General features: G+C 38.9%; 4 protein-coding genes across 8 annotated transcripts in view; 3 read left to right on the top strand and 1 right to left on the bottom strand.

Annotated features, from left to right (window-relative positions):
* Positions 1-3,704, top strand: part of LOC103710684 (subtilisin-like protease SBT5.3) — an 8,460-nt gene extending 4,756 nt beyond the window's left edge. Inside the window, exons 6-11 of one of the 2 annotated variants that reach the window (XM_088716417.2) lie at positions 265-796; positions 1,049-1,146; positions 1,542-1,787; positions 2,202-2,316; positions 2,420-2,633; positions 2,995-3,704. In XM_088716417.2, the coding sequence (XP_088572543.2) occupies positions 265-796; positions 1,049-1,146; positions 1,542-1,787; positions 2,202-2,316; positions 2,420-2,633; positions 2,995-3,545 (1,756 nt within the window). In that variant the 3' untranslated portion in view covers positions 3,546-3,704. The remainder of the gene's footprint in view (positions 1-264; positions 797-1,048; positions 1,147-1,541; positions 1,788-2,201; positions 2,317-2,419; positions 2,634-2,994) is intronic. The other variant, XM_088716418.2, reaches the window with a different exon arrangement.
* Positions 3,705-16,089: 12,385 nt separating this feature from the next.
* On the top strand, positions 16,090-28,983 carry LOC120103875 (subtilisin-like protease SBT5.4). Of its 3 annotated transcripts, none has more exons than XM_089929008.1 (11): positions 16,090-16,510; positions 16,692-16,804; positions 16,900-16,997; positions 17,090-17,254; positions 20,867-20,975; positions 23,368-23,899; positions 24,137-24,234; positions 24,638-24,883; positions 25,335-25,449; positions 25,530-25,743; positions 28,514-28,983. In XM_089929008.1, the coding sequence occupies exons 1-11, from the start codon at positions 16,424-16,426 to the stop codon at positions 28,639-28,641; spliced, it is 1,905 nt and encodes a 634-aa protein (XP_089785134.1). In that variant the 5' UTR covers positions 16,090-16,423; the 3' UTR covers positions 28,642-28,983. The 3 variants fall into 3 exon arrangements, with proteins under 3 accessions (XP_089785134.1, XP_089785135.1, XP_089785133.1); XM_089929009.1 differs by having other exon boundaries at positions 28,523-28,982; XM_089929007.1 differs by lacking the exon at positions 28,514-28,983 and adding an exon at positions 26,084-26,789 and having other exon boundaries at positions 16,096-16,510.
* Positions 28,984-31,481: 2,498 nt separating this feature from the next.
* Positions 31,482-37,779, top strand: LOC103710683 (subtilisin-like protease SBT5.3). 2 transcript variants are annotated; one of them, XM_089929010.1, is made up of 11 exons: positions 31,482-31,541; positions 32,934-33,043; positions 33,121-33,218; positions 33,310-33,474; positions 33,674-33,782; positions 34,251-34,767; positions 34,869-34,966; positions 35,205-35,450; positions 35,996-36,110; positions 36,294-36,507; positions 36,795-37,779. In XM_089929010.1, exons 1-11 carry the CDS (start codon positions 31,482-31,484, stop codon positions 37,334-37,336), a joined length of 2,274 nt encoding a protein of 757 aa, XP_089785136.1. In that variant the 3' UTR covers positions 37,337-37,779. The 2 variants fall into 2 exon arrangements, with proteins under 2 accessions (XP_089785136.1, XP_088572539.2); XM_088716413.2 differs by lacking the exon at positions 31,482-31,541 and adding an exon at positions 32,074-32,395.
* A 10,020-nt stretch (positions 37,780-47,799) lies between these two features.
* On the bottom strand, positions 47,800-70,849 carry DDI1 (ubiquitin family protein). The gene is made up of 17 exons (XM_008796526.5): positions 70,749-70,849; positions 70,501-70,600; positions 70,287-70,319; positions 70,059-70,183; positions 63,205-63,313; positions 59,662-59,778; positions 59,240-59,305; positions 57,736-57,798; positions 57,608-57,652; positions 55,843-55,904; positions 53,991-54,084; positions 52,144-52,236; positions 51,994-52,063; positions 51,717-51,793; positions 49,336-49,393; positions 49,102-49,127; positions 47,800-48,186 (listed from the first exon to the last, which is right to left on the bottom strand). Exons 2-17 carry the CDS (start codon positions 70,564-70,566, stop codon positions 48,058-48,060), a joined length of 1,233 nt encoding a protein of 410 aa, XP_008794748.1. The 5' UTR covers positions 70,567-70,600; positions 70,749-70,849; the 3' UTR covers positions 47,800-48,057.
* Positions 70,850-72,089: the final 1,240 nt, after the last annotated feature.

Raw genomic sequence — 72,089 nt, 5'->3', positions numbered from 1 at the left:
TCAGATCGGATAAGATAAGAGCCGGATCGAATATACGATGGACTAAATATTTGTCAATCGTTATTAAACGGATCAAAAATCTAAATTCAGACTTGACTCTATTATTAAGTCGATAATTTAGCTTAATTTACGACGGATCGAAACAAGTTAAACGGATTATAAAGTTAAGCATTGCCATTCTTATCTTTACCTGTGGGAGTGATTAAGCTTTATTAATATATCAATCCTCTGATTTGATGATGGATCTTATTTTGTGGCACGCAGAAAGCTGATCGGTGCACGGTACTACAGCAAGGGCTACGCATCCGCGGCCGGCCCGCTCAACGCCACCTTCGACGCGCCGCGCGACACAGACGGTCATGGGACCCACACCCTCTCGACCGCCGGCGGTGGGTTCGTGCCCGGCGCCAACATCTTTGGCTACGGCAACGGCACGGCCAAAGGCGGCTCCCCGCGGGCCCGCGTCGCGGCCTACAAGGTCTGCTGGCCGCCCATCAATGGGAGTGAGTGCTTCGACGCCGACATCATCGCCGCCTTCGATGCAGCGATACACGACGGGGTGGACGTGCTCTCGGTGTCCCTCGGCGGTGATCCCACCAACTACTTTCTCGACGGCCTAGCGATCGGGTCGTTCCATGCCGTCAAGAATGGGATCACCGTGGTCTGCTCGGCCGGCAACTCCGGCCCGCGCCCAGGTTCCGTCACCAACAACGCACCATGGATAATTACAGCAGGGGCAAGCACCATGGACAGGGAGTTTCCAGCCTACGTCAACTTCAACAACAAAAGCATTAAGGTTGTCGGGCCGGCGCTTATAAAGTTTTAATTCCCCCTCACTCTCAAAAGAAAAATATTTATAATTAATTTTCTTATTCTCTCGGAATTCTTTTGGTATTTTTTCTACCTTATTTCGGTTATATGCTCGTAGATTACTTTTATATACTACGAGGATTTCTGTTTATTTCATTAATAAATAATATGATACGCTATATGATCTACAAACGTGTCGACTATAATTCTCTGACCAATTCTTCTTTTATCTTTACAGGGAGAGAGCCTTTCTCCGAAAGGCCTGCCAGGAAACGAGCTCTATCCAATGATAAGCTCCAAAGAAGCCAGAGCTTCAAATGCCTCCGCGCATGATGCGTAAGAACCAACTCATTTCCATCCCACCATTAACTTACTCGTAAATTTCTCTGGTGCAATATCAACTGGTATGTTGAAGCAGTCTATTCTCAAGTAAGCATCGCTATAAAAGAATCCCATTAGGGAAGACTTGTTAGATATCGTAATCATAATTAATTATCATGTAAGTTCTGCAATTTGATAATCTGCATACTGTATCGTATTACATCGTGTTATCGATCTTGCTCTTATTACAAGACTAGGTGAAATCCTTAATGAAGACCAGAACAGGTTGTGGCAAACCTACAACATGAAGCAGTTATGTTAAGGACTATTGAGTTCTTGTCAACCAAGCAGCAGATAAACCTTGATGATTTTAACAGAAGAACAAATTTGCTTTCTCTTTAATTCTGCAGTGAGTTGTGTTACCTGGGTTCGCTGGACCCTGAAAAGGTTAGAGGGAAGATAGTCGTCTGTCTGCGTGGAATTATCGCAAGAGTGGAGAAGGGTGAAGCCGTTCTGCAGGCTGGCGGCAGCGGGATGGTCCTCGTCAATAATCAGAGCCTCGGAAATGAAATCATCGCCGATGCCCACGTCCTCCCAGCAACCCATATCTCTTATAATGATGGCTTTTCTCTCTTCTCATACCTCAAGTCCGCCAAGTAAGCTGTCTCCAATTTATTTCCTGCTTATAGTCACAGAAATGTTCTGTGCTCTGCTGTGCAAGGATGTAGATCACAGAATTATACAGACCATTAATGAATTAGCTTTCTGCCGGTGAAGTCATTCCCTGAGAATTCACATATGATTCAATATTTCGCCAATCAACCTATAGAGAAATGAAAAACTAGCAGTTTATCAAGTAACGACTTGGTTTTTGGTTGTTGTTGTCTCCCTGATAAGTGGATATATTGCTGGCCATCTTGCGCATTGCATGCATACGTTCATTCACATTAACTTGGACCAAACTGTAAATATATGATATTATTATTTCCTTTATAAACACTCACAGATTGTCACTCAAATGTCAAACAAATACGCACTATAATTCTCTAACCATGACAATTTTCTGTCAGGTCACCACTTGGTTACATTACAACCCCAATTACACAGTTCGACACGAAACCAGCACCATTCATGGCAGCTTTCTCATCTCAGGGGCCAAACACTGTCAATGCTGAGATCCTAAAGGTCTACAAAAAATTCTATTATTTCTTTTTTTAGCTCATCTGAGTTCTTCTAATGTTCCGATTTAACTTCTTTGCTTGCTGCCTGATATCACTGCACCTTTCAGCCTGATATCACTGCACCAGGGATTAGTGTTCTTGCTGCCTACACAGGAGCTGCTGGACCAACTGGTCTAGCTTTCGATACACGACGCGTCGCCTTCAACTCAGTTTCTGGCACTTCCATGTCGTGTCCTCATATATCTGGTGTCGTGGGCCTCCTCAAGAGTCTCCATCCTGATTGGAGTCCTCCAGCGATAAAATCAGCAATCATGACCACTGGTATGAGGTTCATGAGCTTTATCAATTCAACTTTTTTTTTCTATTTTCAGGGAATTTATTTCTTTCGTAAAATATGTGCTAGGATTGAAATGTATGATCATGATTGTGAATTTGGAAAGTTCTAACCAGAGCAGATAATTTCAAATTTCATGATTTTTGTTCCTCACTCGTACTCTCATCCTACTCAGAAAAGAGTTCACAACTTTGATATTTTTTTGCTTTCATTTGTGGTAACACAATTTATGATTTGGAAAATATTCTGGGAATGACTTATAATTCTTACCTGTTCTTCTCTCTCTCTCTCTCTCTCTCTCTCTCTCTCTCTCTCTCTCTCTCTCTCTTTCCTTCTATTAATTTGCAGCAAAAACTCAGGACAACATCGACGAGCCTGTGCTAAATTCATCCTATGTTAAGGCTACACCATTTAGCTATGGATCTGGTCATGTGCGACCAAACCGTGCCATGGATCCTGGCTTGGTCTATGATTTAACAACAAATGATTATTTGAACTTCTTATGTGCTCTAGGCTACAACTCCACCCAGATAGCAATATTCAGCAATGACTCTTTCTCATGCCCCTCTAAACCCCCAAAGCTTGAAGATTTGAACTACCCTTCAATCACCATCCCTGATCTCTCTGGATCCATCACTGTGACCCGCGCAATGAAGAATGTCGGATCGCCAGGCACATACATCGTCCGTGTCAGAGAACCAAGAGGTATTTCAGTGTCCGTGAATCCAACAAGCTTAACATATGACAAGATAGGGGAAGAGAAAAAGTTTGAGGTTACTTTGAAGGTTAAGAAAGGTCATGCACCTACCGATTATGTTTTTGGAGGGCTAATATGGTCTGATGGGAAGCACTACGTGAGAACTCCTTTAGTAGTGAGTGCTGCAGGATTGGAGCCTTAGCCAAGGAGCTGAAAAGTTTTTTATATTTTTTAAAAAAAATTGTGAGCAGTTGTAGAAGCAAACTGGTGGTTTGATTCATTGGAAGATGAAGTTAATGGATGGAGATTGCTATTTGTATCATTTGGATCAATAAAAGCAATTAGAAAATTGCTTCAGAACTAGGTCTCTGTATTTCTTCCTCCTTCTCTTTCCTCTTATTTTGTAGCTGAAAGGATCAGACGGTCAGTATCACTGAAATTTTCTGAAATTTGCTTCTCTACTTACAGCGAAGTTCTGGAAACATTAATAAGATCATAAACATTTGGATTTAAGAATTAACTTTTTAGTAAGTATTTTACAAAAGCTTGTCTTTTACCAAGGTGAAATCAATACTGAAATTTATTACTTTGCCAACAAATAATAAAAAAAAACCAAACATGTAACATTGACTATTCATTACCATAGCCATAACAGTCTTCAATTTATTGTTGATTTCACTGGATAATCATGAAAATTTTATCGACCAAATGAGTCATTAAATTGTTGATATGATGACATTGCTTAGAATTTAGATGCTTCCCAGATTTCCACAACTATTCTAACAATTGTTGATAAACTATTTCTGATTTTCCTCAAAAAATAAAAAATAAATTGTTCCTGATATCTTCGTATCATCTTTCTAATGTTTATTGCTTCTTAATACTGAAGCTACTTCACATCATTCTTATTGTTGAACATGTGATCTTTTATTTTCTTGAAATTGTTCTGAACTACTACCCCTTTTTATGTTTTGTTTTCTGGAAACTTGAAAAAATTATCCTGCCTGAATTATTTGCCATAAAGAAGTATGTCATAATGGTCAGAGCAAATTCACTGCGAAATTCTTATACAAATCCTTGAAGGAAACTTCTGCAAATTCATTGGACTAAAATCTATAAAAGCTTCTTACCAACACCTACCTTGCCTCTCCAAGTGAGAGGGCTTAGGTTCAAACCCAGTTCTGAAAAGAAAAATGAGAGCAAAAGTTAAGAAATGCTTTATGACCATATGGATCAATTGACACATGGTGAGACTGTCTGAAATTAATCTTCATTATCTTTAGTAACCTGGCCTTATCATCAGAATTTAACTGCCAGTGTAGGCCAACTCTTAGTTGACTGAGGTATGGGTTGGTTTCAGGTCTATTTAACAAAAGTTTACTCCATTTACCCATCACTTACCATGGCTACCCATACAAGAGTAACAAGACTACTAGGATAAAAATCGTAAAGGGGCTTCCCTCTGAAAAAAGATACAGGTGTCTAAATTATTGGCAAGCATGCTATTAAATAATAGCTGCTCATCAGTTATTCAGGTAGCCTTTTGCATGTTGAGAGGCTGATATTTGTATAAAGAATTCTATAGATAGTTTCTTGAAACACTTCCATGTAAATTATTTTTACATAAATAGCTTTCCTCACCACTGTCTTTAGTGCTGCATAAAGTCCCATGTCCAATTTTTCATATGACATGATTGCAGCATGCTATGATCCATGAAACTTATGTAATTTTGAATTGCTTGTGCCGGATACGACCTTCAAAACATCAACAACTATTGGACCTACTTCTTTTCCTTGAAGCTTTCAATAAGTGGGAATTCTCTGAGTGCTTAGAGTTACACAACATGTAACTAACCATCCATTGGCATCTCTTCCTAAAAGTTTGTTGATGCGACTCAAAGCCTTAGAAACCAAACGCCACGACAACTTTTTTTTTCAATTAGAGTAATCTCTTCTCAAAAATTACACACACACACACACAAAAGCCTTGGACTTTAGTTGCAGCCTACCGCGCACTCTAGCTTCACTCTATGGTAACCAATGTTTTCGCTAGTGGAAACAAGTTTGAGAATGCCAAAGATCACTTTTTTATCCCCAAGCTGACGCAGGGGAAGGGAAACAAAGGAGAAAGGAGTACCAAGGAGGAAGCCAACTCTCAGTACCAAGATCTACTTCAAAAATTTCAGATCAATGCGGAATCCATTATCATAAATACTTCAATTTATAAAGAAAAGAATGAAATTTTTGGAATGAAGGAATCAGCCGTCATGAATAATCCGACTTATGAAGAATAGAAGGGAAATGGACCGGTTACAGACCTGCAGGGTGGAAAGATGGCAAATTTGAGAATCTCCACCGCAATTTCAAATCAAATCAGCAACCAACGAGATGATGGAGATCGAGTTCGTGACCTGATTGAGAATAGGGAGGCGCCGCTCGCGCCGAGGTCGGAGTACTCGGCGGTGTGAGACTGAAACGAGAGAAAGAGGCCATCGGAGACAGCCGTGGATTTGGGAGGGCCGCGATCGCCATGGATTCGAGAAGGAGAAGGCCGAGGAGGAGCGGAGGACGGTAGGCGAATATAAACGGAACCCTCAATAGATTTATGTTAGGCGAGGTTGCTGGCAGATTAATTACAACTCCCTGCTTAGACTTCAAAGTATTTATTCATTTCCTATCTTCCAGCGACTTGGTAACACTAAAATCTCCCCCATTAGTCAAGATCCTGGGTGCATGCTACTAATATCAATGAGATTCTAAAAAAATTAGTCCCCAAGCATCCGTCATTCGGCCCATAGACAGCGATGATAAGCAAGTCTTGCTTCAGGTGAAGAACCAACAGAAGCAAGATAGGCCCATTCATCAATCATGTTGCAACCCAATGCTCTGTGAAATGCTTGTGACGGTGAAGAAATTTTTGTCTTCTAAAGCATAATGATATCACAATTTGAGGACAAAATGAGGTCTCTGATCACACTACATTTGCCAGCAACCCCAGCTCCTCTGATATTCCAAGATACGACGATCATTGAGATTAAGCAATCCTCAACTCACTAAGGAAGTGAGAGTTCCTACCCCCAGCACAATTTACGAACAATATAGAGAGATGAAACAGAGACCACCAATTCCACCAGCAAATAAAAAAACAGTCTACTCGAAGCAAGAGACAATCATGGTCATTCGAGCGATCAATAGATTCAAGAAGCTCCCAAAGATGAGGCTAGCAATCAGCAGGGATAACATTAGCACAAGTACGATATCTAAGAAAGAGATGACCTGAGTAACTATAACTGTAAGGCGGCAGTCCAACATCAAATCGCCAACAACAACAGAAAGGATAAACAAAGAACAAAAAGAAGAGGAATCTATGGATTTTGAGTATCATCATTAAACCTTCTAGTCAACAGCTTCAGCAACTCCATTTAAGTAGTAGCAATTGCAGCATTCTCTTTCTCTAGATCAATCAATGTGTTCACCACCTCCTTAGCCATTTCTTCAGAGGAAGTGAATCCACATGCCTTGCCCCATTCTAAAAGAAGATAGTGAGGAACAGAGCTCAATAGGCATGTAGCATGGAGAAGGTTGGGTTTAGTGTCAGGAATGGAGATTTTCTTTTTCTGCCTTGTTGAGATAAGTTTGGAGGTGGCTAACTTCACAGTCCTCGCAACCTTCAGCCGGAAGGATTTATAGACTCTGGATGCTTCAGGGGTTTGAGCTTCAAACCGAGATTCCACCTAAGAGTCGAGAGCACCATCCATGATCTCGACTTTTTTCTGCAATTTTGGAACTGAGGGAAAGGACTCCACCACTCCAAAAGCCAATTATGATGCTACACGAGGTAGGGTCAATATTCTAGCATCAACAACAGGTAGGTTAGAGAGCTCTTTGACTTGGTCAACTCTACATGCTTGGGTTTCATCCCCTTCGGAATCATGTAACTCTTGGTGGGATCTTATGGAACCTTCCAAAATGTCTATTGAGTCATCTTGACACGAGAGAATCATGGAGATTTTGTAGGTCTCCACATCACCGTTACCATGTCCTATATGGGGGGAGCCATCCACATCCACTTGCAGAAAGGAACCAATGTTTGGGCAGCCTTCTTCCAACAACTCATTAATGCTACTGAATGCATCTTCTTTCTCCTCCACCAATAGATTTGAAATATTGCCAAGAAAAGAAAAAGAGCAAGAAGCTTTAGTACTCTTAGGTATGGTAGGGTTGTCCAACAAAATTAAATCGGCCATCAATGGTTGCTTCTCGAGCCTCTCATCAACAGGAAGGCAATTTGAAATTTGTTCCAACCCAAATCACATAGTAAGGCCCAATTCACTATGCGATCAGTTTAGAAGTAGACCGCTCCTAGTTGCCAACAAGGGGGCGGAACTTGACAGTCTGACAAGTAGCTTCTGAGTTAGTGGTGTGCGGGGCGGTGGAGACAGCAACACAGGGCAATGGGTAACAGAGACAAGGCCAGCCGCCTTTTTTTGATGAGGGTTCTCAGGACTAGAGTCATCCTGATTAGTTATCTCTATGGCCGTATCATCCCCTTCCACATGTGTAGCTTCCTCCCCTCCATTCCCACCATGCGAGGAGGGTCCTTAACGAGCATCCTTATTACACCGACGAGGAGCATCATCTTGATTTTGGAAGAAGGGGTTTCTTGGCGTCCAGTTTTTCTCCCAATCCATTCTTGGACATATGTCGGAGGATAGTAGACTTCTGGCCATGGAATCTTTGATTACTACCCGAACCTTATACATAGCTTCGCCTAGAGTCACCCATATGATTTGCGGGATATCTTCTAGCTTGTTGCAATAGGCAAGCACTTCAAAGAATGAGAGGCCCTTACCAATAAGCATCTTCCACACAACACACATCCATCATTAACCTGCCATCCTTTTTTAGTAAGAATCTCTCCTGTATGCAGTCGATTTATGAGCGCAAACTATATAAACATTCTTACTTTTTCTAATAAAGCCGCCTTCCATAAGCTCTTATAAAAAGGACAGCGAAGGCCACCATTATTAAGAAATTTATAGAAAGAGTTTACTATAAAACAACCTCTTTGTGAGAGTTTACACAAGATGACATCGCCAATTCGAGACGGTCTTACATGAGAGAGAGTTTCTTTGATGGTATATAGTTGATCCATCTGTTGTCTTTTAAGGGTCCTCTTACTTTAACTTTCTAAGAGAGTATTCTCCATGACCACTGTGAGGCAACCGTGCACTTCATTAGCATAGAGCTCAGTAAATAAAGAGGAGAGCTTCAAGGCCCCAGCCAGTTATCCTCCCAAAAGCAAATGTTCTTGCCATTTTCTAATTTAAATGACAGATAGCTCCAAAAAGCTTCAAGCTATTTGCTGATGTCTTTCCAAATAGGAGATAGGCTTCTAAGACTTTTTCTAATTCTCATCCCAAATTTCTTTCCCTAATAGTAAAATCTTTGAATAAGCTTCCATCAAAAAGAATCACTGCCTTGCAAGAACTTTCAAGCCCATTTTGCATGAAATACTAGGTTCATTTGCTCAATATTTTTTATCTCCATCCCTCCTTGTTCCTTGGACCTACACACCAAAACCCAATTCATCAAGCAATGGAAGCCACTAACTTTGTGCACTCCTTTCCAAAGGAATGCACGATGCATCTGATCAATCTTGTTAAGGACCCATTTTGGTAATCTAAACACTGATATATAGTAAGAAGGGAGAGTTGACATCACGCCATTAATAAGAGTAACTAGCCTACCCCCAAATGAGAGAAATCTCTCTTTCCAAGTAGCCAATCTCCTATTGATCTTCTCTAACAATGGAAGCCAACGTTGCCTTGTAAGTCTCTTATCAAATAGTGGTAGGCCCAAGTAAGTAAATGATAGGGTACCTTTCTTGCAATTCATCAAAGCAGCCATCACATCGGATTCTTCTTTATGCATATTAAGGCCAATATTGGAGCTTTTATGGAATTTTATTCTCAACCCTGAAGCCCCTTCACAGGCCAGGAGAATGGCTTTCACTGTAACAATACTTTTCTTTTTTATGGCACAGAAGAGCAGAGTATCATCAGCAAATTGAAGGTTTTTAATATTGTAAAAGACATCAATTTTTTCAATTTCTTCAACTAGCCCTATAGATCCTCCTTGTTTAATAAGCCTCGCCAAAACATCAATAGCCAAGATACACAGGGAAGGAGATAAGGGGTCACCTTGTCAAAGACTTTTGCGACATTTGATCGTCCTTGTTCACAAGAAGAGCCACTCCAACTGAAGATAGTAAGCAATGAATCCAATGGGTGAAGGTCTTCAAAAAACCTCTTGCTTGAAGAGCTTCTACCAAAAAATCCCTGTACAAACTATCAAAAGCCTTTTCAAAATCGAGCATGCAAAAAATTCCTTTGAGGCTCGATCTTTTGCAATATGCAATCATTTCATGTGCACTAAGGAAGCTTTCGATAATAGACCCCCCTTTGATGAAAGTAGATTGAGAATCATCAATTAGTGAAGAAAGCTACTTTGCAAGCCGCATAGAGAACACTTTGGAGATGATTTTGTATAGGCTATTAAGAAGGCTGATAGGTCTCAAATCTCACAGTGAGAGAGCACCCTCTTTTTTAGGAATAAGGGATATGTAAGGAAAATTTGACCAAGAGAAGTCAAGCGCACCTTTGTGGAAGTCCTCCATGAGAGCCATAATATCATCCCTAATAACATCCCAAAATTTCTTGAAAAATGTAAAAGAAAATCTATAAGGGTCCGAGGTTTTTAAGCTTCCAAATGAGAAAATGGCTTTCTTAACTTCATCAATGGTAAAGACCTCCTTCAAATTGCTCAGATCAACCATAGATTCTCCATATAAACAGGGCCAATTAATTTTAATTTTGGGCAAAGAGTGTACACCAAACATATTCTTAAAGAAATCATGAAGTTTACTAGAAATGCGATTCGAGTTTGGTATTCAATGCCATCCTCAGTGATCAAAGCAATAATATTCCTCCTCTTTCTCCCTGAAGCAACCTTCTTTGAGCCATGTTATCTTGGCCCTTTGTCTCCAATATACTTCTTTTTTTTGGTAGATCTTGTCTAATGATTGTTTTAAAAGTCTTCTTTTATTAAACTCCTCCAATGAGAGATCCACACCTTCTTCCTTCTTATCAAGGAGATTCACCTCATGAAGTAAGGGTTCTTTCAGTTCTCTATTAAAATTTCTTTTACTTGACGCCCATTTCTTGAGGGCATTTCGAACTCGTTTTAGGTTTTGAACCTACTGAGCTGTCATGTTAAAGGAACCTCTAATCTTTCTCCAATTATTGACTACAATATCATAAAGATCTGGCTCATTGTTCCACCAAGCTTCAAATCTAAAAATTTTGGGCCTTTGAAATCTGACAGGGCAGTCTAGCACAATTGGTACATGTTCAAAGGAAAGAGCTTAATAGAGCTTTTTGGGAAGATGTTGGGAATAAATCCTCCCATTCAGTGGAGAGAAGGAATCTATCTAATGTTGCTAGAGAAGTATGATCCCGTCCATTGCTCCAAGTAAAATCATGGCCCTTTAGGTCCAAGTCCATAACGATAAGGAAAGAAATGAAATCCATAAAGGCAAAATTGTCTTTGAGACACTACAACTTTTCTTTCCTATCTTCCAGTGACTTAGTCATATCAAACTCTCCACCAATTAGCCAAGGTCCTGAGTGCATGCTTCTGATATCAGTGAGACTTTGAAAAAATTGGTCCCTGAAGCATTTGTCATTCGGCCCTAGACAACAGTGATAAGCAGGTCTTGCTTCACGGCATGAGCAATTAAGGTCACAGTTAGAGAAAAACAATATTGAAAGGAGGTTTTGAGGTAGAAAAATCAGAATTCCATCAAGATGCCACCTGAAGAACCAATAAAAACAAGATGGGCCCACTCATCAATCTTGTTGCCACCCATGCTCTAAGGAATGCTTGTGACGACAAAGAAATTTTCGTCTCCTGAAGCATAATGATATCATAATTTGAGGACAAAATGAGGTCCCTAATCGCACTACATTTGCCAGCAGCCCCAGCTCCTCTTATATTCCAAGATACGACAATCATTGAGATTAAGCAATCCCCAACTCACTAAGGAAGTGAGAGTTCCTACCCCCAACACAATTTACAAACAATATAGAGAGACGAAATAGAAACTGCTGATTCCACCAGCAAATAAAAAAGCAGTCCACTCGAAGGCAACAACCAAGGGTGATCATCAATCCACCTAAGAGTACATTGGCAGAGGTGCAATATCTAAGAAAAAGATGGCTTGAGTAACTACAAAAAAAGGAAGAAGGCAAGAAGCTTTAGTACTCTTAGGTGTGGCAAGGTTTTCCAGCGAAATTAAATCGGCCATCAATAGTTGCCTCTCGAGCCCCTCATCAGCAAGAGGACAATTTGAAATTTGTTCCAACCCAAATCGCATAGTAAGGCTCGGTTCACTATGCAACCAATTCAGAAGTGGACCGGTCCTAGCTGCTGGTAGGAGGCGGAATTCGACAGTTCGGTAAGTAGTTTCTGAGTTGGTGGCGTGCGGGCCGGCGGAGACAGCAACATAGGACATTGGTTATCAGAGACAAGGTCAGCTGCCTTCTTTTGACGAGGGTTCTCAGGACTAGAGTCATCCTAATTAGTTATCTTTATGGATGTATCATCCCCTTCCATAGGTGTAGCTTCCTCCCCTCCATTCCCACCATGCGAGGAAGGTCCTTCATGAGCATCCTCATTACACTGATGAGGAGCATCATCTTGATTTTGGAAGAAGGGGTTTCTTGGCATTCAGTTTTTCTCCCAATCCATTCTTAGACATATGTCAGAGGACAGTGGACTTCCGGCTGTGGCATCCTTGATTACTACCCGGACCTTGTAAGTAGCTTCGCCTAGAGTCACCCGTATGATCTGCGGGATATGTTCTAGCTCGTTGCAATAGGCAAGCACTTCGAGGATTGAAAGATTCTTACCAATAAGCATCTTTGGTGTGACCCTCTATAGGAGTGCGAAGCCATCAATCATTCTTCTCACCGGCTTCACATCCTAAGCATGCAAAGGAACACCAAAAAATTCAAGGAAAACTTTGTTTTGTAAGGAGTGAGGTACAACTTCGTCTCTATACGACAATGGCTTGACAATGAATCCAAAGTGTCAGTCCCTCAAGAATCCTTAGCGAAGAGCACGAAGAAGAGCCACACGAGAGGGGAAGAAAGCCAAGTGCCTATTATAACCAACTTCAATCGGATCCCAATCAAGGTTAGGCTTAAATCTTCTTAGGGCTTTAGCAATTCTTTGAGGGCCCAGAGGTCAAATGCCCTCTCCTAATGGAAAAATTTGGATAATAGTGTTGGGATCCCGTCAAGTTGTGGCCCACATTGACAAATGGCGTCAATATGGTCCAAGTGGGAGAATGTTGGATCCTATTTAATTAAACCCTGATCCCGTTTTTTTTTTTTTTTTAATAACCGGATTCGGGTTTCGGGTTAAAACCCGAAACCCAACACTATTCATCTTCCCCAAATGAAAAGAGAAGGGGGCCAAAACCAGTGAGCCCCTTCTCTCCTAAACGACGGCGGCGCAACCGCCACCGCCGGCCGTAGGCACGGCTGCAGGCCGCGGGGCGGCCACAAGGCGGGGCCGGAGGCCGGGGTCGGCCGCGGAGGCCGCGGGGTTCGGCCGCAGGGTGCGGCCGCAGCCCGCGGTCGCGGGCCGCAGGGGCGTCGGCCGGAGGCCGTGCTGCGGGCGCCGTGGGTGGCGCGGCTGGCGCCGCTGGCAGTGGCCGGGGCCGCTTAGCGGCGGGCCGCAGGCCATGGCGGCCAATTTTTTTTTTTTTCTTCGCCCGCGGTGGCCATGGCGGCCACGGCGGGTTGCAGCCGCTGCCGGCTCGCCGGGGGGCGGGTCGCAGCGGCAGCCGGGGAGTCGGGCCGCTGGACAGTGGCCCTGTTGGCCACCAGTTGGACGGGGAGGGCCGCGACCGAGACCCGCCGCAGCGGCGGCCATGGCAGCGGCTCTCCCTTCCTTATTTTCTTGATTCAAAATGGAAGAAGGGGAAAGATGGGAAGAGTTTAGTCCCACATCGCCCGGAGAAAACTTTTTCATATGTTTAAATAACATCGGGGTCTCCATTTTTCTCACCCAACAGATCAAACGGATATGATTTATTTTGGAATCCAATTCACCTGCTCTGATACCATTGATGGAATGATTAAATTATAAATCATACCTTGATTCGCTAAATCCATCTTGGATTGAACTCTGGATGCGTGCGCAGCAATTGAGATTGCTCTGATCTGGACAAAGATTAGCGTGATCTGGACAGAAATTAGTGAAAGATCTTCTGGAGAGAGAGCTCTTAATGCGTGTCTTAGAGAAGGGGTCTAACAGGCTATTTATAGCCCTCTCCAGGGACCAAACGTTGCAGGTGGTTACACCCGTGAAGAGTCACCCCCCATCAAGGTAACCCTTAACTGCTGTGAAAATACCTTAATGCCCTTGTGATTATCAGGATTTACGAAATTCAAGGGACACTTGTCAAGATGTGGGTTTTAATTAAACGGGATCAGGGTTTAATTAAATAGGATCCAACAAACAAATAGTGGCTCTTGCCAGTTCTTGGTATCTCTGCACATGACGATCCTCTATTGGAAGGAAGGAGGCAAGAGTTTCAGGATATCCTTAGATCACAACATCACCAACTTCCTATATTTGACGCTTTTCTTCCCAATCGACAGGTGTGTGAGGAGTGTCTCACTTTCTAGCAGAGGAAGCACACAAGACCATTCTTACATTGACTCTTGTAGTGGCCGTAGTCACACATCTAAAACACGCTCCTCTCCTAAACGGCCGACTTCTATTCTCCCAAGGATTCGCTAGAGGTGTTGCTCCCTTTTCAAAAGCATGGGTCAGTCTCTTAAAGCCAAAGGTGGGAGGATGGGTGGTAATGGAGGAGTTAAGGCGATAGGTTTGGTGATTGGGGGCAGGATCCAAACTAAAGAGGTCCACCCAACGCCTAGAGGTAGGAGGAGGGTTTAGAAAATTAGAGTCATAAGAGAGAGGTTGTTTACCCTTCAAGTCATTCTTTACCTCAAAAGAAGGCCCTTCAATCCCTCCCAATGCAGTGCATCGCCTTTCACCTAGTGGGATTACATTGGCACCGGTAAGTAGTAGGGTCTCCGAGGCTTTCCCGGCTCCTCCTCTCTATCCTTTTGATGGATATCCTCCAAACCTTCTACTGAGATGCTGATTCTTTTTCCTTTCTCAACTATCCATCTAGTACTCTCCTTTGCCATCTATCTCTTGTTAATCTAATCCACCCATCTCATTTCTAGTTTCATCGACTTGAACGATGCCAACATCCAGCCATTCAACTTCTCTTTTCTTCTCTCACACTTGAGAATGTCTTCTCCCACCCTTGAGGGTGTAGATCTCTCGAAAAAGACCTAGCCGCACCTTCTTCCCTCTTGTCTCTCCTGTTTCTACTTGGGTCACTGCTCACAACTGCACCTTCTTCAACGTGATTACTCTAAGCTTGAATTTGTGACCGGATCCCTCAATAGAAATTTTTTAAGTCATTATATCACTACCGTCATCGCCATCCAACCAAAGAAACCCTAACCCTAGATCCAAAACCCCCAAATCACCAGCAAGCAATTAGGGGTTTGGAGTCGGAGAGGGGAGAGGCGGGTGCTCCAAATCTAGGTTCTCTCAGGCCTATGTACCCTTCAGTGGGAGGAGAGCAAGGGGATTTAGGGATTTAAGGGAAGCATTGCGAGAGTGGAGGAAGGGAGGAGGGTTTGGAGTTGAAGAGGAAGGAGGCGGGGAATCTTGACTGAGATTCGGAGAGGGATCAGAGATCTGACTTTTAGAAATCGACCGATTTGAGCTTGCTGGAGGATATCATGGTTTCCGAAGAGAGGATGAGGGAGACGATCAAATTGCAAGGTCCAGTGGAAGGAACAGATGTTGCTGGAGTAGATTGCTGTCTTCTGTCCCGGACAAGCGAGCGAATCAGCAGCGGGTGGTAGTGATCGGCGCGGCGCTACGGATCCAGAAGAAAGATCCAAATCCCATTCTTAAACCTATTATTTTGCTAGCAAAGACATAGAAAGAACATCTAGTAGAGATCTAAGCTTAATAATCTTGGTGGTCCTATTCAGATTTCTTCATCGCTACCGAACTTTTGGCAAGCTTATTGTACAACTTCATCCACACTAGAGCCTCCAACCAAACTGAATACAACTAACTTGACTTGGATCAAATTCCATCACTTAAAAACAAGCCAGGTCAAATTTGCACTCGGAAAATCTTCCCTTGCGCAATCACAAAATCCCAATATGTCACCTGTAGCTGATTATATCGTCAAACAATCAAGCTATTCATGAATAGTTCAAAGTACAAATATCAAATACTCAATAAATCTTTACTTCTTACTAGATTTTTAGACGAGATATCCTTGTCGAGTTGAAATTAAACAGCCTGGCTCAAGCTCATGTTAGCTCGTAGACACTTCTAGTGGTTAGGTTAAACTGTAACTCGATCAAATTTTCTGGCTCAAGCTCTATACGTAGCTGGGACCACATCCTCAAGTGACCCACAACACAAACACTGTAAATCCAGTCCGTATCTTGCAATAAATTTCTGGGTGGCCTATGCCTCCCTTTATCATCAAAAGAAAAAAATCAGCCCTAAGTTGCAACGTCAACGAGATGGATTTTGGGGCCAAGTCCCATTCTAGAAGGCGATGGGGTTTTTTTTTTCTCCTTCATCTTTGGACAAGTCATAAGGGTCTTTGAGGACCCAAGATAAGCCTTTAGTTTCAAACCATGGCTGCTCGGGCTGGGTGACCCATTCCATGGCACCCCTTGACATCCTTCGAACAAAATTAATTACTAAAAATAAAATAACAGTGTAAGTAACTGGCAAATCCAAGAGTCCATGGATGCTTTGTGGTTTGTAACTGCTTGGATCGGATAGACTAATCCACAGAAGGAGTGAATAGAAGTCCCCTTCGAGCTTGGAGCCGGCTGGTGTAACCAGATCACGCTGTTAGGCTTCTCTCCGGAGGTCGCAAGAGGAGAGATGGGGATCGCGAGGAGTTCTGCTTCTCTTCTTTTGGCCTTCCTCTTCTCTCTTCTTCTCCAAAGACCCACCTTTGCTGCCAAAAAGGCAAGGCTTTTGAATGCCACCTTCCTTTTCCATTCCGAAGTTCGATTAGTTTCCTTTGTATTTATTCTGTGAATTGGACCTCTTAATGCGTTGCTCTGTATTTCGATTCCAAATCCGATCTGGTTTTCTTATATCTGGGCTTTTCTTTTTTTTTTTTGTTTCCCCACCTTTTTTGGTGCAGTCTTATGTTGTGTACCTTGGCGGCCATTCTCACAACGGCGAAGAGGCCTCTTTGCATGTCTCCAAGCGAGTGAGAGACTCTCACCATGAGCTCTTGGCATCAGTCTTGGGGAAGTAAGCGCTTCTCCAAAGTTTCCTTCAATTTGTCCACCTTTTTTAAATTGTATATAAACTCTCTAATTACTTGATTGTTTTTAAATCCAACATAGTAAGGAGAAGGCCCAAGATGCTTTGTTTTACTCCTACACACGGTATATCAATGGTTTCGCAGCGAATCTTGAAGAAGAAGAGGCAATGGAGATCTTAAGTGAGACTCCTCTTCTTTTATATAATTTTAGCTTCCCCTGTTCTCCTCTGTTTCCTTCTTTCTTCTGTTCGGATTACGTTCTCTTCTTGCAGAGTATCCTGGAGTTCTCTCTGTGTTTCCAAACAGAGGGTACAAACTTCACACAACTCGGTCATGGGATTTTCTTGGCCTCGAGAGGGAAGGCAGAGTTCCAAAGGAATCGTTATGGACGAAGGCAAGATTTGGCGAGGACATCATCATTGGGAACCTCGACACCGGTACTCCTGCTCTTATTTCAGCTTCATACCTTTAGGGGGTGTTTGGTACAAGGTGATCGTCCCAAGATCAAGAATGATATGGGTGGAGATGGTGAGATCACCGTGTTTGGTTGTACCACAGTGATCCTACGTGGCGGTGATTCTAAATCACCTCCACTCCTCAAATCACCGCCCAACTCGGTGATGGAATTTCCGTCCTTGAGGTCGGAAATCCAAGATTACCCCAGAGTAGTGATCCTGGATTAAAAGTTAAAAAGACAAAAATACCCCTCAATTTAGCAGAAAAATTGATATATTATTATATTAATGATATATGTATTATATTATAATATACTACTAATCATATTATTATCCTATTATTATTGAAAGATAATATTAAATTATAGTAGAAATATATTATTATATTTTATATTTATATAATGAAAATATTTTATATATTACTCCTATTTACCTTATTTTCCTAATCAAAATAATTATTAGTATTAAAAAATCTATTATAAGTGTAAATAAAAATATTAATTCTATAATAAAAAATAACATATTTTTATAAGATTCATAATTTATAGGAGTAATAAATATATTTTTATAGAATATATTAATAATTAATATATTGATAAATATATTAATATTTTATTATAATATATTTTATATGATTAATAAATATATGATAAGGGCTACTAAAAGTAGAATATATGACAAAATTATGGAGCTATTATAGGAATTAACATATTGACTTATATTTTTAATTCATGAGAATTAAAAACCCATAAAAAAATCCATCTAAGATATATCAGGGGTATTTGTGGTATTATGTGGTCGGTGATCTTGGATCCCCATACCATACCAAACAAGTTACTCATGGATACTCGGAGATTTTTAATCACTGGACCATGGCCTACCAAATACATTGATCTTAGATCACTGGGATCAAATCACCCCAGCATTCGGATCACCGGGATCTTAGATCACCGTGGTGATCTTGTTGGGGTTACCAAACGCCCCCTTAGTAAAACTTACAAAGACAAACTGATTGCAACCCCACGTTCCTTTGACTAAATATCAACCTCATGAGTTCTTTTACCTCTCACAAAGTTTCCACAAGTTGTTGTCCCTTCGTTTTTTCCAACTGAATGCATGGTTTTCCTGATCAAATCTTCTTCTATGTCACTTTTCATATGCTCAAGAAATTTTACATATTTTGTTTGTTTGTGTTTCACTTCAACATATGTCACGCCCCGAACTCATCATCCGGGTCGACCACGTGACACGGTTGCATGAGCCCTAGAGCAATGCCCTAAAGTTCATGCATGATCTATGATGAACAAAAATCTAATAACTCCACAAATAATCAATTAGTCCAAATAATAAATCCATTATATTCAAATAATCAAACTAGTTCAGTTACAAGATCTTCATATGTTCATTGGTATAAAAAAAATTAAACTAACTAGCTGATAACTCTGATACTCGAACTGTGTGCCCAACCCATCCGAAGCTATGCATCATGCGACTCTAAAAAAAGAGGTGATGTGAGCTTTACATCCCAGTAAAAATTTCCACACATCCATACCAACATAATGATATAGGTTTGAAAATAGCAAGAAAATGCCACGCACATCATGAAACCACAAACCGACTATCAATATTGCTCAAATAATCAATATAAATATATACATCAAATATCAATAGAAATCCAGCCACTCAAAATTGATATATCATACAATATCTTATATATCTTTATTAGTGTTTTCAATGCTTTTCATTTCATTCCTTTTTAACTTGATTTTTGGATCAATTATCTTTTCTACTTTAGGCTAAATCTCGGTCACGTTTACAACCCGTGATGGGGTAATCAGTTGTATCACATTTCCAGCATGTGGCAGGGCAACCAATAATATTACATTTTCAGCATATGGCGGGGCAACCAATAATATCATATTTTCGGCCTATGATGGGGCAACCAATAGTTTCATATTTTCGGCCTATGACGGGGCAATCGGTAGTATCACATTTCCAGCCTGTGATGGGGCAACCAGTAGTTTCACATTTTCAGCCTGCGACAAGACAATCAATAGTATCACATTTTCGTCCTATGATGGGGCAACCAATAGTTTCACATTTATGGCCTGTGACGGGGCAATCAATAGTATCACATTTCCAGCTTGTAATGGGACAACCAATGATAACGAGATAAGCCCAAAGTTCTTATTCATTCACTTAAGTTCATATCTATACAACAATTCCTTTTTCTTTCCAACTTTAGACTAACCACAGTCATCCACCCATAATGAGGTAATTAAAATAACATGATTAGTCGAGAGCACCACGTCCATTAGTTCAATCATGCAAGTGTAAATTATGCTCATATATGCATCCACCATACTATCAATCATCAGCAAATAAGATCAAAATACGATTTAATACCAAAACCATCATAAAACTATTTTTACTTCTTACTTTTTTGGATCATTAGCATATCATACATATAAGTACAAAAATATCTATATCATACAAATCGATGTACAAGAATTCTTACATCTTTGCTGACACCAGACAAACTAATCATCTATCCACACCGCGATCTACGAATCGGGGTACACAAAATTCTACTCATCGTCCTCTTGTGCAAAAGATCATTCTCTTACCGAAGCAAGTCAATATCAAAAATTATCTAGAATATCTAACAATCCAGAGCTCTCTTACTGATCTACTAAATGGATTTGCCATCATGTAACAACCCAAGGCTATCTAGCAGTCCTCACAACAAATGATTTTTCCGAATCCAGCTAGTGAGAAAAAGTACCAAAAAGAAGAGAGCGAAACTCGAGAGAGGGGAGAGAAAAATAAGGAGAAAGGAAGAGAGGACCGGAAGGCTATCTCTCTCTCTCTCTCTCTTTCTTCCTTCTTCCCGAAGGGGATGCTCGGCGGCGGCGGCCGCCCGTGGCTGGCAACCCCCAACGATCGACGACCCCTGCAGTGTCGGCGGCATGTCAAGCCCGGCGACGGCAGGCCGAAACGGGTGGAAAATAAACCAAACAGGGGAAGCGCGATTATCACCCCATCCGGCGGCTCGCCGGCCGGATTCAAGATGGAACAAAGGCCTGACAACCGTAAAAAGGAGGAGAGGTAGCTCATCTTGCCTCCGGCGAGCTCCTCCGGCCGGCTCGATGGTGAAAGCTCCGAGTTCCTCCCACGGAACACCGAGCTGTTTAAATCTCTAATGGAAGAGCTCCCAGGTTGATGCCAAGGAAGAGGGAGAAGAGTGAGTTTTATAGGAGAAAATCGGCTTAAATGGTAAGCTTTGATTGCCCTCTTCCGGTGGGATCGGAGGGAGAATGGAGCAGGGGAAGAGGAAGACTCCGGTTGGAAGTCTTCCTCCCCTACCACACGGGCCGAGCTGATGCAGTGGCCCAGAGGCTGGCCAGGCCAAAGGAGAATATGGGCTCTTACAACAGTGCCTTCCTCAGGAGGATCCACTGATTAAATGTTCATGATGGACAGGAACCATTGACCAAGACTACATGTTCTATATTTTCTTCACTTGGGTTCCTCCTTTTCATCCTCAAGTTAAATTATCTGAACCATTTTCTTTTGTGCACTGTGGATGTGTAGGCGTGTGGCCAGAGTCCGAGAGCTTCAAGGATGATGGCATGGGGCCAGTTCCATCCAAGTGGAAGGGAATCTGCCAGATTGGAGAAGATAAGAGCTTTTCATGCAACAGGTCTATTCCCTGCACTCCCTTTCTTATGATAGATGCCCTCGAACTTGTGTTTCTAGTTACCCATCCATCTAGTACGAAGCCTTCATTACATCCTTGCATTCCACCAATGACTAACTTGCGAGTCGTGTGATTATTTGGACACAGTGGACAGAGGGCTTCCTTGTTTGGTTGTATGCTGTTGACATCATGCTACTTGGAAAATTTTGCTGAATTTGTCTGGAATTATGTGCATCTATAAATTAGTTTGATAGCTTTCGTCTCTTCTATGGATACTGAATCATATATTTTTGATATTGCTAGTAAAATAAAAGTATTATTAGATCTTATTCCAGATAACTTCAAGGGCTTTTCAGCAATTTCATTTGATAATAAGTTGAACTCAAACATATCTTCCACACGTTTACATGCATTTTGCCACACCATGTACTAGATGTCTGTCAGAAAAATTGACCTTGCGAGCCCTGCTGCCGAACATGGCTCTACAAGATTTGTACCAGCATAAAAGTTTCCATGGACTATTTTATATAATAGAACTACTTTGAATTTTTAAATGCTCTCGTAGAGCATTCAATTATTTCATTTCCTCTTTAAGCTATCATTGCATTTATTACAAGATCATCACATTCATAACAATGTAAAAGGGTTGCACTTATCTCTACGCTAGTATATTTTGTGGAGATAAGTGGTGACGGTTCTACCCTGACAACTTCAATTTGCCCAAGGACATAAACTTGTTTCATAAAATATACTTTTCCATGCCTAACAAAAACTTGATTTTGGTAGGACAGGTGAATGATTCTACCCATGCATATAGTTAATTATGTAAAATTCTGTGCACCTTTTAACTGACGAGTTAGGACTTTAACTCTTCATAGTTATTGGTGGTCCTCGAACAACTTTCTACTTTACAGAATATAGTGCTCCAATCCTATCAACTTTTATAATGGAGTATTCACACATTCCATTTGCAAACACGCCTTTTCCCATGCAGTGAAGTGCATGTGTTGTCTCCTTTTAGAGCACTCACAATCCGAAAAAGGTCCTGAAAGAAAATATGCTCTAAAAAAACATAAAAAAACATAAACAAAAATTTTATATATGAAAAATAATCGTTTCCAGTAATGTCCCTTTGAACGTAAAAAATTATGATTTACATTATAATGCTTCTAAGAGTTGGTGAAATACTAAAACTAAGATTTATAAACCTTTGCACCATGCAATATTAGAATTTGATATCATAATTGCTTTAAGTAAGTTGTATGATAACTGTTAGTGTTATGGACACATCATAATACCCCATTTATTATATGCATTGCAGCTGCATGATATTCCTTAATATTTTACTACAGGAAAGTAGAACGGCAGGCATCATATCCTGCAAGTAATCTTCATTGAATTGCACATTCTCCTTCTCTGGTACAATACCATTCTTTTCATATCTAGAAGAACACACATGCAGACGCACAGATGGAATACACTGCCAATAGAAGAGGAAGAAAATGATGATAATGTATATAAAAATTTATGTTTCTTGATAGATATGGTGAATTCATTTAATATTTTTTCTAAAATTATCATGTTCTATGTATAGAAAGAAATTAAAGGAAAAAAAGGAGAAATTTTTAGGATTGAGGTCATAGATGATTAAAACCCACAAAACTTGATTTGGAGGAGAGTTCACCTCAATGTATTATATTTTTAGATAAATACCATCTGCATTGACCTTTTGGGTTCAGCGCCCATGGGGGTGCTAACTAAGGGAGCTCGAATCCTTTCAAATTTCACTCCATGGGAAGAAATTTAGCCAACTAACTAGCGCAAAAGCCGAGGCTTCTTCAACCATTAAAACCAAATACCACCTTTGAGTTGAGATCCACAAATCTATCCACTTAAAATTTATCCTTTTTTTTGTGGGGGAGGGGGGGGGGGAGGGGGGGTTTGCTAACCTATAACATGCCAACCTAATTATAAGGGGGGGGGGGGGGGGGGGGGGGTCCTAATTATAAGAAGGGGGGGACCTATAACATGCCAACCTAATTATAAGAATCTCATCTTCGGATATGTGGCTAGCCATTACATTTCATCTCCTTTTTTAATATAAATTTTAAGGTTCTGGCCTTGGACGGTGCACCACCAACTTTTACTTTTAAAAAAAAAAAGATGGCAATTGGATTGGATTAGACCAAAAATTTGTCAATAGGAACTTGATCTATTTATTAAATAGATAAAAAATCTAAATTCAGACTTAACTCTATTATTAAATAGATAATCTAGCCCAATCTACCAATGGGTTGAAGCATTGTCACTCTTATCTTTACTTGTGAGAGTAATTAAGCTTTATTAATATATCAATCCTATGATTTGATGATGGATCTTATTTTGTGGTATGCAGGAAGCTGATTGGTGCACGGTACTACAACGAAGGCTACGCAGCCGCGGCCGGCCCGCTCAACGCCACCTTCGAAACGCCGCGGGACAAAGACGGTCATGGGACCCACACCCTCTCGACCGCCGGCGGTGGGTTCGTGCCCGGCGCCAACATCTTTGGCTACGGCAACGGCACGGCCAAAGGCGGCTCCCCGCGGGCCCGCGTCGCGGCCTACAAGGTCTGCTGGCCGCCCATCAATGGGAGTGAGTGCTTCGACGCCGACATCATCGCCGCCGTCGATGCAGCGATACACGATGGGGTGGACGTGCTCTCGGTGTCCCTCGGCGGGCATTCCCCCAGCTACTTTCTCAACGGCATAGCGATCGGGTCGTTCCATGCCGTCAAGAATGGGATCACTGTGGTCTGCTCGGCCGGCAACTCCGGCCCGCGCCGAGGTTCCGTCTCCAACACCGCACCATGGATAATTACAGTAGCCGCTAGCACCATGGACAGGGAGTTTCCAGCCTACGTCAACTTCAACAACAAAAGCATTAAGGTTGTCGGCCCGGCGCTTATAAAGTTCTAATCCCCCACTCTCAAATGAAAAATATTTATAATTATTTTTCTTATTCTCTCGGAATTTTTTTGGTATTTTTTTTACCTTACCTCGGCTATATGCTCGTAGATTACTTTTATATACTACGACGATTTCTGTTTATTTCATTAATAAATAATATGATACGCCATAAGGTCAACTATAATTCTCTGACCAATTTTTCTTTTATCTTTACAGGGGGAGAGCCTTTCTCAAAAAGGCCTGCCAGGAAACGAGCTCTATCCAATGATAAGCTCCAAAGAAGCCAGAGCTTCAAATGCCTCCGCGCATGATGCGTAAGAACCAACTCATTTCCATCCCACCATTAACTTACTCGTAAATTTCTCTGGTGCAATATCAACTGGTATGCTGAAGCCGTCTATTCTCAAGTAAGCATAGCTAAAGGAATCCCATTACGGAAGACTTGTTAGATATCGTAATCATAATTAATTATCATGCAAGTTCTGCAATTATCACTTAATTTGACAATCTGCATACTGTATCGTATTACATCGTACTATCGATCTTGCTCTTACTAGAAGACTAGGTGAAATTCTTAATGAAGACCAAAACAGGTTGTGGCAAACCTACAACTTGAAGCAGTTATGTGAGGGCTATTGAGTTCTTGTCAACCAAGCAGCAGATAAACCTTGATGATTTTAACAGAAGAACATATTTGCTTTCTCTTTAATTCTGCAGTGAGTTGTGTTACCTGGGTTCGCTCGATCCTGAAAAGGTTAGGGGGAAGATAGTCGTCTGTCTCAATGGAATTACTGCAAGAGTGGAGAAGGGTGAAGCCGTTCTGCAGGCTGGCGGCAGCGGGATGGTCCTCGTCAATGATCAGAGCTCCGTAAATGAAATCATAGCCGATGCTCACGTCCTCCCAGCAACCCATATCTCTTATAATGATGGCTTTTCTCTCTTCTCATACCTCGAGTCCACCAAGTAAGCTGTCTCCAATTTATTTCCTGCTTATAGTCACAGAAATGTTCTGTGCTCTGCTGTGCAAGGATGTAGATCACAGAATTATACAGACCATTAATGAATTAGCTTTCTACCAGTGAAGTCATTCCCTGAAAATTCACATATGATTCAATATTTCGCCAATCAACCTATAGAGAAATGAAACACTAGCAGTTTATCAAGTAACAACTTAGTTTTTGGTTATTGTTGTCTCCCTGATTATTTTAAACACGCAATGTAATAAATCACCCTTTAATTAGTGGACAAATTGTTGGCCATCTTATGCATTGCATGCATATGTTCATTCACATTAACTTGGACCAAAATGTAAATATATGATATTATTATTTCCTTTACAAACACTCACAAATTGTCACTCAAATGTCAAACAAATACGCACTATAATCCTCTAACCATGACAATTTTCTGTCAGGTCACCACTTGGTTACATTACAACCCCAATAACACAGCTCGACACGAAACCAGCACCATTAATGGCAGCTTTCTCATCTCAGGGGCCAAACACTATCAATGCTGAAATCCTAAAGGTTTACAAAAAATTCTATTATTTTCCTTCTTTAGCTCATCTGAGTTCTTCTAATTCATCAATTTAACTTCTTGCTTGCTGCCTGATATCACTGCACCAGGGGTTAGTGTTCTTGCTGCCTTCACAGGAGCTGCTGGACCAACTGGCCTAGCTTTCGATACCCGACGTGTTGCCTTCAACTTACTTTATGGCACTTCCATGTCATGTCCTCATATATCTGGTGTCGTGGGCCTCCTCAAGAGTCTCCACCCAGATTGGAGTCCTTCAGCTATAAAATCAGCAATCATGACCACTGGTACGAGATTCATAAGCTTTATTAATTCAACTTTTTTTTCTACTTTCAGGGAATTTATTTCTTTTGTAAAATATGTGCTAGGATTGTAATATATGATCATGACTGTGTAATTGGAAAGTTCTAACCACAGCAGATAATTTCAAATTTCATGATTTTTGTTCCTCACTCATAGTCTCATCCTACTCACGAAAGATTCACAACTTTGATATTTTTTTGTTCTTTCATTTGTGGAACACAATTTATGATTTGGATAATATTGTGTGAATGAATTATAATTCTTGCCTGTTCTTGTTTCTTTCTCTCTCTCTCTCCCCCTTTTTTTCCTTCTATTAATTTGCAGCAACAACTCAGGACAACATGGACGAGCCTGTGTTAAATTCATCCTATGTTAAGGCTACACCATTTAGCTATGGATCTGGTCATGTGCAACCAAACCGTGCCATGGATCCTGGCTTGGTCTATGATTTAACAACAAATGATTATTTGAACTTCTTATGTGCTCTAGGCTACACCTCCACCCAGATAGCATTAATCAGCAATGACTCCTTCTTATGCCCCTCTAAACCCCCAAAGCTTGAAGATTTGAACTACCCTTCAATCACCATCCCTGATCTCTCTGGCTCCATCACTGTGACCCGCGCAATGAAGAATGTCGGATCGCCAGGCACATACATCGTCCGTGTCAGAGAACCAATAGGTATTTCAGTGTCCGTGAATCCAACAAGCTTAACATATGACAAGATAGGGGAAGAGAAAAAGTTTGAGGTTACTTTGAAGGAAGGTCATGCACCTACGGTTTATGTTTTTGGAGAACTAATATGGTCTGATGGGAAGCACTACGTGCAAACTCCTTTAGTAGTGAGTGCTGCAGGATTGGAGCCTTAGCCAAGGAGCTGAAAAGTTTTTTATATTTTTTTAAAAAAATTGTGAGCAGTTGTAGAAGCAAACTGGTGGTTTGATTCATTGGAAGATGAAGTTATTGGATAGAGATTGCTATTTGTATCATTTGGATCAATTAAAGCAATTAGAAAATTGCTTCAGAACTAGTTCTCTGTATTTCTTCATCCTTCTCTTTCCTCTTATTTTGTAGCTCAAAGGATCAGACGGTCAGTATCACTGAAATTTTCTGAAATTTGCTTCTCTACTATTCATTACCATTGCCATAACAGTCTCCAATTCATTACCATAGCCATAACAGTCTCCAATTTATTGTTGATTTCACTGGATAATCATGACACTTTTATCGACCAAATGAGTCATTAAATTATTACTATATGATGATATTGTTTACAATTTAGATGCTTCCCAGATTTCCACAACTATTCTAACAATTGTTGATAAACTACTTCTGATTTTCCTCAAAAAATAAAAAAATAAATTGTTCTTGATATCTTCATATCATCTTTCTAATGTTTATTGGTTCTTAATACTGAAACTACTTCACATCATTCTTATTGTTGAACATGTGATCTTTTATTTTATTGAAATTGTTCTGAACTACTACCCCTTTTTATGTTTTGTTTTCTGGAAACTTGAAAAAAAATTCCTGGCTGGGTTATTTTCCATAAAGAAGTCATAATGGTCAGAGCAAATTCACTGTGAAATTCTTATACAAATCTTTGAAGGAAACTTCTGCAAATTCATTAGACTAGAATCCATAAAAGCTTCTTACCAACACCAGCCTTGCCTCTCCAAGTGAGAGGTCCTAGGTTCAAACCCAGTTATGAAAAAAATGAGAGCAAAAGTTAAGAAATGCTTTATGACCATATGGATCAATTGCCACATGCTGAGACTGTCTGAAATCAATCTTCATTATCTTTAGTAGCCTGGCCTTATCATGAGAATTTTACTGCCAGTATAGGCCAACTCTAAGTTGACTGAGGTATGGGTTGGTTTCAGGTCTATTTAACAAAAGTGTACTCCATTTACCCATCATTTACCATGGCTATCCATACAAGAGTAACAAGACTACTAGGAAAAAAATCGTTAAAGGTGTTTCCCTCTGAAAAAAGCTACAGGTGTCTAAATTATTGGCAAGCATGCTATTAAATAATAGCTGCTTATCAGTTATTCAAGTAGCCTTTTGCATGTTGATAGACTGATATTTGTAATAAAGAATGCTATAGATAGTTTCTTGAAACACTTCCATGTAAATTATATTTACATAAATAGCTTTCCTCACCATTATCTTTAGTGCTGCATAAAGTCCCAGGTTCAATTTCATATGACATGATTGTAGCATGCTATGATCCATGAAACTTGTGTAATTTTGAATTGCTTGTGCTGGATACGACCTTCAAAACATCAACAACTATTGGACCTACTTCTTTTCCTAGAAGATTTCAATAAGTGGGAATTCTCTGAGCGTTTAGAGTTACAAACAATGCTTCTCTACCTACTGAAGGCACTTTGACCTCCAGTTTGAGTCTTCTAGCAATTGCTGTAGCTGCAAACTCATCTTCTTGATTTCTTTTTTGTTATTGCACAACACATAACTAACTATCCATTGGCATCTCTTCCTAAAAGTTTCTTGATGCGACTCAATGCCTTAGAAACCAAAAGCCAAGACAACCTTTTTTTTTTCAATTCGAGTAATCTCTTCTCAAAAATTATATATATATATATATATAGACACACACACACACACACACAAAAGCCTTTGGCTTTAGTTGCAGCCTACCGCGCACTCTAGCTTCACTCTATGGTAACCATTGTTTTCGCTAATAGAAACAAGTTTGAGAATGCCAAAGATCACCTTTTTATCTCCAAGATGACGCAGGGGAAGGGAAACAAAGGAGAAAGGAGTACCAAGAAGGAAGCCAACTCTCAGTACCAAGATCTACTTCAAAAATTTCGGATCAATGTGGAATCCATTATCATAAATACTTCAAATTATAAAGAAAAGAATGAAATTTTCGGAATGAAGGAATCAGCCATCATGAATAATTCGACTTATGAAGAATAGAAGGGAAATGGATCGGTTACAGAGCTGCAGCGTGGAAAGATGGCAAATTTGAGAATCTCCACCGCTATTTCAAATCGAATCAGCAAGCAACGAGATGATGGAGATCGAGTTCGTGACCTGATTGAGAAATAGGGAGGCGCCGCTCGCGCCGAGGTCGGAGGTCGGATAACTCGGCGGCGTGAGAGTGAAACGAGAGAGAGAGGCCATCGGAGACAGCCCTGGATTTGGGAGGGCCGCGATCGCCATGGATTCGAGAAGGAGAAGGCCGAAGAGGAGCAGGCGAATATAAACGGAATCCTCGATAGACTTATGTTAGCCTGTTAGGTGCGGTTGTTGGTAGATTAATTGCAACTCGCTGCTTCGACTGCATAGTATTTATACATTCCGCATATAAAATCGGCGAGACCGATAAACTTCCTATACGTAGAAGTCCAAAAAAAAAAATAAAAACAAATACGGCCATGTTTCGTATCATTTTTATATTTTTTATTTTTAAAAGTAAAAACATGAATCCAACATAAGAAAGATGCTTAATTTCCTTATTTTTATTTTTTATTTTTATAAATAACTTTTATAATTTATGAAAAAAATTGAATTTTTTTTTAGTTTTGCTATTTTTAAAATAACTTGGAACCCATCCTATTTTTCCTATGCCCATCGTGACGGTGATGTCCTCCTAATCATTAGCGACTTATCCGCCAACAATGAAAACAACAACGTCGTTAATAACAAAAATATTTTACATCACGATGGTAGAAGGGATCGAGAAGTATGTGAATGCCAATAGGTACGCCATCCTTGGGAAATATCTTCTATTGATTGATGGTGGCTGCATGCCTAATATTTACCAGAAAAAAAGCAATACAAAAGGATTTCCTATTTTTGATTTAGCAAACATAGTTTTCTATTTTTTGTTGTAATAAATGACATGCTTCACATAAAAATCGTTGGGTCTTGCACACTACACTATGATATATTACACAAATTAGTCACAAATCTCTAGTCCAATCTTGACTTATTTATTTGTCTCTTGGACACATGCTCTATGTAAAGTCAGCTTTTCCAACTGCACTTGATATTCAAAGTGTCCATTATATAGTGTATGTTAACGATAGATAATAAAATTGTTATTTAAAAAATCTGCAACCACTTCAAAATAGGTATTGATGAAACCGTTTCTCATCTTGCTATCAGTTTCTTGGTTTGTGCACCTATGGAATGACATCAGCATTAAGCCATGATTTTCTGTTTTCAAGAAATCTTCTTAAGCTTTTAGCCATTTTCTGTATTTTGTTTTGTGGAATCTCGAAAATTTTCCCTCTCTGAGTTATTCACCATAAAAGAAATATGCCATCATGATTGGAGCAAACATTTCAATGTTATTTATTTATTAGTTATTATTGATTGTGCATCAACTATAAAATCCCTATAATAAATGGATAGACAACCCTATAACCAAGTGATTGCATTTTATCTATACCAATTAATGAGTAGAAAGACTATCATTGATCTAAAATTTAACCCTAAGATATAATTTGAAATTTTTAATTAATTCAAGGGGAATGCCTTCTATCTATCCTCAGCCATTGCCTTTTTCGATAATATATACAAACTTTTAGTAATCAGCAATTACTATGAAATCTCAATTTTCTCGGCACCCCACTCCCTCCAATATTTTTTCCCCACTAGCAGGCAGGCTCTCTCTCCTTCTCAAAAACATGTTGTAATAACAAAAACATGTTGTAATAACCTCCTTATAGAAATATCATACATCTCTTTCTCGGAGAGAAGTTATTATACAAAATTACAACACCTTTCATCATCTAGTCTGCTATAGTTGTATTATAAGTGTGTATTTAGTCGATTGTGGTCTCAATCAAGCTCACTTTATGTGAATTTTAGCCTAAATTTTAAGATCAAGTTTAACTTTTTACAATTTGACAAGCTTGATGAAGCTTAAATTTCAAGTTAAAACTATAAAAAGAACCCTACTTCAAATCAAACTTGATCTTATGCTTGAATAAAACTGAAATGACACTTGTGTTGCTCTATTTCAAAAAGTTAATATATATATATATATATGTGTGTGTGTGTGTGTGTGTGTGTGTGTGTGTGTGTGTGTGTGTGTGTGTGTGTGTGTGGTATTATAAATATAAATGTTAATTATATCTATATCCAATCTGAATTGTGCTATCTGTCTTCAAACTAATTAGTTCTGTTCTTTTACAACTTGTATGTTAAGTTTTGGCCTAAAACATAATATTGACCTCAACACTTCTATAATTTTTTCAAACTTGACTGAGCCTAGAGTTGAGGAGAAATATTATTCATTCACGAGCAGCTCATATCAATTTCCCATCCTAGCCCAATCTAGCTATTTATATTCTGAAGCAACAAAATTATAAACTAATAGCTATATTTAATAAAGAAAGCAGGAAACAACCTTTGGTTATCTTTGTTAAAAATAAGCTTTGTTTAAATATATTTTTTCCAGTTTCACCCTTCACTCTCCACGCCTAATCTATCCCTGTGAAGGTTGGATTTTTTTCCACATCTTTTCCCACGTCTCTATCTCAGTTCTCAACTCTAATTTTAGCAAAAGCTCCACATTCCCCAAAATTGAGGAGAAATCTTAAAAAAAAAAAGATTAAAAAAATCAACCATGCCATTTCATGAATTTCAAACTAATTAGACTCTCCTTTTCTAATCCCACCATGAAGAAAAAAAATATCCTTTTAGAATTACCAAAATAAAATTTTCGTAGGAGGCATGTATGTGGCTTCCTACTTTCTTGCTTTTCTCTTACTCACTTATATATATTATTTCTAAAATGGTATAGTACCTTTTGAATTGACAAAGAGGTTTGAATTAAATTTAACTCAAAAAAAGTTCAAATTTACAAATTTAAGTCTAAAACAGCAGCTGTTACGTACAGCTGACATTATAAATTAAACCTAATTTTTGAGAAAAGTTAAAATTTGGTAAATCAAGTTTTATCAGATACGCATGGACTAGTTTATTCGATCAAACAACATCAGTTACGCCTAAGCATCATAAATTGAATTGAAATTTTCCCAGAATAGTTTGAATTTCAAAAAGAAAACGGCCATTACAGCTGAGCATTGTCAACATTAATTTTTTTTTGTTTGTTAATAATTTCCACGGCACAACCGTTAGTAGTAAAATGTCCACTGTGTACATCTACCAAAACCATTTTGACGGTGCTTAAAGCTAATTGGTTGATGTGCGATCCAGGTGGCCTCAAGTGGGGGCACAGGTGAGATGATGTGGCATGTTCCCTTGCATGACGTGGCAATCTAATACGACTTAATCTTCTTTAACACTAGGTTTGAGAGCTGCCTCTTGGCTCGCAGCCCGGGAACAAGTCCATAACAGTTAGTACCATCCCCGACCTTCACGTAGAAGAATTCTCTCACTAGATTCTTGATCACCCTTCTATCTTTCACCACGAATAAACTCCTCTACGTCCCTTACATCATTATATATATACACTGCCAGAGAACAGCGGAGATGTCGTTAGAACTGAATTAATGGTAACAACTCAGGAAACAAGTTGAGAGCGAAGGAGGAGGGGGAGAGATGGAGATCGGGGGGAGGAGTTTTAGTTTTCTTATTGTACTTCTGGTCTTTTATTTACTGCAGGATCCGGCTTCTGCGATCAAAAAGGCAAGCGGTGCTACGTACTCTGATATAATTTTCTTATATAGTTTCGATGCTTTTGTAGATTATCAATGGTTGGATGCCTTTTCTTTGAGAAGAATGGCTGAAGTTGTTTTCTTTGAGATCATACTTAAAAATCTATATGTTCTCATGCCTAGCTTAACAAAAAATGGTTGACAATTTGATGAAAACTAAAGGCAAAGGAAAATCTCAAGGAATTTCATGTATTATGACTTTTCTAAGGAAATTCAAATCTATAGACCGTTTTTTTTTTTTTCTTTTTGTTTGTTTGTATTGAGTCGTTCTTATTATTCCAGTGCTTGGCAAGTTTTGCTTGGTTTCAGGTTTTATCTTAGCAAGGAGTATCTAAGAATAAAAAGTAAGAGAAGTATGAATAGATTTATCTTATATTATGTAAGAATATCGTCAGGTTATCATTATCTCACAGATTCCATAGTGATGATAAAAAATTGTCGGTTTTGCATATCAAAGTAACTTTTCCTTTGATATTATTCATAGATTTGTATATGGGCTTTAATGGCAGTCTTATGTTGTGTACCTTGGTGGGCATTCTCATGGCCCGGAAGCCACATTGGAAGATTATGAGCGAGTCACAGACTCTCACCATGAGTTCTTGGGGTCCTTCTTGGGAAGGTGATCAGAAAGTTTGTATTTGATTGATCTTTAACATATATATCTCGTCCATCATCTCTGATTTATATCTTTTACAGCAAGGAAAAGGCCCAGGTGGAAATGTTTTACTCATACACCAAACATATCAATGGCTTTGCTGCAACATTGGAAGAGGAAGAAGCAAAACGGATCTCAAGTTAGATGTTATTTCTGTTTTAAATTTGATTTATATTATTTATTTTTTTTGTATTTTTTTTCTGAACAATTTGCATTAATTTCATGTGCAGAACATCCTGAAGTAATATCAGTATTTGAAAACACGGCGAAGAAATTGCACACAACAAGATCATGGGATCTAGTTGCAATGGAGAGGGATGGCAGGGTCCCCCACTCATCAATCTGGGCCCAGGCAAAGTTTGGCAATGATACAATCATTGCAACTCTTGACACTGGTTGTCTTCTTTGCCTATTTTTAACATCCTTTACCTAAAGTATTAGTGATTAATTTGGTTTTCTTTAGTCTCATGGGATATTTTTTACACGAAAAAGAAAAACACGGTAATTTGTATAACAGAATTTATTCAATTACTTTTGTAGATTTAATCTATTACTGCACCAAGTTTTTTTATTCCATCTCTTCTTCTGATTCAGGTGTGTGGCCAGAATCTGAAAGCTTCAATGATAGAGGAATGGGGCCGGTTCCATCTAGATGGAGAGGATCCTGCCAGAATAACACTAAAGAAGGGGTGCCTTGCAACAGGTCTTTTATTTTAGGCTCCAACACCCGACCACAGTAAAATATTTTAAACTACTAAAATTTTTTAACAACGATTCATGAGTTTCTCTTTGCGCTAATGATTCTCAAGAACAATACCAGCCAAATAATTTGTTTCGAAACTAGTTAATATTAAACAGATTATTCACAATTCATTCATCAAAATGCATCAGCAGATAAATATATTTTAAAATTCTCTTTGTACTTCCGAAACTATTTCATCAAAAAAAAAAAAAATGTTAAAGACCTTTCATATTTTCACCAGTGCATAAGTTTTATTTGGTTCTGCCATGAATCAAGACAGTTCTATTTGTTGTATCGAATCATTCTTAAGCCCTCAAGTTACATATATAACTTTTAATTGTGCAGACCAAATATTTTTTTCTTGCTTCTAATATCCTACGACAGCATGGGTATTTATATAGTTGTAAAGCTATCTTTCCATGGATCCAGGAAGCTGATTGGAGCACGGTACTTCACGAAAGGTTACGAAGCTGGAAGCGGGAAGAAGGTCGTCAACGGCTCTGCACGCGATACCGAGGGCCATGGCTCTCACACCCTCTCGACCGCTGCAGGTCGCTTTGTCCGCGGGGCCAACATCTTCGGCCAAGCCAATGGCACGGCCAAGGGTGGCTCTCCGGACGCGCGCGTAGCTGCCTACAAGGTGTGCTGGGATGGCTGCTACGACGCCGACCTCATTGCAGCCTTCGATGCTGCCATCCATGACGGCGTCGATGTGCTCTCGGTGTCCGTCGGCGGCGACCCCGCCGACTACTTCGACGACCCCATCGCGATAGGCTCCCTCCACGCCATCGCCAATGGGATCACGGTGGTCTGCTCTGCCGGCAACTCCGGCCCCGCCCGAGGGTCAGTTTCCAACATTGCACCATGGATCGTAACTGCGGCGGCCAGCACCATCGACAGGGACTTCCCCGCCTTCCTCACTCTCGGCGACAAGAAGCAGATGAAGGTTGTGCTCCCGATGCTCCATTTACTTTCTTGTCGAACCATTTTAGGTCACTGCAAGCTTTCCCTACGTAAATGATGCGCTTTTGTTTACGAGTTCTTCAGGGAGGGAGCCTTGCATCAGTAGCCCTACCAGCAAATAAGTTTTACCCGTTGATCAGTGGTGCTGATGCCAAGAAAGCAAACGTTTCTGCCGCTGATGCGTAAGGAGCTCATGCTGAGAATTGGAATATTTGAGTTGCTATTACCTACTTTTGTCCAAGATAGAAGTAGTGGGATTGCTATGCTAACAAAAGCAAGCTGTCTTTCGATACCAACATCGCCTTATGAAATTATTTTTTTTCAGAAAGATGATTTACTATGATCTTTATTTCTACCAAACATCGGTTCATAGTTTAGTTAATTTCTTCTTATGCTCTCGAGTTGTTCGGAATCTTGCAGCCAGTTATGCTTCATGGACTCTCTTGATCCCAACAAAGTAAAAGGAAAGATCGTTGCATGCCTCCGCGGAATTATTGCGCGAATGGAAAAGGGTGCTGCAGTTCTGAGGGCTGGCGGTGCCGGGATGGTCCTCATAAACGATAAACAGGACGGAAACAGCTTGCTTTCAGATCCTTATATTCTTCCAGCTCTAATGGTTACTCATAGAGATGGTGTTGCACTACGCAAGTATATGGACTCTACCAAGTAGGTTTTTGTTTTCATCACCTTCCTTCGAAAAAAAAAAGCTAAAAAACAATTAAAGATGCAATCATAATTGAAATATATATAGATATATTTATATTGCTTTCTTTTATCGTTTTGCAATGTACGTACCATATACAGTTTTTGTTGATGTAATTTTAGATTTTATGAATAAAAGAAATTATATTTTCTAAAGATAGCTGTCGGGGTTTTAGAATATTTTTTAGCTATATAATGGTATCTGTGCCCCTAGCAAGATTTTGAACCTGGGAACTTCTCCAAAGGCAAAAACTTTAAGAGTGGGATGCCAACTAGATGAACTAATAAATGCTCATATCATATTTTCATTTTATTTATTTTCATTACATATCTTAGGAATCTCAAAGCAATATTTTGTTTTTGAAATTTTTAATTAAAAAGGAGATAGGGAAATCAGAAGTTCAACTGCATAAATATTGTTGTCTCTCTCTCTCTCTCTCTCTCTCTCTCTCTCGCCCACCATACTAAATATGTCCTCATATTAAGTTTATCTCACTCTTTTTTCTTAGGTCACCTGTAGCTTCCATTTCAGCCCCAGCAACAAAACTAGGCGTAAAACCGGCACCAACGATGGCTGCCTTCTCGTCTCAAGGACCCAATCTCATCTCACCACACATTCTGAAGGTTTCATTTATTCGTTAATTCTTGCAGTACTTACTCCTCCATTTTTTTTTTTTTTTTTTTGTCGGGATTACTTCTTAACTTATACTACTACTTCTCAACTTATACTACTACTTCTCAACTTATTGCTGTAATTTCCATAAGAATGTCTCGTTAATCATCTTAACTTACGAATCCCCTTCGTAGCCTGATATCACTGCACCAGGAGTGGGCATTCTTGCTGCCTTCACGGGAGCCAGAAGTGCCACCGGCTTACCCATGGACAATCGTCACGTCCCATTTAACTTGTTGTCCGGCACATCAATGTCATGCCCGCATGTTTCTGGCCTTGCTGGTCTCCTCAAAACACTTCATCCTCACTGGACTCCTGCTGCTATTAGATCAGCTATCATGACCACCGGTAATATATAAATTACTGGTTTATTTTTTACATCATTCTTTTGATTTGCCATAGATAATTATAATATCCAAAAAAAATCACTCCCATAAGCAAAATACTTAATACGATTCATTTATACAAAATTTCTACCTCTTCGAAATAATTTGATCTATAGACGGCATCGTGAAGAAATTCTGTATCTTCTGAAGCAATAACTTTCTTTCTTCTCTCTGGGAAGAAACATGCATGCTAAAGAAAAATGTCAAGGTCAAAAAGGTCTCATACATTTAAGTCTACTTGTTTTGCAGCAAGAAGCCGGGATAACACGGGATCACCAATGAAAGGGTACAACTTATTAGAGAAAGCTACCCCATTTGCTCATGGTTCGGGGCACATACGACCGAACCGTGCCATGGACCCTGGCCTGGTCTTCGACCTCACGCTCACCGACTACTTGCACTACTTGTGTGCTTTTGGCTACAATTCAACTCAGTTGGCTCAATTCAGCAAGGGTTATCGATGCCCAGCCACTCCCATAAAGATGGAGGACTTCAACTACCCTTCCATTGCAGTTCCTACCGTCACCAGGACTCTTACTCTGACTCGCACCGTGAAGAACGTTGGATCACCAGGCACGTACAAGGCCCGAGTAGAACCTCCTTATGGGATAACCATGACGGTGAAGCCAGAGATCCTCAAGTTTGATAAGGTTGGGGAGGAGAAGGCGTTTGAGGTCACTTTGAAGCCGCACGAAAAGAGTATTGGCAGAGGATATCTATTTGGAAGGTTGATATGGTCTGATGGGAGGCATTATGTGAGAATTCCTGTGGCGGTGAACGCCCTTTCATAAGGTTGTTGGCTTGATAGATCCATAGGATTTCGTCCTCTACGATCTTTTTCTCTTTTTTAGGTTTTTTAGCTGTAAGTCATCTTCCTCAAAGAGAACAGGGAAGTAGTGTCATAGGTGAGGACGCTAGTAGCTCATGGAACATGGTGCTGCCTTGGCACTCGTTCATTTGATTAATTTTCTTAGCAATTGATGTTAATGTTTAGGTTGGACATTATTTGAGTTGGCCGCTTCAATTGCCATTTCGGCAATTCAGAAGCATTAGAGAATATCTTCTTTTTATGCTGCCCGATAGTTTTATGAATTCTTCTCTCGCACAGGGTATGATGTGTTCCTCCATTCTCCTCTTCTCAAAAGAACGGCTTCATTCTTCCCTCTTTTCATTCTTCTCTAGGGAACTGCTCTTGCCAGCCAACCTAGATGTTGTCCTTTGTCCCCTATTTCAGCAGTACACTATCATCCGAACGATATAAACGTAGTGAGTAATTGAACAAAAGTTAACATTAAGATAGTGGTATATTTTTGCTTCTTTATGGATTTGGCTCCTCGTCCTAGCAAAGACGTCAGTTCTACAGTTTCTGTGGACTCTAATTATAAGATTTGAATGGGAGCATACCAAGACTCACCTGAATGCGTATTTAGTCCTATATTAGTGTATCTAGTTTTATGTTGGATATATACTAGGTAGATTTTGGGTACTCATATATAATTTAGGAATCCAAATAATACTTATTAAAAGGAGAAGCATGGTGACTAAATAACTATTCTGCAAAAATTATTTATTTGTTTAGGGCTATCTGTGTTTCCTTAGAAGTTATTTTATTCAATGAAATTTGTTTAGCAGTTGCATTAATTGTTCTGCTATGCGGCTGGCTTTGGTTTTTTGATTTAACGCCAAACTCTATCATTTGCTTGCCTGGTTTGATCAGGTTGGGGCTATATCTAAATTCCGGTTGAGTAGATGATGGGGACATCAGCTAGGTCCCCATTTTATTTGCATATTTGTTTATTTTTATTTCTGGGTTTTTTTGCATTTTAGGGTTTATTTGTGGTTTATTTTATTTCTGGGCTTATTTGCATTTTAGGGCTTATTTGTGGGCTTATTGGGCATTATTTTGTGTAAGGGTTTTATTTTAATTGTTCTTATTGGGCCCTATTTATAGGGAACTTTTATGTTGATTAGGGTTAATGAAAGATTAACAATTTTCTTCCCCACGCCTCCTCCTCCTCTCTTTCTCCTTCTCTTCTCCTTCTTTTCCTCCTCTTCCTCCTTCTCTTCTCCCTTTTATGCAACGTGAGTACATCGTAACCACTGAAGTCTGCCTTCCTGGACTTGGTTCTACACCAACTTGGTATCAGAGCATTGGAGGGTTTTGCCCCTGCTGCCAAAGCCCCGTTCCATCAGGGCCTTAGTTCCTGTGGGTTGCCGTCAGGTGAACGTCGTGTTAGCACTTCCATCTCCCGGCTATTTCATCCAAACCGAGAGCAAAAAAAAAAAAAAAACAGAGAAACAGGGTCTTCGTCCCCGTTCGTCGCCGCTGCTACCCGTTCCTCCGACGTACCCTGCCCGACCCGCTGCTGCCCCACCACCTGCAACCACCGTCAGCCGGTGTATGGCCGAGCGTCGCCGGATCCCCGGATTTCTGTGGGCGCACGAGTACTATGCCGTACCTCGACCACGGACACCGGAACGCGTCGAAGGGCCACGAGCGGTTCCCGCCGCCGGAAAGAAGAAGAGCGTCACCGCCCTCCTTGCGGCCTTGTCCCTCGAACCCGCAGTCACCACTGCGTCGGCCGCCCCGCCTGCAGCCGCCGGTCCGCCCTCCGTTCCGCACGCAGTCGCCGCTACAACCGCCACCGCGTCCCCCGCCCCGCATCCGGTCGCCGCCGACCACGGAGCTGCGGCCGCGAACACCGTCGCCACGACGTTCGGCCATTCCGCAACCGCTGCCGAAGCGTCTGGAGCTCTCTCCCGAATCGATCGGGAGGTTGAAGAAGAAGCCAGGTAACGGGTAAGTCCTAAACCCGTTACCCACAACCCGGTAACCCGGTTCAGCGATCCATTTAAAAAAAAAAAAATCTTTTGCACGTGAATTGCACGTGCTGGGTTTCACGATTATTGGAACGGATTCCAACCGGAACCCGAACCCGTTAAGGTTCAAAAAAAAAAAACCGTTGGATACGTGACCTGCACGTGTCCCAAAAAAAAGAGGAAAATACTTACCTCTGTTCTGCCGAGAGGAAACCCAGAGGGTTTCCGCCGCCGCCAATCGCCACCGCTTACGCCGCCGCCACCTCGCCATCTCCACTGCCGAACTGCGTCGCCTGCGCACGACTCGCCGCGTCGTCACCGAAGCCGAGCTCCGCCCTCTCTTTCAAGTCGCCGCCGCTGCTACCGCTCCATCTCTTCTGCACCACCTCCGCCGTCTCCGCCTTCACTTCGCTGGACCCACGCCATCTTCGCCACCGCCACCCATAGCACCACCACAGCACCTCCCGACTTCGGCCATCATCCCAACCGTCGCGTCCTTCATCTTCTTCCCTTCTGTGCCCCCTTCTTGACACCGGATCCCATCTCCCCTTTCCTCAAATACCTCCACTGCCTGCCACCATTCAGAGTTTTTTTTTTCCCTCTTCCAATTGTGGTCGCCGACCCCTTTTCCCCTTTCCACCATCCGCCACCTCTCCTCTCCATCTCCCTTCCATTTTTGGGCTCCCTTAACAGTCCTTCACTCGAGCCCCATCACGCCCCTTTCCCCACCTCTTTCTGAGCTGCCCCCCCATTTCTGCGCCCGATCCACCTGCGGCCCATTTCTGAGCCCGATCAACTGCGGCCCAACCGACTGCAGGGCCCGCCACTGCTTCAGAGGTCAACTCACAGGCCTCCTTCATTTACAGGCCCGCCAGCCACACTACACAGTACACCCCATAGTTAGCAGGTTCAGCAGGCCCCAAGTTGCTGTGATTCGACCAGATTCACGCCATCCGACGAGCCAACTCGCCGCGCCCCGACCGTCGCCCCAGCCCACGAGTACATGATTCTGATTGATTGCATTCACCACAGGTAATAGGTTCTTCCTCCTTTTGGGCTTGTTTATCTAATTATGTTCTAGTTCTCTTGCATGACAATCCTATTTTGAAACTTATTTTCTTGTCAAACTGCAAAACCTAGAACATTTACCACCACACCCATCCTACCTACCATTTAAATCTAAGTATTAAATTAGCACACCTTAGCGACAGGACAGCCTCAACATCCATAGATCAGATTACTTTCGGACTTTGAATAACCGTAAAACGTGTTTGCAACCTAATTTCTTATAGTGACTAATTTTTTTACTTTAATTCTGAAATAACCAAAGTACAAATTAGTAACATTTAATTTTAAGTTACTTTTGTGAAAATTTGCTGATTTCCGAATTCATAGTAGGTTGCATTAGTAGGTTGTCATGCATCACATTTGGTCAGTTAGGGTTCATTAGTAGCATTGCATATCATATCACCAACTAGAGTAGTTCCTGCATGCCAACCCGTAGTGGTAGAGAGTACCTCCTCACTGACTCTCAGACCCCTTTACCCACCATGGACCCCAGAGTTCTACAAGATATTTTGGAACAGTTAGCTGCATTACGAGCTGATCAAGATGAATTCAAAAGAGAGATCCGTGCTCTAGTGCAACACCCTAGGACTCCTGAACCGTCAACCCCAATCGCAGCTTATCCCGAGTTTGGTTTGACCACACCACCTGTAGCTTTTCCCCATCCCCCTAGGAACCAACTTCCTCTTGATCACCAGCGTGATCTTGACGAGCGACTACTTCGTACCGTACGAGTAGATGCTCCTACATTTGCTGGTCAATTAGAGCCGAGTGTGTACCTCGATTGGAGAGCAGCCATGGATAACTATTTTGAGTGGTACGAGATGACTGATGATCGAAAAGTACGGTTTGCTAAAATGAAGCTTATTGGACAAACTCACTGGTACTGGCATAACGTAGAACATAGGCGTGAGACCCAGAGTCTTCCACGTATCACCACCTGGGAGGATATGAAAGAAAAACTGAATGAGAAGTATCTGTCATTCTCTTACCGACAACGCCTTATGGATAGGTGGCAGAAACTAACTCAAGGAACTTCAACTGTTGTCGATTACATTGCACGATTTGAGGAGTTTCACATGAGGTGCGGTGTAATCGAAGAGGAGACTGTTACTCTTTCTAGGTTTCGGGCAGGACTCCGCGAGGAGATCCAGAAAGAATTAATCCTCCGAGAGATTACCATCCTTGGCCAGGCATACCAGTTGGCTCAAGATGTAGATAGTTTTTTACGAGTCCCTGTAGTGAGACGTACCAACTCTCGGTTTTTACCCCCAGGAGCCCGACCTAATCAAAGCTATCTCCCGCAATCCAGACCACTCTCCAACCATCCTACCCAGCCCGGCTCTAGCCAAACACCGACTAGGCCGTTCCCGATGCTTGCTCAAAGTCTGTCAACTGATAAAGAAAAAGGCATATTAGGGTCCAACCCGCCCTCAAGAAGCCAAACTCAGTGTTTAAGGTGCCAAAAGTTTGGCCATATCGCGTCTCAATGTAATGCCAAGACTTATTTGATGACTGAACTGGAAGCAGGGACCCAGGAGACTGAATATGTCGAAGAAGTCTATGAACCAAACATCGAGGATTTTGTAGACGACTTTGGAGACGAACAGTCTGGGTTAGAGTTTGCCCAGCCTGCACCCCAATACGAGCCCACTGATCGGAATGAACAAAATCCTAGGCTTCATGTAGTTAGGTGTACTCTAGCCCAAACAAAGACCGAACAAGATTGGCGTAGAACCTCCCTATTTTACACGCTTATTAAGATCAATGGTAAAACATGCAAAATCTTATTTGATAGTGGGAGTTGCATCAACGCCATTGCATCCGGAGTTGTTTCTCGCCTTGGCCTGAAATCTACCCCTCATCCTAATCCATATAAAGTAGCCTGGGTAGATAAGACGTCTATTTCGGTATCGGAAAGATGCCTTGTCCCGATTCAATTTCTACCTTATAAAGATGAGATTTGGTGCGACTGCCTTCCGATGGACGTAGGTCAAGTCATTCTAGGAAGACCTTGGTTATACGATAGGGACGTCATACTGCATGGTCGGTCAAATTCGTATAGCTTTATGTTCCAGAGTCGGAAAATTATACTGAATTCATTGCCTCCTAGAGAGCCTGGCCCTGAGAAGAAGGGTGCTACACCACGAAAAGACGAGTCACTTCACATCATTACTTCGAAAGAGGTAATGAAAGATATCGAAAGCCACTCACCTGTGTTCGCCCTTGTGGCTAGAGTTATCAATGTGGAGAAAAATACCGAGCATCCGGCCGCCGTAGTTCCCCTGTTGGAGGAGTTTCACTCTGTTTTTCCAAATGATCTTCCAGCTGCACTCCCCCCGATGCGTGATATCCAGCACGTAATTGATCTCATTCCTGGAGCGTCATTGCCAAATCTTCCCCATCATAGACTCAACCCAAACGAGCACACTGAACTGAAACGTCAAGTTGACGAACTCTTCACTCGAGGGTATATTCGTGAGAGTCTGAGTCCCTGTGTTGTACCTGCACTCCTCACTCCCAAGAAAAATGGCTCTTGGAGGATGTGCGTCGATAGCCGTGCTATCAATAAAATCACGGTTAAGTATCGTTTTTCCATTCCGAGGCTGGACGACCTTTTAGACTATATGTCTGGTGCTATAGTTTTTTCCAAGATCGACCTAAAGAGTGGGTACCACCAGATTCGGATTCGTCCTGGGGATGAATGGAAAACCGCATTCAAAACCAAAGATGGACTCTACGAATGGTTAGTAATGTCTTTCGGGTTAACAAATGCTCCAAGTACTTTTATGAGGGTGATGACACAGATCTTTCGATCTTTCTTGAATAAATTTGTCGTTGTATATTTTGATGACATCCTCATCTATAGTCAAACTCAAGAGCTCCATCTCTCACACTTAAGACAAGTTTGTGATGTCCTGCGGAAAGAAAGCTTCTTTGCAAACCCTAAGAAGTGTGCCTTCCTAACTGATTACGTCACTTTCTTAGGGTTCATAGTGTCTTCCAAGGGTGTCTCCGCTGATCCAGAAAAAGTAAGCGCGATAGTCGATTGGCCTGAGCCCAAGACCCTAGCAGAAGTACGTAGTTTTCATGGTTTGGCTACTTTCTATCGTCGCTTCATTAGAAATTTTAGTTCGATAATGTCTCCCATTACAGATTGCATGAAGAAAGGAGACTTTATCTGGACTAAGTTGGCATCCCAAGCATTTAAAGATATTAAGCATAGGATGACCGAAGCACCTGTCTTGCGCCTCCCCGATTTCACGAAGGTATTCGAGGTCGCATGTGATGCCTCTGGCGTTGGCATAGGTGGCGTGTTAAGCCAAGAAGGTCACCCTGTCGCATTTTTTAGCAAAAAGTTAAGTGACGGCAGGTTGCGTTATTCCACCTATGATAAGGAATTCTATGCGGTAGTGCAAACTTTGCGACATTGGCGACACTATTTGCTACCGCAAGAATTTGTCTTGTATTCAGACCATGAGGCTTTAAAGTATCTCAATTCTCAAAAGAAACTAAACCTTCGACATGGCCGATGGATTGAGTTTCTGCAAGCCTATACTTTTGTGCTGAAACATAAAGCTGGAGTTGAGAACAAGGCTGCTGATGCGCTCAGTCGACGGATCTTCCTCCTATCCGTGATGAGCACTGAAGTAATTGGTTTTGAAAGGATCAAGGAACAATATACCACCTGTCCCGATTTTAGTGATGTATACCTGACCTTACGAGATGGAGTAGAGAGAGAGCAAGATGATTTCTTTTTACAAGATGATTATCTCTTTCGCTCCGACCGTTTGTGTATTCCTCGAACCTCATTGAGAGATTTTCTAGTATGGAAAGTACACGCTGGAGGACTGTCTGGGCATTTCGGGAGAGACAAAACCATTGAAATGGTGGAAAGACGTTTCTTCTGGCCGAGTCTCAAGAGAGACGTGGCCAAAATTGTCGCTCAGTGTCGCACATGTCAACTAGCCAAACAACGTAAACAGAACACTGGGCTTTACACTCCACTACCTGTTCCTGATTGTCCGTGGCAAGATGTTAGCATGGATTTTGTGTTAGGGCTTCCATGTACCTCGACCAAACATGATTCTATTTTTGTAGTGGTGGACCGGTTCTCTAAAATGGCTCATTTTCTCCCATGTTCTAAGACTTCCGATGCTTCTAGGATTGCGAAACTCTATTTTGACGAAGACGTTAGACTCCATGGCCTCCCAAAATCTATTGTGTCCGATAGGGATGTTAAATTTATGAGCTATTTTTGGAAAACTCTTTGGCACATGATGGGTACCAAATTAAAATTTTCCTCTGCCTATCATCCCCAAACTGATGGCCAGACCGAAGTTGTCAACCGAAGTCTAGGAAATCTTTTAAGATGTCTGGTAGGTGAGCATGCTAGAACTTGGGATCTCGTGTTACCACCTACCGAGTTTGCCATTAATAGTTCGGTCAATAAGACCTTAGGCATGAGTCCTTTCGAAGTGGTGAATGGATATAAACCTAGGCAACCCAGAGACTTGATTCCCATGTCTCATCAACATAGAGTCTCTGAGTCTGCACAATCATTTGCTTCACACCTGCATTCATTGCATCAGGAGATCAGCAAACATATTCACTCTAATAACTTAAAATATAAATTCCTTGCTGATTTGCACAGACGTTATAAAGAATTGAATGTAGGCGATTCTATCATGGTAAGAATTAGACCTGAACGACTTCCTTCGGGGACGTTCAAAAAGTTGCAATCTCGTAGTGCGGGACCGTTCAAAGTCCTAAAGAAAATCAGTTCGAATGCTTATGTTGTAGATCTTCCTGAAGACTATGGGATTAGTGCGACATTTAATATTGAAGATTTAGTCCCATACAAGAAATCAACATTCATTCCTTCTGACCCTTTTGTTGATACATCCACTGTTGTTGATCACCCTGATCCAGCACCTGCTATTGAGCCTCCACCTCCACAATTTCATGCACGCAGAGAACACATAGAACATATATTAGATGAGCAGGTTATATCTACCAGGAGAGGAAGCTACCAACGTTATCTTGTTCGGTAGAAAAGTCGACCTGAATCAGATGTGACGTGGATTTCGCGAGCTGAGTTGCAGCGCCTTGACCCTGATCTTCTGGAGCAGTACGACAGCCGGCCAGATCTACACTCGACTAGGTCGAGTTTTTCCCACCCGGGAGGAGTTGATGGGGACATCAGCTAGGTCCCCATTTTATTTGCATATTTGTTTATTTTTATTTCTGGGTTTATTTGTATTTTAGGGTTTATTTGTGGTTTATTTTATTTCTGGGCTTATTTGCATTTTAGGGCTTATTTGTGGGTTTATTGGGCATTATTTTGTGTAAGGGGTTTTATTTTAATTGTTCTTATTGGGCCCTATTTATAGGGAACTTTTATGTTGATTAGGGTTAATGAAAGATTAACAATTTTCTTCCCCATGCCTCCTCCTCCTCTATTTTTCCTTCTCTTCTCCTTCTTTTCCTCCTCTTCCTCCTTCTCTTCTCCCTCTTCTTCTGTTCCTGATTTAAAATTGCAACGTGAGTACATCGTAACCACTGAAGTCTGCCTTCCTGGACTTGGTTCTACACCAATAGACCACAAATTGTAGGGATCTAGTCTATACTGGATCATTTGATTGTGATGGAGGATTCTCCGGATAAGAAGAACGTTACTCGACGACCTGTAAGAAGGTTAGATTTTCCCCATATGGCTCACTTGAAGCTCTGAAAGCTTAAGCACGTAAGACTTTAAACAATCACTGTGCATAAAGGTTTGCACATTTTCATGAGGCTCTAAGCCGGCTGCAACATGCACCTGGAGAACAATCAAATCTATAATGCTTTCATGTGCTCTTTTGTATGGCAAATCATGCTTGATCGGTTACAGCGTCACGATGACGATACAACATAAGCCCTAGAGCTAGTTGAGGCCAGTAAGCTGTTTAATAACCTATTTGAATATTTCTATAGAATTGAGCTTAAAATTATCCTCTTGCTAAGAACCTGTCCAAATCTGGCTCAAATCCTATCCTTTGAGCTACAACGGATGTCAAGATCTCTTTTAATTTTTTCCTTCCTACAGAATTTCCATGCTTAAATGGATGGCCTAATTCACGAATCATATTATACCTATTTTGCAGGAATAATAGCCAAACAGGCTCTAAGGCAGAATTCAATCCGGAACTCCATAACTGGACTTAAACATTAACATCATATTGTGGGAAGGCATTTGCTGGCCACACGGTTGTTTCTCTGTAAGAAGCGCTGGCATCCGTGGCATTCGCTCCTAGGTTAGTACAACAAACAGGTGGCATGCGATATTAAAAGGACTCCTCCATTTAGCTTGAACGTACGCACCCATGGGAATCGCAACGGGTGCCCTGCGAACTTTTCCATTGGACTTACACCAAGAAGGAACCTCCAGACGACTTCCATTTTGAGATCAGCAAATGTAGATAGGTTGGTGCCTGAAAGTTCCCACAATCTAGATGAAAGAAAACCAAGGAGAAATACGATCGAAAAGAAAACTCCATCAGCGCTTCGGATGCCTTTTTTTTTCTTCTTCTTCTTTTTTGTTGCTGTTGTCGTTGCAGATATCAATTATAACCATAATTAATAAGTCTTGTCCATAATAGTTTTCCGACAGTTGCCTACGATTCATCCTATCGAGATCTACATCTGTTACCAGCCTATCACTGCTGGCCTACTACCTCCATCTCATCTCAAACTTATGGGGAAGTAAACCTTCATTTCAAGACATATTCACTTCTGTTAAACTATTTTATGAGCATTAGCAATTCTCTAAGCATTGTAGAAAAAATCAAAATATTAATTCTTTTAACAGATCTTAATATGATTATAAAAATCTAAGACAGCATAAATAAACAAACAAAATATGGACATCCGGTGTTTATTTCCCTCCCGCTCTTTTTAAAATTTGTATGCTTGGAATTTTTTAACTTTGGAGAGCAAAATATGGTGAAAACTACAAATTCACCCCACTTATTTGGCACCAAGTATATGAATATGTTATGATTGAAACAGACTTAGCCCACCCAAGTTTCCTTTCTATTCTTTTTTTCCCATTTTTTTTTATTGGGGACCCCTCTCAAGTAGAGTCAGCTGCCTCATTAAAACCAACCACCACCACGCCCAAAAAAAATGGGACACCATTCCAGTACAAGGACATTTTAGCTGCTGGATAACTGAATACAACCATGCTCCCGCTTGAAACAAACTTTAGCTACCAATCAATTTACTTCCCAATACCAGAGAACTAGAAAAGAACATGCAATAAAGTAATCTAAAACATCTCAGATAGTATGTCAAAAAAATTAAAAAAAACTTCGAACAGCATAAGAGATGGAAGGTAGAGGTCTTTGTTCTTCATTACCTTCATGATACAAACATCAGCAGTTCACAACATATGAAGAGCCACTTTCTTCGACACTAATGGCCCTAATTTTATTAGAAGTCTCTATAATAACAAATTTTGATTGAGTCTTGGTATCAATGCAATCAAATAAGAGTTTTGTTTGATTGAGCAAACCAGCAGTCTATGCTAATTAGTGTTGGTTTTAATGATGGAAAATAATAAATAATTGTAATAAAAATAAAAAGCTTAGCCTCCAAATAAATAACCAGCAGCTTGTTCCTCATTGCCATTAAACAGTGTAAGTGCCCGTATCACTGCCTCCCGTTCAAACCCAAGTTCCACGAGCTTTAAAATTTTGGCCTCAAAATCTGCACCCTGCTTAATTGTTAATCATGTAGTGAGGACCATTTCTTTGTGTATTTATAGGTGGAAAAAAAATAGTGAAATTTGATTGGTAGAGCATGATTACAGCTGGAACATAATTCATAAACATCAATAGCGGTCGCAAATGAATTCATCAACATATACAGCTCAATGGCTGCTAGAAGTGGAGCTTTAATCCAATCCTTTCTCAAAAAAAAAAAAAAAAAAAAGAATGAAGAATAAAGAGAGGAATCATAAGAAATACAAACCCAAAGAGAAGCATTCTGATAAGGAAAAACATGATTTGACTGCAAATCTAAAGAGAAGCAGAAAACTCTAGCAAGAGCATTCTAATAAATTTGGTGCCACATTGTTGATGCAGTACACAGAGATGCAAAAAAAGGGGCTTCCAAGGATATTTATGGCATATGGAAAGGAACTTATTTTTCACAAGAGTGGCCAGAGGCAGTATGAAGAATATGCACGCTAGTTTTCCTCTTATTTCGCTTCAGCACACAAATAGAGATTATGACAACATAGAATGCAAAAACAAGAAAAACAACCAGTGAAAACAGTTGGTTTTCCATAAATGGCTCCCAAGTGGATTCAAATCAAGGCATCTCATAGCGCAATCTCAGGTGTATGAATGGTGCAGAATTCATGAGTGCAATATTGGCATGGATCTATGAGCTTACGTACATGAATATATGCAACTATGCATGACTGCACAAACAAGAGGTATTATGCCCCACATTTCTATATTTTCTCAGCTTAACGATTTGAACAGTAGGTCTGTTAATGCAGGATTAAACTTAGGCATTTCTCATCATAAATATATATATCCGACTACGACTTGATCTTAGATAGAATAAAGTTTCTTTGATAAAAATAGAAAGTATTAACTGATTCCAGGGAAAGCAAAAGTACCTGTGCACGATCATTTGGTGGAGTTCCTGAAAGCAAACAGAAAGCCATTATGAAATGAATAATAATCACAAAGCAAATCTAAAAAAATAATGAATAAAATAGACAGCTACAGAGGAATTATGCTCATCTGAAAGCAAAGGAAATTAAAGTAGGAACATAAGATGTTTAATGAAAACAGACATGAGATTTGTAAGCTATAACACAGTAAGCTATGGTAAATTGTCTGAAGCTAACCAGATGCTTGGGTTTGTGCTGGCATGTCAGCAATCCTTTCTCGTGCCCCTGAAGTTTCCTAAGGAATTAAAGGAGGCATCTCAATCAGGGCAATGAAACTTCCAATGAATTAATTAATTTGACAGGCAGAACAAAAAATGCTAGCAATATTAAATGTAGAAGATTTACAGAATACGCTGATTTGACATAATGTTTACCATAGTTTGCTTTAACTGTGTTATACATACAGATAGGGTATATAGAAAATGATATCAAGTATTGATGCCCTCTCTTTATTTTATTACTGTTACATAAATTCAATCTATGTAGTAACTACAGAGAACAAAGGAATTCTTCGAAGCATTCTAAGAGTAGAGCTTTCCAGCTTCATATTTTCTCCCAATATAGAGGCATCCATCTTGTTGTTGCATAAAGCTGACAGCTCTTGATACTACAGCATATGAATTACCAAATTAAAATCTGTTACTTTTCTGTAACTTTCGAACAGCTAAAAAGTATACTGCTGATCCATTGTAGTTACAATGACTGTACAAAAAAGAAAAGAAGGCTAGTTTTATGATGTCAAATTAGTGCATGCATAATAATGCCATGTTCAAAACAGTAATCCACCAGAATACCACTAAAGTACATGGATTATTACTCAACTCTTTTGCCAGAAGAGATGCTGTTTGTCGGTGTGCAGTTCACTCCCAACATCAATAGAGTTTTGTCAGAGGTATCCAACATACATTTAGAACAAGTTTACAAATGGATTAAACGAACTAAAATCCATGTATCAAATATCAGAAAACTATTATATAGCAAACCCATTTGCTGCTTGAAAATACAGGTACCACACATTTACATTTAGTTTAATAGCCAATTCCAAGGTCAGTCTGCATTCACTTTATGCCAGTGAACAAATGACAAGAAGGGGTCTCCCACTCTTAGTCTAGTTTAAAGGACCTCTACCTGATATATTTTTTAGATAAGCGAGGAATTAGAATTGAGGAGTCCATAGTCCCTACAAGAACTGGTTTTGCTCCAACTAAAAGGCTAACAGCTGTCTTAAAAGCAGCTATAGATATGGATGCTTGTAAAGGTATGGTGATGAGAAAACTGTGGATGTTTATCCAAAGAAGAAATCAACAAAGGATTGCAACTGAAAATGCCAGAGATGTTTCTAGGGTTAGGACTTGGGAAAGATGCCGGCTGTCTGCTCTTTGTTGCTTTCTTCCTTCCGTGCAGATTTAAGCAGCTTTTAACCATCCCTTTCAAGCTTGCATAGATTTGAAACCGTGTGCTGGCAATAAGCATGCACAAAGAGGTCTCAAGCCATGTGCAGCTTAGCTCGTCACATCAACCTCATGATTGTCATGATTCCTGAATATCAGGCACCATAAGCTACATGTTCTGTCTACTGCCTGGGCCTCAGGCCCACCAACAAAAATGCCCCAAGTCCCTATAGCGTGTTCCTTCATGCGACATTAATGTCACCACCAACAGGTTTGTGCGTTAGTTCTTCAGAAAATATCTATGCTCCAAGCCTGTGCTGACGGCCTTTTGGTGGAACACAAGACTTATGCCCAAAATGCAGCCTTTAAAATGTACTTCTATCAAAAGCCTCTAAAGTATAAACATGACTGTGAATATTACTTCTACACCAAACTAGAAGCATTTAGCAAGTAAAATCATTAACTAATCAAAAACAACTTGTTATATGTTATGGATATATTGGTTATATATAAGAATCAAGGACTCCAGTTTTACTGATACACTGACATTAAGAGGCAGCTAATTTGACTCAAATTACAACAGAAGAACTGGATGCCAAACGATCTTGGTAACATTGGGGAACAGGCATTTTCATGCACATCAATGTTTCATCTTCACTGAGTTATATGATGGGGGTCCAAGGGTGGAGAGCAGAATAACATGAAGTCAAGGGCTAAGAATCATGCAAAGGGGCATTAAAGACACTAATTGCTATAAGCGAAGAAACTATCAAACACCAACAGATCATGCATTTGATTGCTACTTTAGGATATGGAACAACATGGACATAATTGTACTACTCTTGTGAACTTCTGCAGCTACCTAATTTAATCAATTATGTCCAGCATCAGATGGACTGGATGCAAACAAAAATATTTGCATGAGCCAGATAACTCCAATCATACTAAAAATACAAGGTAACATAGGATGCATTACCAATTATAGATTAATCCAACAAGCCTATCGAATAAAAATTAACAAGTCCATGAATACAAATCATCTACTTTAGAAGAAATGAAATACATAGAAAGGGATACAAAAGAAAATCAAGAGTACTTGTGCAGAATGGTGTTGCAACACATCTATCAAAAAAGAAAGAAGGAAGTAAGAAACTTAGTGTTACTTACTGGAACAGATCCTCGTCCCAGAGAAGCTTGTTTGGAGAATCTTTCTTCATCATGGATAAGAGAGGGAATGTCCTTCTCTGAAAGAGAATATTACACCAGTCGACAATCAATAATGCATCCAGTAGTGAAAGAATTCAAAGACTGCCAAGCAAGTGGCAGAAACTTTCAAAAGCACTGAATAAGAAAATAGGAAACAAACAGTAAGGAAAAATAATAAAATCTTGCCAGCAACCATTGAATAAATGAGACCATAGAACTTGCAAGCATAAGATAAAACCTGACAAAAAGGGCACTGAAACCTCTCCACCACCCATTCTTAAGACGTTCTCCTTTAAATCAATAATACACTGCATATTTTCACACAAATAATCAGTATAAGCTTCATATATCAATCAGAAATGGGACCTTTAAACATATAAATCATTACCTGATGCTTACGTAGCATATCAAGCCCAAAAAGGAATTCCATATTGGGAGCATCCAATACAGTGAATGAGCATGGATAAAATGAATGGCCAATCTATCACATGCAAGCACAGGGTTAGGAGATGAAAGTTTTTAACTAAAATGAGTTCCAGAAACATTTTAGTGTAGGCTCTGTGATAATCATAGTTTGCATAAGGCATCATCATGCTACCATATTCACAGTGATATCACACTTAATACTTGAAGAAGTAAGGTTATAGTGCGTACTTGTAATTGGTAATTAGAGGAACTGGTGCCACTGAATAACCATACTACAATAAATGTGACATAAGACAAACGAAGAGGTATATATAATAGCACTAGATGTGACTTGTAGTACCTCGAGATCATTAGGTACCCAAATTTGGCTAAAAGTATTAAATAGCTCTATAAAGACTGATAAAGCTAGATAGATCAAAATGGCAGGAGATAGGGAAAAGGGATTTGCACGAGATGAACACTCTAGAGGCGCACAATGATGAATTCCATAGGAATCAAAAACAAAAGGGATGCTTTCTGGCAGGACATAGAATAGTTGGCAAAAGAGATCCACTTAGAATGCCAAATCTAAGATAGGCTTGTCGAACATAGATATAGGTACATGACCCATTCTAGCAGATGATGTAAACCATCAATCACCTGGATTTCATCTAAACATTAAGAAGATGGGTCAGATATTCTTCTTCTTTATCTGACTGAGATGGCAAACTTATAAAGGAGATGAATCAAAATAATGGACTTCAACTGATTTCGGTCCATTGATCTGCTGAACCCCTACAAACTTGCTGAATTAGACTTCCTCCATGATAAATTTCTATTGTTTAAATCACCTATATTTCAGTCTATAAATCTGTTGAACCCCTGCCACCTTGCTACATTAGACTTTCTCCAGGATAAATTTCTTGGATCAGCCTATAATGAGAAGATACTTCGGATATGTTTGCGTATGACAACCCACAGTGAAAATAGAAGTAAAAGGTTCCCATCAAAACCAAAAAATTAGCTGCTACACCAAAGTAGTCATTTCCTATACCTGGGATATATTGTACAAAGGCATCAAATTGTAACGCATACATATCTAGCTAATCTAAACCAGGTAAATGAATTGGAAAGTGCCTCCAGGGTGCTACTTGATCCACACATCCCTTGGAAACTTGAGCTAAAAAATTGTATGACAATAAACAAATTAGCCACTTTGTATGGTTCAAAATTTTAAGCAATAAGGTCCAAGCAAACATATGAGACTGCTAAAGTCTCAAACAGATGACTGCTAACTAGAAAGGATAAGCTAAGGGATGATTATACCAGTGGAAGCATAGAAGTAGGGCCCTACTAAAGATTATGTGGCAAACCAATTAATATAACATGGCCTATTCATCAAAGATTTCAAGAGTCAGTAGACCTCAACAAGGAGAGGGAGTCAAATTTATGTACCAGATTCAAGAGAAAAAACAAAAACCTATAGTAACATGGATAAAGGAAAACAAATAGAAATAACAGTGAATATTACTACCGTAGAAATAAATCCTAAAGGTGAATTTGTAGATGTGATTCAAATAAATGAAGTAATGCTTGTTAACTATGATTATGCATATGAAGAAAATATGTATCTCCCAAAAAATATGTCTAAGCCAGAACAAGTTCCAGATAAGATGAACTTTTTATTTCCATATATTCATATTGTTTATAAAAAACTGGCATGAACATCAAGAAACTTTAGTAAATGGAACATTCTCTTAATCAACAGGAAGAAAAGGATAGGTTGTAAACCAAGATGCTATTAACAAATAAACAAAGTTTGAAAACTACCTTAATTGGCGCAACATGTATTCGGCCCAATATTTCTGACTGGCCAACCCCAACAGCAACACCCCTGTAACGGTCATCTAGGAGTCTTAATAACCTAACATAAAGAAAGAAGACAATTTATTAGAGAAACAGGCTATGATTGGTGAACTTTTCTCTTTAAATTTCACACAAGCATATAGCTACTGGTTTTGAAACAGGCAAATAGTGAAAGTGATAATGTTAAGAATATTTGAAAAAAATCCAAAGAAGCATCCTTAATAGAAAAAGAAGTTCTGCTCAAGCACAACCTCAATCAAGATCCTCATGTGATATCCATTTACATAACAACATACCGAGTACCAAGGAGTCCTGATGAAATATGCTGAGATGAGAAGCAAACTGCTAGTTCATAAAGCTCCTTTCAAATGGATACCATTTTTAAAATATTGAAAAAGATTAATGCAACAAAAAAAACTTGCAATAAAATGAAGACAGTGGGGAACTGGTGATGTTAAAGCACAAGGAACAGGGTGACACATTAGGAGATCAGCTTCCATAGGACATGGTTTAAAGTCTATTTGTCAGGGAGTTCTAACAAGATATCCCTAGGAAACCCTTTATTTTTTGCTATCTGATGCATATAATAGATCTGTATAAGTTTGAGTTTCAGTGTTTGGATTTTTCCACTACTCCATATGCATTTGTTCTTTTCTACTTTTTTGGATCACCTAAATTAATGTCCACCTAAAACAGGTTTCTGCGTGTTTATAGCTTCTATAAGTGCACTATCACATCACAAATCAAAGTGAAAATACAAAGTAAAGATAAATGCTGCATGCTATATTTGTATATATTCAAGCAGCCTCTTATACCTATTCTTTTGTTCATGCTGACATTATCACAAGAGTGCAAATTGTGAGAGGACAACAAAAAAAGTTCTTTTACAAGCCAGGGAAGAGTTGAGATAAAGGCATGACAAAAGATTTTAACATAGAAAGCAAATTAATTAAATTTTAAAAATGCAACAAATATTAAATAGCATGAACTCAGTAGAATAGTATAAATTGGTTCTAAGTAGTTTTATTTCCTCAAGAAATTTAAATTCTTCAAAAGTGGGTTTGTTTCAGATGGCATTATAGACAACATGAAAAACAACCAGATTTCAGAAATATGTGAATGTAATAAACAGATTATTTGAAATCATTAAAAGATTTTAAACAAGATCTAATTAATTATTTCTAAGGCGTGATCTGAAACAACATCTACAGATTGTTAATAAATCAGGAGTTTAATCTATTGTGTGGACCTAAAGAGATTGAGATGTCTGCAGCTGCTTGACCATTAGCTTCTCATTGCATGCCAAGTAACAGCCAAAAAAGGATTAAAAAGTAAAGAGGCTGCAGAAACCATTGTTACAAAATTCCAGGTTCGTAAAATTCTCTAATTGAGGTCATGCTGTATGAAATTCTTTCATTATTTACTTTTAACAAGTTTCTTATTCTTTGTAAATTTCTGGCAAACACTGGTTAGAGCACACAAATTGTGAGTGATTCTTATGTAATATAATAAACCAATAACATTTTGCTTCTAATACCATTTTTCCCATGGTCATCATATGTTTCATTTTGATCTTTTAAGCAACTTTTCCAGAGTAAAAGTTGACCCTTAAATAATTAAATCTGAAGTCCTGTACTGAAGAAACACTGAAATAAAGGAAAGGTGTGACTTTTCTTCAAATATTGGACCACCCAAAGAGCATTTACAAAATTTATACCCTCTGGACTCAGGAGCTTATATGTCTAGAAGTAGACATATCATAAAACTGATAGTTACTATTCATCAAACTGCAAAGATGATTAATCGATGATCATACCCACAACGCTCAGCGCAGCTTTTTGATATTATTGTAGCTTGTGCTCCACTATCAATAAATGCCTGGAACAGCCAAGGAAAAGGGGAAAAGGAACACTTAAAATAATTTTTAAGGAGCTGTGCTAATAAATCAAAAAAAAGGAATTTAAAATGCATAATAATGAGGATTGAAGATAATATATCAAAAACCTTCCACCTTAAGGAACTGTGCTAATGAATCGAAAGAAAAAAAGGAATTTAAAATGAATAATAATTAGGATAAAGATAATATAAAAAGCCTTCCATCATAAAGAAAGGCCACAAGCCAATAGTAACAGGCTAAACTGCCCAACAAGAAAAATCAAGGTGGCAGTGGTACCTGTTATACCATGTGTAATAATATGCATTATACCAGAACCTCATAAGTCATGGCTCAATGCACATCCTCGATGACAATGGTGGTTTTAACCAATGCAGCACAAACAATCATTTCTAGGTCCATGAACAGTGAAATTTTTTATGTGTTTTATAGGTATAATGCATATTACTTCTATTGGCTGCATTTATTTCCCTCGATTTTTGTCTCTTCTCTTCTCTCTCAACTTTTTTTGCTTCTCCAATTCTCCTCCTCCTAATCCTTCCTTTCCCAAATTAATCATTTACTCTAGTTTTTCTGTTGTCCACAACAGAAAATTGAAAGTAAATTTCTGATCCAAACCGAATCTAGACAAATTATTTTGACAAAATATTTTCAGCAGCATTTATTTTTACTTAGGGCTGCATTAAATGTCAACAAAATACAATACGATATGCATAGAATGCCACAGCCTGAATATTGCGAGCATCCTCCATGACTCTTTAAGCCAATTAAACTTAAGAACCCGCTGACATATGCAACTGACAAACAAACAGAGGAAAAAGGATTTAAGCGTTGATTTGTACTGCTCTGTACCAGCCATGCTCAACCGGACCAGTGAAGGACCGGTACTCATTTCATGTGGGGCATGGAAAGTACTGTGTGTGTGTGTGTATGTGTGTGTGTGAAGAAATGTTACCCTTTAACATTTTGTTTTTCCTGCCCAAAAATCTCTCAACTTTATTAAACAAGAACATGAAAATAAAGTCGACAACTAAACTTCTCATATCAAAATAACAGTTCTAAAATTTCTAACCCGACTCACAATAAATTCATTTGGTATGCCAAACCAACATGATGTCATCTTGGTATTTTATGAGCATAATCACATTTGCAAAAGAAACTGTACAAGAACATAAAGAGAAAAAGAAAGGATTTTTTGCATGAATACCCTCCTAAATATCGAATTTCGCATGAATACCCTCCCAAAATTGATATTTACATGTATACCCTCGTAAAACACTTGTTTTGCTATTCTACCCTTTTTTATTCTTGTTTTGGCATATGTACCCATGCCATCTAACGTCATTAAAGGATTAACGATTTCCAAATTAAAATGACTAAAATACCCTTAATAGGTAGATGTGCAAAAAGAAACAATCATAAGGCGATCGCAGTGAAGGACAAAAAAATAATTTCAATTTTTTATTTTATTTTTAATTCAAATAAATATGGTTTTTATTAACGGTGTTAGAAGAACCGTTATATTAGGGGTATTTGTGCAAAAACAGTGTTTTATGAGAGTACAAAAATAAATATAGATTTTAAGAGGGTATTCATGCAAATTTAAATTTTTAGAAGGGTATTCATGCAAAAAAACCCACAAAGAAACAGAGATTATAGGATGAAAAATGCCATTCTTTGACAATACCTTCACAGGTACCCCATTGACTTCCATATCCACATACAACATAACCTGTAGAAAGGAAAAGTTGTCGATAAGTACATACACACATTTCCAATTCATATAATTAAAAAAAAAATGTGCACAGGATATACCACTCGTGCAAATGCTTCAGGGTTGTGTTCTAATGCAGCCTCCCAGTTTTCATCGATTCCTTTCTGCAGTTTATTATCGATTAGTGATAATTAGACTGGATAGAGAATAAATTAGCGTTAACAAGAAGTTATGCCGCAAGAAGATTAGGCAATAACAAAGATAGCTCAACGTGATCCTGATGTTACAAAGTATACTGCTTTCAGCATAGACCGCTTGTATGTGCCCACACTGAGGGTTGAACAGCATACACCACTAAGAAATGCATGGTATAGTGCACGGTAGACACTTCTGGCCTACTGCAAACGCACCTTCAACATTGCTTTACCAATGGGCCAGATTTGTTTTGCATCAGATCCCACTAGACTCTGATCCAAATAGCATCAGAAATCCAAGCCAGGTTCTGCATCTCTTAAGGAAACCAAATCCTAGTCAGATTCAGAAACGAATTTGGATTCTAGTTCACACATTCAGGTGGAAACAAAACCAGCCCCATCATGGTCGAGATTTGGCAGACACTTCATATCAATTAAGTTGTCCATGGCTTGACTACTCTCTTAATTATGTTAGCACTGAGTCTTAAAATTCAAGTGCACTGGGAGTCACATTACAATGTTACATTCACAAGATAGAAAACCACAAAATCTTTTCCCCCTTTCATAGTGGGGTCAATCAGCAACTTTCAAGTCTATTGGAATGCCCAACTATGATATTTACATAACATCCTGTATACAAGTAGGCGTACCATTGAATTGCTATAGTTAGATGGAGTACATGTATAATTATCAAGTTGGAGTGGAACCACCAGCCACCTTCATATATTGGATATTCTTGTTTCCAGGAGGAATTATATTATCAGATTAGACAGTTACTGAGGGCACTGACCTGCTGGATGGCCCATACTGATATGTCCAGGTTCGATATTTGCTCAGCAGTTATTTAGGAATTACTAGGACAGAATATGAGCAATTCTACTTTAACATACACAGATTCTTTGTGTGTGTGTATCAATGCTCTATCATTGTGTACTTTTTTTGAGTATAACAATATATACATGTAAATCATGTCTGTTAAATAATGTCTGATAAGAACAGTTGTATCTTTAGTGATGATGCGCAAAACTTTGCCATCAACAAATAGACAAGGAAAAGAGATCCTTGGCACCAAATTTGCATAACAAGGTTGACAAGCTTTGTATCAATAGATCAAATTCATCATTTAGAAACTCTAGTCTGTTTTGCTTTCAGGTTAAAGCAAACATTTAGGCATATTAGGTAACTTAGGTTGATGAGGAAGTGACGGAAAGAAATGAAAATGGAAACTCAGTACTTGATGAGGGTAATGCCTTTTATTTCATAAATAAACTGATGATGGGATAGTTGTATCTTATTTGCCCACATTATCATATTTCAAGGCACAAGCCCCTTCAGTACTACCATACAAAATGAAACAAGATATGAAAACAAAATAATTCTTGATTAGCATCATGCAAAATAAATAATAGACCTGCCGAATAGCTGCTTCAATCTTTTTCTGTGCTTCAACATCAAAAGGATCTGCATACATCAGAGCCTGGAAATGGAGCTATTGTTTAGTATACACGAGTTTGCCAATTTGTAGCAATATACGTAATCATTTTAATAAGGTACAGGTCAAAATGCCTTTAAGAACATGGATACCACAGATAGGGCAAGCATGTTTAAGAAACAATATAACAAAAATGCTGACAATCACAAACCTATCATCACCACATAAAGCCTAAATGACCCTATAAATATAAAATTCTTTAAAAATAGAAAGACATCTATGTACCAAGCAAAAACGTCTGAACCAGGAGCCAACCCATTTAACACAGATATGCAGATACCAGTAGAATTCCTTTAAAAAATGACAGAAATATATGTGTTAAATTGGCACAAACTCCTTACAAGCTCTTCTTCTTGTTTACGCCGTAGTTCTAGTCTTTGTCGATGACGCTCTCGCAAGAGGTTCTGCAGATGATCAAGGTCATCACCAAGTACAGCTTGTGCAAATGCTGGATCATTCTGCAAGATAAATAGTCATCTTCGATGCAAAAAAACCTCACAAAAGATGAGATATCAAAGCAGAACTTCGAGAAAATGAAGCCATAGTAGCAGCATGCATTTGGCAAGAAGATTTAAGAACTTACGCAAACATACAGTAATAATTGTTTAAAATGTAGTAATCATATATAGTCGGACAACATAAGAAAGCTCAAAAACGTACATCTGTTAGAGCACAAGAAAAATATCATGCCTCATGTCATTGACCTACGAATAAGATCTCTAAGCATGAAATTTAACCCAAGCATTTCAATTTAGGTTATGAGTACTTATAATATGTTATATTAACAACATAAGAAAGCTCAAATGAGTACATCTGTTAGCACAGGAAATATATCATGCCTCATGTTGTTGAGCTATGAATAAGGATATTTAAGCAGGAAATTTAAGACAAGCATTTCAATTCATGTCACGAATGTCGACTCCGGAAGCAAATTTCTTAACAAGGCAATTTAGCACAAAGAACAATAAACCAAAAGGGCCAAAACATAGCTTAATTGATCTAGAATGCATATAATATAGTGCATAGGAGACAATTTAGTTGGCATTAAACACGAGAAGCATGTGAATATAAATAGTGATAATATAAAAGAAAAGTATGAGTGAATAATGATAATTGCAGAAACTACATACAAAGAAAATGGAAACTTCCAAGTGGCAATAAAGCTGCACTAACTGAAGTCTGACATTTGGATAATTGTTGTAAATTCATTCATTATATAATTTTGAGGAAGCCCCTCAATGTATGTGATCTGCAGATCCTATATTGTTAATTTATTTAGAAAGAGGTGATTGAATACCATGATGGAATCAGAGAAGCAGGTTGTATGAAATTAAGGCAAAACAAACTAAAATAGAGACCACAGATTTTTTTTCCAGAGTTGAAGTAACAACACATGATACCATAAGATCTATTATGCCACTATTGTCATATTATAGAAAGAACAACGAGATATTCAAGACTGTTATAACAGTGCTTAAGCATAGGAGGACAAAGTTGAAACAGATCTCCGCAGTAATATGCGATCATAACTTACCATTCAAATAGTGAAAGAAGAGAAGTTTGAAAGACAATTGTAATAGCAACCTTCTGTATGGATTGATAGGTTAGGCATGAAAAGAACATCCACACAGAATGAGCATAGCAAGGATAAAGACACTAAGGTGGATTTTTCATGTATTAGAATCAGGAATCATGGGGTTGGAGACATCCAAATAAGAGGCTTAGAAATGGAGAAGATTTTGCAGCAAATAACTAGTAGAGATGGTTTGCTTACATGTATCCCACATCAAAGTCAACATGAAAAGAGAGCCCCCAAATTCAAATTGTACAACCAGAAAGAAATACAATTGAAATAAAAATTTTGTTACTGTTTTCTATAAACATAACATGCCATGACACAGGCATCGTATCTTAGACATCATTAAGAAAAATGTATCAATTGCATAGTGGTCAATATTGATCTGTGTTATGAGATAGCATCCAATAATGTGATAACATACTAAGATAAAAATTATACTGCTTATAGTTTATAATGCAAGACTTTTCCAATAGTTTGAAGGTAAAATGTGTAAACATTTATAAAATTATTTTGATGTTAACTTGTGGGTTGAAATATTAGAATTCCAAACATGCAATGCATGTGAAACGATTCCAGGGATGCAAATGGGTAGGAAAAAAATTGAACACCCGCTCGCTGGTGCCCAAGAAAAAAAATAAAATAGTCTTGCATGCTTTGTTAATGTATATCCTCAAAATCACAAATCTGGGAAGTGAGAATGTCATTGTTGCTTCTTCTTAGGACTCAAATCTCAAGCATTCAATTATAAATAAGGAAGCTTGTTGCAATTATAGACTTATGCTTTTAGACCATCCAATCAATATATACAATTGTCTTGAGATAGATAATAGTTGATTGAAATCGTCAATATAGTTGATTTAATGCAATTCATATTTTTGTGATGAAGTAAAACTAAAACAACAGGACCTCTGATTCATCATCATCCTTGATATGAGCCTAACTCTAGTTGTTGGGCCGCTTTTGTACAATGGAAGGCAAACTTCCCTGAAAGAAACCGTAAGATTTAGAATAGTCATATTTTTTGTCAAATGTGAAGATGGCCTAGGGACAGGCATCACCAACTATGTTTGCACACCACATAGTTGTAAGCCCTACAAAGAAAATAATAACAGAGATTAGCAAGGAAATCAGGTTTTCAATTGGATTTTGACCTTTCATATGGGGAAAAGTTAATTGTCTCAGCCTAAGTTCAAGTTAGCCCATTAGAACCCAAGTTCCATTAATCAAGTATATTTTATCTGCCAACACGTCAAGCCCAAAGATATTTTAGTAGACCAATCAGTTATCTACCACGTCCTCTCTTTTCCTTGCTACCTGAGCACATCTACAGCTTGCTTCATCTAGATTCATCCATGACAACTGCATGTGTAGACTGTAAAGGGACATCAACCATGAATTACTTCCTACAATGCACCTTCTTTGCTATAATTTTTTATAATAGATGACCACAAAATATAATTATAGATCTTAGAACAAATTAAACTAGAATAACTTGAGACTAATCAGATGCATTTGACCGTGTGGCACTGTTAGCTACCTAATAGAGTTTTATGATTCAAAGATTCAGATGCAAGTGAATCCAGCTTGTGAAAACCGAAGCTATTAGCAATGAAGTTGCATGGTCATCTCAGATTCTAGAGGGGACATTATTCAGAATGAAAAACTGGAAGAAAAAAAAAAGAACCAAAGGTCTTCTGCTGCTAAAGTTGTCATACAGAAAATCAATTTTTCTAGCTTCTGAATACACAAGCAGTTGGCAAACGACTGAGTGCTGACAACAACAGAGAGAAGATGATTTGACAGAACATTTACTTTAACATAGTTTGATCTGAATTACATGGAGTTAAGGAAACTCGTTATAAAAAGCTATCCCAGATTTGATGCGTATTGTATAATTTGGACCAAAACCAGCTTGGTCCCAATGCAAAATCTTTGAAGGACAAAGGTCTTTTGTTGCTAAAGTTTTCAAACAGAAAATCAATTTTTCTAGCTTCTGAATACACAAGCACTTGGCAATTGAGTGCTGACAACAACAGAGAGAAGATGATTTGACAGAACATTTACTTTGACATAGTTTGATATGAATTACATGGAGTTGAGGAAACTCGTTATAAAAAACTATCCCAGATTTGATGCGTATTGTATAATTTGGACCGAAACCAGCTTGGTCCAGATGCAAAATCTTTGAAGGGCATAGAAACCACTGTGGGCAATACCCTTCTACTAGCAAAAAAGTTTCTTAGTATGTTCAGCATGAAGAAACAGTTTGGATGTCAAGCAAATCAAGTATCTGAAGAAAGTCTACCTGAAGCAGTTGTGCCATTAACTGTGAATCACTGCGGATCTGCTGCTGGAAGGCTCCAGGATTCATGGCAGAACCATCAGAATTCAATCTTAAATCACTGGAAGATGCCCTGAAATAGTTCGGTCAAAAGCAATTATCATCCCAGGACAGCTCATCAAATGTCACTATCAAATAGCTCTCTAGATATCAATGAAGTTAGTCCTCTCAGTGGAATACTAATATCCATAACTAGATATAAATAGGAAAACATCTCATCTTCTGAAGGCAATGTAACTTTTTCCCACAAACAGCAAAAACCAATTAACTCATGAAAAGAATATCTTTCTTCTAGTTCACGGAAGCAGGGGCAAATTACTGGCAGATTCGACTAGGCAAGGTACTAAAGCCAAGTACGTAAAAGTCATGCTCTTATAGATGGATGATGGCAAGAAGAAATTCTATTTGGGAGGATACAGAAATCACAATGGTACTTCTTAATCTTTTTTCTTTTTGGCTTAGTGATCTATATAAGACTGGCAAGCAATGAAGATGTATAAAAAAAATGCAGGCGACATCTCTTTCCAGACATTCAGTTAGAAAACTATATATCAAAGTGAAGCATTTCTCCCATCACATTTGATCTGAATAAGATTTAGAAGATGGAGAGCAAAAGTTCATTTTTCTATTCAACTGTCTCAACTTGTCCTATGCACATGCCATACGAGAGAGAGAGAGAGAGAGAGAGAGAGAGAGAGAGAGAGAGAAAATACAGCACTCGCTTTCAAGATTATATTATTAAGCAGTTTTTTTATAAGGAAAATGAAAAAGAACATCATAGATTTTAAACAAAGATAACCAGTGATGGCTCTTTTCATGTCATTCAAAGCTCTTGCTTTAAGAAACGAAAGTTATGATTTCAAAAGAAGATATATACAACTTCAGGGAAAAGAGCAGGTGTGAAGAACAAGATGTCTACACAATTATTCATGTATTCCGGTCATTCCCATGTAATAGATAATATCTGATACCTCAACGAAGACAGTACAGTTGCCACTTAAAAGGCAGAGTAGGCAGACAGGTAAAGGTGCATGTAGCGTTCTAACTGGAGGACAAGGGAAAAAATGAATTGTACTTGCCGAAGAGTTGCCAAAAGTAATTTGCTTTTATTTGTGTAACTCTTTTTTCTCTTCTCCCCTCTTCTAACCTCACAAGCCACATTAAAATTCTTGAAGATCAAAATTAAATAACTAACAGAACAAATGGTCATTATCCAAGAAATAGTTTAGTCAGTCACCCCTGGTACACTATTTCAGGTGGTGGGTCTGTCCCCGTCACCTTGAGTACAATGAGCCCGTGGAAAAACATAGATTCACCATCGAATGCACAATTGTGACAGAAAGATGCATAAAAATTGACTCTGTAAATCTTTTCAAGGTCAGACCCTCAAGAAGTGATGTCGTGGATATCAAATCTACAATGTTGTCAGATCTAAAATTTATTGGGAACAAATCTACAGATAAATTCAGATTAAAACAGAAAAGTCCACAAGGGAACAAATCTATGCTCCCAAAGGCAATCATTTTCACTACTTGCAGTGATTTTCTCAAACCCAAGTAGTAAATAAAAGGGTTAGAGAAAGAATAACAATGGATATGAAGCAATAAGCAAAAATAACTACTATGCTTTGCTAAATATGACTATACTGTCTTCTTCTTCTCCTTTAACATAATAAGACTTAAGAAATAGGACTTATCTGACAGAACACTACAGACTTTCTTCCTAGGAACCAAATAAAAGAAAAAGCAAACAAGATGCCTTCAAATGTTTCTTAACAAAATATAAACGTAAGACTTTCTAAATAGCACCTTCATTTGTCTATTTAACCAAACACAAAAGCCACTGAATCTCTTTGAAAAAACATGATCCTCATGACTAAGACTTTCCTAACCAGGCTATACAGACACTAATCCTTCCAAAAATAAGCCCAGTTAAAAACAATCCTAAAATAGAACCTAAAAATCAGGAGAAAAATATAATAGACAATCTATTTCTCCTAAATCTAAAAGGAAAAAAACGAAGATAACTAAACCAGAATCTAGTACAAATCAAAACTAAATCAAGAAGACTAACTTGCATCAAGTAAAAAAAAAAAAACTCGTTCTGCACTCACTTTTATGCCCACATCAACACATTACACAGTGCAGCAGGGCAATGAATCACACTGTGCCACCCAGCAACTATTTCCCGGGCATATGTCCTCCCATGCAAGACTTATGTAATAACCCACTTGTACTTAGACACATATTTATGGATATGAAATATCATAATATGAACTTCTTGTCAAGAACCTTAAGTGCTGAATAATACTGAAATGGGTGATATGTCTTGAAGAAGCAATGAATCACACTGTGCCACCCAGCAACTATTTCCCGGGCATATGTCCTCCCATGCAAGACTTATGTAATAACCCACTTGTACTTAGACACATATTTATGGATATGAAATATCATAATATGAACTTCTTGTCAAGAACCTTAAGTGCTGAATAATACTGAAATGGGTGATATGTCTTGAAGAATTCATAAGACTTTCTATACCGGACTTCAAGATTTTAACAATGTTTTGGCATAACAGGATTTATGAAATTTTATGATTTGAGAGACAGCTTAACTTTTGAAAGTTGAAATGTTGACCCGACATTGGAAATCTATGGTTTGAAATAAAACTAAGAAACCAACTATTTGAATTTTTGGGTACTCTTATTGAACTCAAATAAATAAAATGGGAGTTACCCCCTTAGTTACATGTAATGTCTTAAATAAATGGAAATAGAAATGAAAACAAAATGGAAACAGTGATGTTTATTTAAATCTAAATAAGTGTTGTTTCTGAGGGTTCTGTTGGAATTTTCACTTGCTTCATCACCAACTTCATCTTCTTATCCCAACTGATCTTTCTTGTGACCTTCGAAACCAACGTACTTAGGAAAATATCCCTATTAGGTGAGTCACCAAGTGGACCCCACTAGCTTAGCCACCTTACCTTGCCTATAAATAGAGGCAGGGGGGCAGCTAAGGGGAAAAAGGAAAAGGAGGGTAGGAAGCGGAAGAAGAAGAGGAAAGAGAGGAGCATGGACAAGGGAACTAGGCATTTATTAGCTTCTGAAGGTTAGTAACTTTCCATCATATTGAATATGGAATCACCTAGTGTTTTAAATCTTGTATAATTTGGAAAATTACGGTTTCAAATTAGGCTAATTATATCCTATAAATCTGATAGTCACATAAAGACTAGTTACTCTTGAATAACTCCTATGAAACCCTAAAGACTAGTTACTCTTGAATAACTCCTATGAAATTGTTGAGTTGAACCACTTCCTGCATTTAAAATTTTAAGAGGAATCTAATGTTTGAACCCTTTCCAAACCAGCTATTGTTTTGAAACTTTAAAATACTTGTCAATGATTAAAGCCTCAAGTTTTTTTGTAGAAATGGTTAAATCTATAAACAACTCTTGCATCAATTTTAAAAGTTTATAATATGTTGTAAAGATCTTGATGCTTTGCTCTTTGGAAATTTGAATCTTATGTTATTTGAAAGTAGACATCAATTTCTAATTGGATAACTTCAAAAATAATGTGATTTCAAATTGGTAATCTTGAAACTAAGCTCGCATGCTATAATTGAAAAACATGTGCAGATGATGATCACATCATGTCTATTTTATATTGTTTCTTATTCTCGTTGAAGCTTCCATAATGACATATCAGAAAATCCTATCAATCTTAAATGAAAGTACTGAAATGATACAAGTGGACCCTGACCCATGTGGTAAATGAATAGCCTTACTCAAATATCGAGGAGGAACCTCTAGCTAGGGGGTATGAGTGACCTCATCTAGATCATAGATGAGGATAAGTGTAACCTTGCCCAAGGGTTATAAGTGGACCTCGAGGATTATCAATGACCTTATCTGTGTTGACATCAAAGTTAATTAGTAGCCCCATCTGAATATGATGCTGGGAGGTATTGAACTTAGGCTGAAAACACAAAGGAGGAAGGATATGTCGACACAACCAATTTGGCGAGGTAGAAGCCCCACTAACATGTATGAGCATGGTGATAGAACTTAAAGGCAGCGGTTACTCGCAAGCCAATACGCTTTCAACAGAGCGAATGGTAACTGGAAGAGGAGCGGAGCAAGTCACACTCTTCCAAAACCAAAAATACCATCTTGGCTGACCACTCCAAGGATGCAGCTCTCACAACGCTCATTTGCAAACCCTAAGGGCCCGTTTGGTTGGAGGTAATCTGGCACAAAAAAATAAATCCCATATCAAATTACCATATTTGATACGAAAAGTGGATGAGAAAGATGGTAAAACAAATGGTGGATCCCATGCCTATTTTTTTGAAAAAGAAGGTAAAACAAATACTACCAGACGTGTGGTATTTGTTTTCCCATACTAGATTACTAAGTGAAGATAATCTGAAAATATCATTTCCAAGAAAATGCCCTTATTTATATTATTATATTCATTATATTATATAATTAATATTAAGTATATTAATATATCTTATCTTAGTATCCTATTAATATATTATAAATATATAAAGATATAGATTAATAATAGTTATAAATAACAGTACATTTAATATATTAATATATTTATTAATAAATATTATTTATTAATAATAATTAACAAATAATTATTAATTTTCATTAAGTCTAACATAGGATTTATTAATAATTAACAGATTTATTTGTATGCCTAAATATACTAAAATTCATTTACACTAAAAATATATTTTCTAATATATGTATATTTAATTTAAAATATTTATTAACTGACGTAAATATATTTTAATATTCAAAATAGCCAATATTGACAAAGTTTATGTATGTGGGCCATAAATGGCCAACAAATGGACTGAAAAAAAAAATGGTATTACCTAAATTATTTATTCAAGAGTATTGCAGAAAATTTAGCAATATTTTCATATAAAATTACCTCCAACCAAACATAGTAATCTTTTTTCAGTACCATTTCTCGAAGTAATTTTTCCATCAACCAAACGTGGTAAATTTTATTTTTTCTCTGCAAACATTTTTTCAGATAAATGATTTTCAAAAATCCTCATATTATTCCATAATCTGACATATCCTAACCAAACGAAATCCAGCAAAAAAAAAGGTGAGAGATTGAGAGATAGCAATAACAATTCCCACAAGAGAATTTTCACTAATCAATAACTCAAGTATCTCAAGCATAATTACAAAAGAAGGACCAATAAGAGTACCTACAAGTAGTACAAGCAGACTCTTTTCTTCTCTCCAATGTGGGATTCTAAATCCTATTTTAAGTCGAAGCATACTAACTATTGACTTTCCTAATAACATCAAAATTATCAAAAAGAAAAGTTCACAAAAATCAAATTTTTCTAAAATTATCTGACATCAAACTTTTTTAACGAGATAAAACTCAGCTTGGGTTCCGAGACCCGTGCGCATGGAACCCGCGATCTGTGCGGCCGTCACGTGCGCCCTGCATGGTCCCACAACCTGTGCTTCCGAATCTCACATCACGTGTTGGCGCTCAAGTGGGGCGGCATCCAACATGGGGTTCAAACCCACGTGCCCAGCAAGTGAGCCCTAGGCGCTCCAACATCCGAATATTAGGAAGAATATGAGTGACTTGGGTTGCTTTTAGCAATGAGGATAATATGAGTAGCCTCAAGGGTATAAATAAGCCTTTTTGAGAACATGTGAGATTATATGAAACATCTCTACACTATTTTTCTAATTATATATTTTAGTTTATTACAATAAATTTTAATTTTTCGTATTTTAGTGAAATAGCATTTCAATGAAAAAAATTGTATTAAAAATTCGAATACAAGTTAGATACAAAATTTGCTGTATCGATAGGTACGGTACATCCGTACCGTACCATACTAATACATAGACTCTTACTACTGATATTTGATATGCCTCGCCGTCTTATACCATACCGCATACCGACACTGTAATAAGATGGTATTGATATAGATTCCAATACCGAGACAACGAACCTTGGTTGGATTTATTATAATGTGTTTCCTTTAAAATGGTTAATCATTTTTAATAAAAGATTTTATTCATTTAACCATGGTAAGTTGATTGATAAGCTACATAGCTCACTCCTTACTACCAAACTTCTTAGACTAATTGAGTAGAAATGAAGTGAATATTGGGGATAAAAGGCATTGACTTCTCAAGTGAATTTTTATGATCAAATAATTATTGAGGCAGTATCGACTATAATAGTTAGTCTATAGTTTTGTAATAATTGAAAGTATATTAATATACTACAATATGGTGTATTTAATATGTGACAGAATTGTATTTACCTATGGTTTGTAATGAAATTTTGGTTATATTCTGCTTAATCATTTGCTATGCTTAAGAATCCCTTGGCCTCAATGTCATTTTTGCTTCTATAAACATTGACTATGATACTCATGCCTCAACATTCAAATATGTTTCCATTTTGGATCGTGATAACTTATCTAAAGATGGATTACCAGACCATACCGAATGTTATTGATAAGTTGACACTAAATACTGAGTTAGAGGATGAGTTGGTTTTTACAAACTCCAGCTTTCTCTAACTACACCATTGAATTATTTTCTCCATTTCTTTCACTTCATATTGAAATTTCTCTTCAGCATACACACGCTCTATGACTAAGTGCAGCTAGTGAAATCACACATGCATAGAATCAGCGAATTGCTATTAGCATCCTATATAATTGCATACTCCACATTAACCAAAACATCAGTATTGATTGAAACCTATATGGTTAATGTTTGATGAGAGTGGAAAAGAGATTTACTGAGAGGCTTGCGGAGTCATCATCACCATATCTCCATCTTTGACCCCAAGAGAACTCAAACGATCCAAGTTCCTCATCTCCTTTCCATTGAAATGCAGCTGCTGTTGACTAAGAGATACACTAGTCTGCTAACATCGGAACCCATCATCACCGCAAGAACAATCAAAATCCAAAATCTTTACAATGAAAAAAGGGAAACAGAAAGAAACCCATTCCAATGCAGATTACCTCCACCTCCAGAAGCGCTTTCACATTCTCAACCTGCACCAAGATTAACCCCAAGATGCCTCAAAAACCACAAATATTTAACCAAAGCCCTTAATTTTCAAAGAAAGAAGCGATCTTTGCAGACAATTTAAACAGCACAATGCGAGAAAACGCCAATCTTGGATCGGAGAATTCGTAAACATGAAAAAGATTAGGAATATTCCGAGGGACTTACGGATTCATCCGGATCAACGTCCAGCGTAATGAACCGATCATCCGTGGTCATTACAGTGATCTTCATCTTCTTTCTCCGCGTGACCGACTCGCTTCTTGCACTGGAATTCAAAGATCTTTAGGGTTTCCAATGGCGGAACAAGGAAAAAAAAATCCTCGCGCTTCAATCTCGCCGGCTTCGCCTTCGAGTTTGAGGAGAGAAGGGAAGGGAGAAGCGAAATCGACGATTTCGGAGATGAGAATTTTTACCTCTTTCTTCTCGTCGTCGTCAAAGGAGAGTCCACAAACCAACAGCTTTGCGGAGGAGGAAATAGACTAACGAGACGAGACTGCCCCCTCGATTTATTCAATGACTCACCGGTCCTTAACTCTATCCTTGTTTTCACCAAAAAAAAAAAAAAAACTCTCGTTGTGACGGCCCACGGGCCGGTCCAGTTTGTTTAGGTCCATTAACGTGACAACCTAACAACCTAAATTCCCTCGAACTTGGAAATCGCATAATTCTAAAGGAGGCAAGGTGAGCTTTAGTTAGACATAGTGAGCTGGTGTACCAGTCCAAGCAACATGCGCAAATATCTGTAGAACAAAAATTATATGGAGCAAAACTATAAAATATCTTATATGACAGGATTCTTATTTTACCATGTTTCCTTTAGTGCCTATCTTAAAAAGAAAATCCAAAAGTCAAATAAAAATAAGGCTCCTCCTACTAACGCAGTCTGTCAATCTCGTAACTTAAAAAAAAAATAAAAAAAATTACATGTGCCGAGAGTCGAGAGAGATCTTCTATGGAGAGAGACCGTCCGCATCATTTTTTTTCCTCATCCAACCTCTCCATCTATTCTCTTCCTTATCAAGTCGTCTATCCCATCCGTGAGGTCTTCTTTCTTCCTCCCAAGTTCCTTTCTCCTCCTCCATATCTCTCTTTCTTTTATGAGATTTTTGCACCTAAGAGTTTATGAAATCTAAGAAATAATATGTATATAATATCTTATGTTAAACTAAGTTAAAAAACTGTGCGTCGGTACTGATGAGCACTATATTCTGAAAACTAGGTATTGATTTACCTAGAGGTCTGTATTGGCTTGCGAGATAATTAATTTGTATGGTGTGTATCACCTAGCCATATAGTATGTATCGATAAAAAGCATATTCTGAAAACTATGGATCAATTTATCTGAAAGTGTGTATTGGATCAATGTTAAGTGTGTATCAGATAAGCTTTTAGTATATATCAAAAGGTCAACATGTGTGCATCGCCGGCCATGTAGTATGTATTGGTGAGTATGATGTTATTGATATTGTATATTAATTTGTTTGGAAATGTGTATTTGGTTGCTAAATAACTAATTTGCTAAGTATATATCATCTGACTGTATACTGTGTCTTGATGAATACCATATACTAGAAATTGTATATCGATTTACTTAGTATTAACTTACTAAATAACTAATTTACTTACCGTATATTATCTGGCTATGTACTCTGTCCTGCGATTTTCTTTCTTTTTTGGGGTTTTTTTAATCATGGCTCTATTAGTATATGATTTTTGTTTCTGCTAATGTGTTGAACTCTTTTTCTTTTTATTTG

Source organism: Phoenix dactylifera, chromosome 2 (genome assembly GCF_051530095.1).
Source record: "Phoenix dactylifera cultivar Ajwa chromosome 2, Ajwa_hap1_PhDact_Kaust_v1.1, whole genome shotgun sequence".
Lineage (NCBI taxonomy): Eukaryota > Viridiplantae > Streptophyta > Magnoliopsida > Arecales > Arecaceae > Phoenix > Phoenix dactylifera.
Note: the sequence above shows the minus strand (reverse complement) of the source record. Positions and strands in the feature narration are given on the sequence as shown.

Excerpts from the sequence above, each read along its gene's own strand:
- LOC120103875 (XM_089929007.1), top strand. The coding sequence starts at position 16,424 with ATGGGGATCGCGAGGAGTTCTGCTTCTCTTCTTTTGGCCTTCCTCTTC. Across the intron at positions 16,511-16,691 it reads CCACCTTTGCTGCCAAAAAG|TCTTATGTTGTGTACCTTGG; the intron begins GCAAGGCTTTTG and ends TTTTTGGTGCAG. Across the intron at positions 16,805-16,899 it reads TTGGCATCAGTCTTGGGGAA|TAAGGAGAAGGCCCAAGATG; the intron begins GTAAGCGCTTCT and ends AATCCAACATAG.
- LOC103710683 (XM_088716413.2), top strand. The coding sequence starts at position 32,309 with ATGGAGATCGGGGGGAGGAGTTTTAGTTTTCTTATTGTACTTCTGGTC. Across the intron at positions 32,396-32,933 it reads CGGCTTCTGCGATCAAAAAG|TCTTATGTTGTGTACCTTGG; the intron begins GCAAGCGGTGCT and ends CTTTAATGGCAG. Across the intron at positions 34,768-34,868 it reads GCGACAAGAAGCAGATGAAG|GGAGGGAGCCTTGCATCAGT; the intron begins GTTGTGCTCCCG and ends CGAGTTCTTCAG.
- DDI1 (XM_008796526.5), bottom strand. The coding sequence starts at position 70,566 with ATGAAGATCACTGTAATGACCACGGATGATCGGTTCATTACGCTGGAC. Across the intron at positions 54,085-55,842 it reads AGCTGCGCTGAGCGTTGTGG|GTTATTAAGACTCCTAGATG; the intron begins GTATGATCATCG and ends TCTTTATGTTAG. Across the intron at positions 49,394-51,716 it reads TGGGACGAGGATCTGTTCCA|GAAACTTCAGGGGCACGAGA; the intron begins GTAAGTAACACT and ends TTAATTCCTTAG.